The sequence below is a fragment of the Rattus norvegicus genome, chromosome 2 (assembly GCF_021556685.1).
Source record: "Rattus norvegicus strain SHRSP/BbbUtx chromosome 2, alternate assembly SHRSP_T2T, whole genome shotgun sequence".
Taxonomy (NCBI): domain Eukaryota; kingdom Metazoa; phylum Chordata; class Mammalia; order Rodentia; family Muridae; genus Rattus; species Rattus norvegicus.
The window spans coordinates 234,895,029-234,967,117 of NC_141535.1; the positions used below are offsets into that span (position 1 = coordinate 234,895,029).

The window sequence follows — 72,089 nt, forward strand, 5'->3', positions numbered from 1 at the left end:
ACAAACGCAGTCAGTGAATGCACTTCTGGGGCTGGTCATTCCTTAAACCACCAAGAAAGGATCCCATGGTTCCATCCGGAACCTTGACTCTTCAGTGCTGGCTGTAGAGAATGTAAGCTTGCCATTCGACTCTTCTTTCCCCTCCTTTGAACACAGGGCTTGACAGTGTTTCTCAGGCTACCTTGCATTCAGTATGATCAAGTAATTGTCATCTCTTTAGTGATAACAGACTTTGGAGGATAATCAGACCAAAGCTGCCTCACCAACTGACACCTAGAGGACTCTGTGAGAAAGGAGCAAACTTCCTTTTAATGTCCACTAAAGGATTGGGTTTATACTGCTGCAAAGTAGTCGATTGTATTTTAATGTATTCATCTTGTCCTTGTCCATAAAGCCCTAACGCGCTGTTTGTCTCTTTAGATACTATTAGGAAAGACGGCCCAATAACAGTGTTAAACCAATACCTCTTTATTTGCTTATCAGGTCTTCATTTTCTAACCAGGCACCTCCCCATACTATACACATTGCATGTATGCCTTAAAGTTACATATTGAGCAGTAGGGAAAGTAGCTTGTAGTGGTCACTCTATTAGGAGCAAGTGGGGGCAGCTGTTAGAAGAACTGTTGATTCTCAAGGTCATAGATAACATTTGTGTATGCATTTTCTATTTTAAATTGGCGTGACTGAACATGTACCATTCTACCCTACTTACTTTCTGGACTGTCATATCTGCTTGCCTTCCAGTGTAATTAACTCGAGACTTAGCATCCTTTTAAGATCTGACAACTTTATCTTACTTAACTCACTTTCCTTTTCTTTCTAATTAAGCATTTGGGATCTAAGTGATCTGAAGAATATTTTCCTCTCTAATATTCTAACTTTTATTATGTCAGCATATCTCTCATATCTCTTGAAGTTCTTTGTTTAATTTATTAATGTTCTTACCAATGCTTTGAAGATTTCCTTAACATGATGTTTACCCCTTTAGATACTATTAGCGAAGACAGTTCAATAACAGAGCTAAACTGATTCCCCATTATCTGATTATCCAGACTTCACATCCCAAACAGACACCTCCCCACATCATATTCACCCCGTGTTTTCTGTATTCAAATGTTAAGATCTACATATTCAGTCAATTTAAATTAATTTAGCTATCAAGATTTCAGAAGTCGCTACACCCAGCACGTTACCATGTACACTATCAAGACTCAGGATCAAATAGTCATGGAACAATTTTGCCTTTGGCTAATAGCATTTTTATGATTTCAGCCAAAAGTTTCTGGTTTGTCTAATCTGTTTTATTTTTGTGAAATCTAGGCTGTTTTCTCAAAATTAGAACCTCTCCTAGGGAAAGTCTGGATAAATTTTCTTCAATATAAGACTAAGAATTTAATATCGAGATGACCAGGAATACAGTCTGAGCCAAACAGTAGTGTAAGTCCAATAATAGCAATCAATCAATCAATCAATCAATCAATGAGTTTCATTAAATCAGCTCTGTTCTCTGCAGTGTTTAGTGTGAGAGGTCTAGTTATGTAAATCAGGCTTGCATAGTAAGATTCCTTGGGTTACAAGGCACAGAAGCACAACTCATGTTAGTTAGAGCACCAGAAGTGAATTGATTGAAGGACTCTGGGTTAGGTCAGAGAATGAAGGACATACTACTGCAAACACAGACATCAACAGTGAAGTAAAGTCTTAAAGTGCAATATGTTAAAGTCATGTTTCTCTTTCTTTCTGCCTCTTTAGGTGTCAGCTTCATTAAGTCTCCATTTCCTTGTTTTGAAAGGGTCATATGATTGTAGGACTATGGAGAAGTTTAAATCCTGTGACATCCTGAGAGCATCAGATAGCCGAGACCAGAGGAGGTTAAACCCAATGGAAATGATGCAGGTCTAGTAGGGTAGCTGGTAGAATCAAGACCAAGGAGGAGGCAGTATCTCAGTCCTACTAAGGGCAACAAACACAACAAATCAAAGGTAGCCAAACAGAAGAATTACCCAAGGGAGAATCAGTTTTTCTGTTCTCATTAGAATGTTGACTACGTTTAGGATAACCACTCAAATTTTGGGGAACAAACTGTTTTACTCAACCTACCAACTGAAATGATATTCCAACAGCAAAGACTCTCACAAGAACATCCTTTAAACATGTTCTTTAAACATGACTAGATTGTTAGGGAAATTGTTAGGGAAATGGCTCAGGTACGTACCCAGAACACCAAAATTTTAAAACCTGGGTATAATGGCGCTTCCTTGCAATCAGAACACTGGTGGATAAAAGCCAGACAAGTCCCTGGGTATGCTGGCTAACTGGCCGAGGCTCTTCTTATAAAACAATTATTTATTTAGCATATATAAGTGCTCTATCTGTGTGTACCCCTGCATATCAGAAGATGGTATCTGGTTCTATTATAGATGATTGTGAGCCACCATGTGGCTGCTGGGAATTGAATTCAGAACCTCTGGAAGAGAGTAGCCAGTACTCTTAACCTCTGAGCCATTTCTTCAGCCACCCAGCCTAGGTTCATTAGTAAGTTCCAGCCTAAAGAATCTGCAAGCTACTTAGCTCAGAAGACCTTGTCTCAAAAAAAAATAAAACAAACAAACAAACAAAAAAACAAGGTCAACTACTTCTGTAGAACAACTGTTTTGGTACTGTCTCCTGGTTTTTACGTGCATGTGCTGATACATACATGGGTTCCTACTTGCAAGCACATCCACACACATAGAACACATGCAATGTTGGATCATATGTCTGTGGGCTGTGTGGCCTAATCAAATTAATACATAGAGTTCACCAACCAGAGAGTACACTATCAACTAAGACGTTCCATCCAAAGGCATGAAGCAAACAGGAAATCTTCCCTTCCTGCCCATTCTCCATTGGGGTAATTGTCGGTCTGGATGCTGGTTAGTCATCCTGAGGTATGGCTACCCAGTTAATTCTTTGTGAGGAGAGATGGGGTGAATATTTTAACTGGCAACCTCAATTTCCAACAGAAACGTCTAGCTACAGTTGGCAAGAATCCCTTCCTTCAAAGCATGAGGATGGGGCAATAAATTGAAGCCAACATAATAGCCACCAGACAGATCACGCTTTCAAAGAGTTTGCAAGCTATTTAGAGGAGCAAAGTCAACACGGTGATTCATAGACAGCTTATAATGATGCACCCCACATTGACACATTCCAAAAGTGCACAGTGGTGCGTTGAATAGAGTAGTCCAGAAAGCTGGTTATAATCACGGGCCGTTTCATAACAGAGCTATGACTCAAACTGAGCTGTGGAAGATTTAAACATAGGTAGAGATATTACATGAGGCTTGAGAGATGAGAGTAATGAGGTCAGAGTGAGCTTGCCACGTGACTGAGGGGAATTTACAGAGCAAATAGGAAGGGCCTATGGGTCATGCAGTCACCATGGAGACACTTAAGGAATCACATGTACAAACATCTTCCCAGAACGTCTCCTAAGCACAGAGCTCCCTACTTGTGCTTTGAAGAGACTTATTTTGTTAGAATTTTTGAGTGTTTACATGTATGTACCATATGAAGGTCCAAAGGCCATAGAGACCAGAAGACAGTTTCAGACTCCCTGAAAGTGGGGTTATAGTCAGTTATGAGTCACTATGTGGGTACTGGGAACGGAATACAAATCCTTTCCAAGAACAGAAAGTGCTCTTAACTTGCTTAACCTCCGAGTCATCTCTCCAGGCTCACAACATATTGAATCTATGCATAAAATTAATCTCCATCTCCTTTGATAGCTGAAACTTAGGTGAGTCTTAAAATTTCACTTTCTGTTTCACTAGGGTAATTTTTTGTTTTATTTATTTTCCAGGCTGGGATACTTCTGAATTCAATTTTGAATGGGCTCTGTCCTCTCAATTTCCATGTGTCCTGTCAAACATTCCCAGTAAAATCCCCTAGTTTTGGGGTCATAACTATCACTGCCTTTTACAGTGCACTTCTCCTTGGATTGTGGTCACTAGAATCAGTGAAAAAGTCCCCTTAAATTCATAAACTACTATAAGTTTCTGTTCAGCACTCATAAAAATATTCAGAACTCATATTACCTAGTTCTGAGACAACTTTCTCTATTTCTAACCATGGGATCTGATGATTAGAAAGTTTCCAGGGTTCTTGTTTTTTAAATTTTAAGAAACCCCAGTCTCTGGGGGTTTATTTAGTCTTCTGCTAGCACCTTTCATACGTAGTCCAAGATCACCTGTCTAAGGAGGTTTCTACCTACAGTGGGATGGGCCCTCCTGCATCAATTAAAACTCAACAACTCGGGCTGGAGAGATGGCTCAGCAGTTAAGAGCACTGACTGCTCTTCCAGAGGTCCTGAGTTCAATTCCCAGCAACCACATGGTGGCTCACAACCATCTGTAATGAGATCTGATGCCCACTTCTGGTGTGTCTGAAGACAGCTAGAGTGTACTCATCATCCATAAAATAAGTAAAAAAGTTTAAAAAAAAAAGCTCAACAATGCCCTCGAGACGCCCACAAGCCAATCCAATCTCTATAGTTCCTCCACTGAGGCCTTCCTCTCTGGGAACTCTAGCTACAGCCAGTTAAAACTGACTATGGCAACTACCTTTTCCAACAACAACCATCTCCATGACTTCCCAGTCTTCGCTTCATCCACCGACTCACCTTCAAACTCATCTTTCATGTGGCACATGAAGATATTTATCTAAAATCCATGTTCTCACCTCCTCCCTTTCCCCTTTAATATCTAGCAGAATTTTCCTATGCAACATATGCATCGTAACTTAATTCACCTTAGCACTAGATACAAAACGTCCCTCTGCTATCACCATCGCAGGAAAGAAAATGTCTTATTTATCTCCACAAATATATATAATTTTTATAATCTGAGCCCACAGAGTGGAGTACAGATAGCTGTAATACTTTTTCTCCATCAGAGATTTCCCTGACACTGTACACTCTGTCTGAACAGGTCTTTCTTTTCCCAACTCATTTATTCTGAGCTCTTCTTCAGACAGGACAGGTGTCACTTATCACAAGAGGTCCCTCCTACTCATCTCCTGGTTGAGTTGGGAACCTATATTAGCTTTATTAGTGAAGAAGTTAAAAGCTACTCTGAGTATTTCAAACAGGATGGCGTTTAATATCAGAAATATAATGGCTCATCTCTGCCAATGTTGTAATAGTCTTTATATTATAATACCAACCCATTGCCTGATTTTTCTTTCATTGTGATGTCCAAGTTGGATCAATACTAGGGACTTTACTCTGGGTGATAGTTACTCAGGTGCCCAAGCTGACATTGACTCCGCCCACTGAAACTTGCTGTCTCTCATATGATGCATCTCCAGAAAAGAAATTCTGGAGAATCTCAAGTGGCAAATCCTGGAAGTAATGCTTTTGTCTGATGCTTGCTTCATGGATCCATCTGGATGAGTGTACAATCTTCTATGTGCCTAGACAAAGAAAGGATAGGTATAGGACTTTAGTTCTTTCAAGGTAGAGATTGAAACTCAAGGAGCTGCAGGCATTTATTTCTCCATTGTTGCACAAGTAATACTTGGCAGAAATGAAGTTCCATTTGTGTTACTGTGAAATGTTTGCTGGCCCTCTTTGTGTCTTCTCCATGGAGGGCCTATTGGAAGCAGAAGTTTGCTTGCAACAACTATGACAACCTTGTCTGAGCCAAGGAAGGTGAGGGGAAACGTGCTGCTCCCAAGAAGAGGATTTAGGGGTCCCCGTGTGGTTGCCTCGTAGTACCTTTCTATTTGCTGCCAGTGGGACAAGTTCCCAAAGAGAAATGACATTTTCATCCGAGAGTAAGGAGTGTATGGCATGTCAGGAAATCTCCAGGCAACAGTTGACATGAGCAAGATGTTACCTTCTCCTGTGTTAGTCAGTCAGGCTTCAGGGCTGTGGTTCTGTTAGTGTGACCATGAACTAAATGACAAAGTTAAATGCTGAAGAACACTGCCCCCTTCCCTCCAACACACACACACACACACACACACACACACACACACACACACACCAAAACATCAAGTATCCTGGAATCTGGGACACGGTAAGACATCTCAGACAAGCTTCACATGGTCTTGATGTGTTAATGATTTATATGAAGCACTTTCTGTTTGTATGGCTCTCTGCCCAGATCCTATTACTTAGGAGAGGAATGTAGGGGTGGTTGGTAGAGAAGACATTTGCTTCCGGTTCAAATAGTCAGAAGCCTGTCCTAGCACAGAAGGAAGTGTTAGTGCTGGAAGGCAGGGTCAGAGAGTTGAGAATCCCCTTGGAATTGCAGAAAAGGAAATTACTTCCCCAAAGCCACAGAAGATGCTAACATCATGATGAAGAGAAGAAATGGTATCCTTAACAGGGACCCATTGAAATGACAGTAATTATTCATCAAAAGTTTGCCTGCTTTATCCTTTCCCTTTATAACAGCACAAAACCAACTTTACTCTGCTTTCCAAATCCAGCCATGTTCAGCTTCCCCATCCCTTCTGCTCAAATCAATAGGAAAAAAATGAAGATAATCTACATTAATTTGGTTGCAGTTGTTTTAACATCCCCTGAAACCTTGAAGTACAGCAGTACTGGGCCAGCTGAAGAAAACCTTTCTGACAGGAAAGCAAGATTCAAAAAAAATGTTCCCCAGTTTGCTAGGCGTATAAGCCTAGGGCAAGTTTAATTAAACTCAATGGAGCATTTTAAAGTGAAGAAAAAATTAGGACAGCAAGAAAAACGTGTTGATTGTTTCCTAATTATGCTGTGGACTTTCTCTCTAATGCAACCCCTCCCTTCTCTCCCTAAATAAAACAACTGGCACATTAAGTTTGCACAGAGAAGACTATACCCCAATCACATGTCCTGTACCCCTTTCCTGCTGGGCTGCGTTTTTAGAGACTTTCCTAGTTTGAGGGTGTTTCATTTTGTTTCATAGAGTTATTTAAGCAAATACAAAGAAAAAGAAAAAGGAAAAGGAAAAGGAAAAGAAAATGCAGGCAACACATGAAGTTTCAACAGTTGTCAACCTTTTGTCGGGGGGGGGGTGGATAAGTTATCCAATTTTCTCATCTCAGCATTCCTATAAGGCTCAGACATGTTAGATAGTGGGCTTTGTTCATAGTTTCATTTCGTACATAGAAGTCTGCTAATTAAGTGTGGACTAATAAAAGCAGTCATGGGAAGTCCACAAGAGATAGGGTTCTTAACCTCTTCACTATCAAGAACGTCCCTATTTCTTTTTGTCTATTTCAACTCCACAGTTCTTTGAAAGGTTTGAGGTATTACATCAGGGAAGGTGGTGAGAAGGAACTCAAAAATCAATTTAATTTAAGTTCATGTACACATAGACACATGACACAGAATTTTGGAAGACCCTGACAGGACCTATGTCAAGAGTGCATGTGCACAATAACACTGAGATAAACCACCCCCAGCTCAAGGATTCCAAGGAAGTCATGTCAGAATCTATTGTGTCTATTAAAGCACACGTGACTTCTCTCAACTCTGTTTTTGCTTGATGGCCATTGGCATAAGTGGTGAATCACAAACACCTCTGGCTGGACATCTTGGAAAACCTCAGGGCATGTATTAGAATATCTAAAGAGCTATGCTGATTTGGATGAACATCCTTCAGTGATTCTGAACAGCTTATTGCTGACTAGACGATGCTGTTACTCTCCCTATACCAACTACCATAGACCATCAACAGAGCAGTGGAGGATGGCTGAAATAGGCTTCCCAGGCATTGCCAACTGACCTTCTCCTGTTTATGGCCAAATGAGATAACAAGGTATCCAACACGTAGACGGTAGCACCTTCTGCCATCAAGGAGAGTATGAGGGAGGGAGCAACACTGCTGCCCTGGCTTAGGAATGAATGTCCCTGGAAGTCATGTTTTGTAGGCTTCAACCCAGCCCATGAACTATTGAGAAGGGAGTGGGTTGTGAGTGCCTAACCTCTTCAGTGCATTAATCCATGGAGAGTTTTGGATCTTGATGCTATTATGGGGAAAAATTAAAAAGTGGGAGGTGAGGCGTAGTTGGAAGAAGTGGGCCACTGGTAACATGTCCTAAAAGATTGTATCTTGTCCTTGGCTCACTTTCTTTGTGCATGTCTTCCGGCTGCTATGGGTAAACAGTTTTCTCAGCTCCCCTCCTTGTTTACACAGATCTTAAACCAATGGAGTCAGCTGAACATGGGCTAACCCAATGTGCCACAATACGATTTCCTTCCGTAAATTGATTTCATCACAGCAATGAATGTCGAATAACAAAAGCTGAGGGAAGAGAGTAATTCCTCATCTTTCACAACAGGTTCTATCTGATGGCCAACTCGCAAACCTTCTCTAAACTTCAGCATCCTCGCCTGTCACACACAGCTATCTGATGAAAAGAAGCCCATCATTTGTTTTCAGATATAAAGTTAGTTTAGTCTGTAAGAGTATTAGTTATTTTGGCTTTCACCAGTCTGATGGTTCAAATGAATAGTCTCTGACAAGGAAAAGCTAATTTCTTCAGCCTGCATCTGATTCCTGGAAAATTCTGTTTCTTCTTCTGCCTGCTTGTCCATCTTGCTCCTCAACTGACTCCATTTTATTTACTGATGGAGCTCCCCCGAGACCAAAGCACATTTTAAAAACTCCACTTTTTCTTCCCTTTGCTAGAAACTTATTCTCTACTTCCTGTAACTATATATCCATCTTTCAAAATCTCATCCACATTCCGTGTGTAGTTAAAAACCACTTTCCTCTCAGATTAGACTCTACTTGTGAGCAAAATGAGTCCCCCCACTCCTCCCTGCCTTCTTCTATCACCCTCACATATCAAATGCAGCTTGTGATGACTAACAGTTCAAGATGCTCACCTCTGTACTACAGTATTTGAGGCTGAATTACCATGTGTTGTGTGAGTGTCCACTGAGTTGTGAGGGGCAGTCTAATAGGGTACTGAGAGAAAGGATATAGTCTTTAACACACATAACAGATTCCAACATGACTTCCCTGGAACCCTCAAGTGGGGACAGTTTTATCTCTGTATTATTGTGAACATGCTATCCTGACAGATTCCTACAGAGTCCTTCAAATTTCTATGTAGCATATTCATGTGCAAACAAAGTCAAATGAAATTAATTTTGAGTTTCTTCTTACTTTCTCTCATGCAGTATCCCCAAAGCTTTCAAAGTGCTGGAGTTTAGGTAGACAAAAGAAACAGGACTGTTGTCAGTGAAGAAGTACGGAAACCCCTATGTCTCATGGGCTTCCCAACCTTCTTCTGTTAGGCCATGCTTAATGAAAGCCTTTACTTCCTGAATCCAGCCACACCCATTAACCAGCTGTAACAACCAAAGTTTTCTTCGGATTTTGCAAAATACATTGTGGATAAAAAAAATGCACCCTGGTTAGAATCAAGGATCTGTGCTTCTATTTTAGATTCTCTCCCTCTTTCTCTGTCTCTGTGTCTCTGTGTCTCTGTTTCTCTCTCTCTCTCTCTCTCTCTCTCTCTCTCTCTCTCTCTCTCTCTCTCTCTCTCCTTAGGACAGTACATGCTGGTACAAATATTTGCAGAAGGAATGAATTAATAAATTGCTGTTGAATAATTATTTGTATAATGAATGAATTTCTGTCAAATCATTACAATTCTGCTATCTGTTCTATTAGGTTTTGAGTTAAGGGAAGAGGCAAGCATTGTGGTGCCCAGCATAAAAAAGGATATGGGAGGCTGATATTTACCTAAAGTTCTTCTCAACCTTATACTCCACCTGAACTACACTCCACCTGAACTTCATGCCAAGGAATAAAAAGCTTAAATGTGTTCTGTGTTTTTCCTGTATGTCCCCACTAACTTGTCTCTTCTAGTTGTTCAAATAGTCAGAAAAGTTGGCCCAGTGAACACAGGTCTTTGTTTATGGTGCTGAGCAGGGCTGAGGAAGTAACAGCTGTGGCAGAGTGGAGGGACAGAGAGCAGAAGGCTGAGTCTTGGAATCAGAGATTGAGAAGAGAGTCCACATTTAAGGTATGCGTCCTGTGTCTCATGTCAAACCCTTCTGGCAGTATGCATTGAATGTGTAATACTGTGTCCTGAGCAGAGCCAGCAGGGAAATAGAAATGTGCTTCTCCTAGGAAGATCTAGAATTATTATACTTGAGAAAGGAGATTCACATGCCTCGGTGTAGGTTACACCTTTACAATATGATGAGCTATCCAAAAGAGACTTGGCTTAAGATGAGTAGACTTTTCTGACCATAAAATAATGTATTAGCCACCTGAAGAATATAGAGGCCTGAGTAAGAGAATAGTTGAACAACGCGTGTGACGTTGGGTCTCAGTAAAGCCGTCTCACAGCTGAGACCTAAGGGGATGTGTGACAGTGGTATGAGTATTGTCGGGAAGGTTAAGCTCTCACAGACAGAAATGAGTTCTAGGCACCTACCAGGAAGCAGAACCAGGAGCAGAGTCGAGATACAGAGGAGAATCTGATAGGTTGCGTGTCTGTGTCTCTCATGAGATTCTTATTAGGATCAAAGCGCCAGCTTGTCGAGTCAGCTGTTGTGTTAGATCATTCTTCTCCCCTCTCCCAGCAGAGATAACTGCGCTGACTTAGTATTCTTTGCAGCAATATTGATGACTGTTCCAAGACCATCACCTCTTTGCCTTTTTGGCTTCAGGCTCATTCGCTATTGGCTTCTTTCCACCCAAAATTGTGTGGGTCAGTCTTAGTCATCTTCCATATTTACATGCCAGACTCTTCTGTATGAATAACAGAATAATAACAATCATAGCTATTACCACTGCCTTGAAAACAATGCAAATTTTCAGAGAACTTCTCATGTGAAAAGTATTGTGCTCAAAGTTTACTTATGTCAGGAGCCCGCTTGATAGTTCTCAAACTGTTATGACTCCCTAGCCCCATTTATTCATGTAAATGTGCACATAGCACTCTAGGTATGTAAAGTCAGACGAGGGGCAGTGGAAACACTTCTCTCTTCCCACCATGTGAATTGTAGGACTTAAACTGAGGTCATCAGATTTGGTGACAAGTGTCCTTACTGCTGAGCCATCTCACCAGCTCAAATGGTACATCATCTTCGGGGTACAGTGAAGGCTTAAAGAGTTTAATCAATGTCCCATATAATGCACCTAATGATCAGGATGATGTAGAATGTGAATATAGATCTAACCACGTCTATAAACTTCCCTCATAATCTTATAACATCTTTCTCCATCATTCCTGACTTGGCATCTTTGACAGACAATGATTCTTGGGAAGAACATAACAGGCAAGAAGGCAGATAGCGACACTTCTCTGTAGATAGTCTCAGAAGCCTCTATCACAATTATGCTCTCCATACAGTAGGTGTTTGCTTTGGGGTGGGGGAAAGTCACCATGAGATCTGGTGTTCATGCGCTAAATCCCTGAAAATATGAAATGTAAGATACCTTGACTTACATTCGTTCTTTTGTTTGAGTTTCAGACATTATTAATTTCCCTCAACAGAAAAATATGTACTGTGGGTGTCTTGAGACTGTCTGACTTCTGAGGAGAAGAGAGAGACCTTGAGAGAGTCAGAGTTCTGGTAGACAATGAAGGGTAGCAGCCCTCATAAACCACCCTTGTCTCAAGTCTGACCTTTGCCCCAATCATGGAATCAACATCCGTGGTGCCCTTCTTTGGTTTCTGCTTTGAATCTGGCCCAGGTCAATAGCCAGTAAAAGGAAATTGTGCTGAATTATCACAAATTTTATTTGTGCTGACTTATTGGAAATCAGGCAAGACAGATGAGTCGCGGCATCTGCACACTTGATTACCCCCTTCCCTGATTTTTTTTCCCCTGGCTTCATTTTGGATCTCTTTGCTACAGTGCTTTAGCTCTGACTTTGGGCACTGAATCATGCTCGAGGGTCCCATCAAGCATCGCGGCAATGTGATAAATCCATCCACAGTCTCGAAGTACCCATCCTGCACGTGACAAATGCAGAAACTTGTCAGGCTCCAAATGATACCGTAGGTCCTAGGCAGATACTCCCTCTGCTGACGGCAGGTGTTTCTTCTCTATCCGAAAATAATTCACTGAATAGATAATTGGTGAATCCCCGGTGGGAACGAAACTTGATTCTGTCTGAGCAGAGGTTACCAAGTGTGCCACTATAAAATAATTGATTTTGTGATGTGTTAAGTGGGGACACGCTCAAGCCTTCTGAACTTTTCACTTAGGGCCTCCGGCTGAAGTTGAACTAGCATCCCAAAGGTGAGGAACCCATGCATGACACAGGCAGGGCTTCGTGCTCCGACAGTCAATTTAACTTTCATTTTCTTTATTAATCTAATATGTTCTACCTTTCATGAGGACGTGACATGCAGAGAGTTTCATTAAAACAGCTCAGTCCTTATTGGCGATAACCACAGAAGGATCGCGTGGCAAAAGTCGGGAATTTTTTTATTTTATTTTTTTTTCTTTAATGCTTATTGTTTTAGGGAAGAGGTTTCAGATGCGATAGGGAAGTCAGCCTAGCTACAGGGCGAATTTAATTGCAGTTTTAGAAACTTCTTTTAATCCTATAATAACAAAAAATTAAATCAGTGCTGACATTTTTTTGTTGCCAAAAGAAGGTAGTAAAAGGGTAAGGAAATAATTGTTAGTTCTGAGAATATAATTAGCAACTTTAATGCTTTAATCTGAAAAATGCATATTTTGAGCCTGGGTGAATGATTAAAGAAAAGATATTGAAAGTCTTTGAAATTTCTAACTGTGTTTGTTTTTAATTGTGAGTTGTGATCACTATAATTAGCTCATTTAGTGCACTTACGACATAAACAAATAGGGAGGAATTTCTACAAGTTCAGGGATATTTGAGGGCAAATAACTTGGACATCCTGGCTTCTGGTTTGCTGCCTTTAAGCCATTCTTTTAAGTCTGATGGTTTATTCTTTGCTTTGGAGAGAGGGAGAATGGTTAAGGGTTCAGACTGACACCCTGAGAGCCTGCTGCCAATGCTGGGAGGTGTGTGGAAGCTTGCTCCCAGGCTATGATGGTGGATCTGGGCTCTCCTGAACATCCTTGCCACAGGCCTCGTTCCTTGGAGCCCACAGACAGACAGGAGCGTGGGAGAAAGCAAGGGTCACAGGTAACAGAAGCTCTGTGGTTCAGAGGTTCTGCCTCCTCAAACCATCAGACCTCATTATTATGCACTTGGAGAGGGGAAGGGGGGAAAACCCAGAGGGATCTGGGGAATGAACTTTTGGGGGGGTCTTCCTTCTCTCAGAGGTGCACATTAAAATTCTCTCTTTCATTCATTAATGTGAGCACAAGCTTCCCGAGAAAATAGCTGGTGGGACCTCCCTTAATGAATAGCGGGCTCTGCTATGCTCTGGAGGCTTAAAATTGGGTTTCATTCCGCTGAGGATTCCTTGCCTTGTCTTCGCTTCTCTGTTCTTAACACTTCATGTTTGGTTATATTTCGAGAGCTCACCTAGGCTGTGACCTGCCACAGTCAGTCCTAATCGCTCATATGATTAGCTCAGGCCACCCACAGGTAGGCTCTTGTCAAGAGGCTCCCAGAAGTTCAGGGATTTTTTTTCCCCCAACGATATCATTCGAAAGTTTCAACTCTGACAGTCACATGCAATCAAACTTGTTTTCATTACATTCCTTACTGGGCTTAGTTTCTAATCTGCTAGTTACGAATATAAAACTCTTCTTTTAGGGATTATTTTTACTTTGGCTTGAAAAAGAATCAACTCTCTCTTCCTCAATCTTCTTTTTTTCTTCCTCTTCCTTCTCCATTCTCTTTCTGCTCTCCCTCTCCTTTATTCTTGGCGTTTCATGGTTTTATTTCTTTAAAATTCTAGTTTCAACAGCCTTAGGCTTCTCCCCTGTCATCGGATTCTGTCTCAGCCATAGCTTTGCAATTGTGCATGCCCTCCTTGCAACCCCACGGTTGGGGCCTACATCATCATTTGGGCTGTGTTCATGAGCTACAAATTTTATGTTGCTGGTTTTCTTCTTGTGCTCATTTCTGAATTTTCCAAGAAAACATGTTGTGCTTTCTACTTGTATATAATACCTCTAGGGACAGCCAGTATTAGATTTCCAATTCAGATAACGTTTTCGTGTGTGTGTGTGTGTGTGTGTGTGTGTGTGTGTGTGTGTGTGTGTGTGTTGTGTGCACATTAGTTTATTTGAAGGCTGGAGGCTGATATCTGGAGACCTCCTCAATTGCTCTTTACATTATTTAGTGAAGGAAGATCTCTCAGTTGAACCAAGTCTCCATGTGTAAAAGCTGTGGCTGGCTTTCAAGTCAATGATGGTCATGAGCAAGAGGACATGTCCTGTCCAATTTGTTCCTTTCTACCGTCAGGAAAACCACCATCTATTTGAACCCTGGCCATAATTCCATAGCCTTAACCAAGTTTGTTTAAGACTGATGGAGAATGTCCTGTGGGATATTCCAGACATTTAGGACCATGCTGAAGATCTAGAGAATGCTGTGATAGGGACAGTGATGGCAAGATCTGTTGGTCTCTGGGTAGGATATGGTGGGTAACACCTCCAAGAAGATGCTGGCTTGGCTAGGAACACGGGTAGGCTCATCAGGAGCTGCTCACCCAATTTCACCCAAAGCTAAGAACCACCAAGCAGTCATTCTGATGACAAAGGCATGTGAAAGTCTAGTGTAAAGGATGCTGGCATTTTGTTGGGGTTTTTCCTTAAGAATTCTTTTAACTTGTGGTATTTAATTTACTTTTATTGCTCCTCATATAGTTTAAGTACAAACAAATAAAAAAACCCCAGTGTATCATATTATGTAGGACAGGATTAATTAGCAAGGTGTAAATAGAGAAAGGCAGAAAGGTATTTAGGGTTAGGAAAAGTGTGTGTGTGAGGGCAAGTTAGTAAACCATTAAAAGCATGATACAATTGACTGAGGCTCCAGAATCAGCCTGGGGGCATTCGGGGTTCATTTATTTAGTATTTATCGTCTACTATGCCCCATGTTAGGTTGGACAGTTTTATCAGTTCATTGTTTAATACTGTAAAGAGTATTATGAACACGGAGTCTCATGAATCAATAAAATTTATAGCCTCAAATACTATCCCATATACTGGGCCACTTAAAACTTGTATGGCATATTCATAATCGTGATATTCTGGACTTTAAGCTATTGCTCCATTGTAATTGTCTACCACCTGCTGGCAAGCTCTTAAAAGCCATACCAATTGGTTGTCAGTGTTAAATGGTTAGCTCTGATAACATCCACTGGTAGCGTTATACAGACCGAGTAGACTGTATTTGTGTATTCTGTAACACACACATACACACGTAACAACAACAATTAAAGAGAAAAAAGAGGTAGTGAATTTAAAGAGAGCGAGGGATGAGGGGAACAAGGAAGAGTTTGGAGTATGGTAAAAGCAGGAAAAGTATAAATATAATCTCAAAAGTTATTTTTTAAAATTTGTTATTAGATATATTTCTTTACTTATAATTCAAATGTTATTCCCCTTCCCAGTGTCCAATCCATAAGCCCCCATTCCCTCCCCTCCCCCTCCCCCATATGGTTATTCCCCCTATACATCCCCCTTACTGCCCCCCCATATTCCCCTGCACTGGGGGTCAAACCTTGGCAGGACCAAGGGCTTCCCCTTCTACTGGTGCCAGATACTTTTCTTTCTGGGAGAATTTGGAGATCAGAGCACCAAAGTAGTTATTTGTTTTAATTAACTGTTAAAGGCCTCCTTGGAGCAGCATGGGCCCTCTTTCTGATTGGCACATTTGGGCCCTTCCAGTGTAACCCACGTGATGTGAGTCCTTAACAATGTGCAGCCTAAGTCCACACACTAATAAAGAAAAGGCAGTGCTGCTTGCGCTATAGGGAGAGTGGTTGTCTGTTATTTGCTTCTGCTGTTGAAAGAGAAAAATAAGTCTTAGATATTACAGCTGTCACCATGACATCTGTTGTTTCGGGATCTGTGGCTGCTTCGCTCACCACCTGACCCAGGCCCTCACCATGACATTCTGTCCACTATTAAACTGTGAAAGGCTTGCGCCCTCCAGGTGGGACTTCAAGGTTGACATACCAAGGTGTTTGTCTCTGTCCCCCTGACTGCCTCTCAATTGAAAAACACAGCTTCACTTGGTACAGAATTGATGGCAACCCAGGTCTCCCAGGGGTCAAGGGGAGCAGCTGAGAGCAAGAGTTCTTGAGGCATGGCCCTGTTCTGCTTTTTAATCACTTGTCACAGCACCGCAGGGCCTCGGCCCTTTCAGAGGTGTCGCTTTTTGTTCCTGGCTGGTAGTGGCTACAGTCTTGCTTTAGACAGATGACTCCAGGTAATAAAGCAACAGTAGGGGCACACACAGAGATCTCAACTTACAAAATAGATGCAGGAGGCAGGCGCCATTTGTTCTCACCAACACATGGAGAATGTGTGACTTTTAGGAAGCTCCTGTCTGGTTGCCAGCGTTAGTTGAGATGGTTAATGAGGTAAGAGAATGCTTACACCAAGCTGTGACATCAGAAGGTAGAAGAGAATTCTGCGGATAGGATGAGGCAAGCCCCTCCTAGACCCTCACTGGAGCACAGTGTGTATATAAATCAATGGGTTTTGCTGCTATGAAGAACTTTCCTTCTCAGAATTCATCCTTGCCTTCTCTATGTGTCCATTAGTTCATTCAGTATCTATTTGTTATGTCCTACGTCTGGTACTGAGTCCGAGACAGAAAAGGGGAAAATAGAAACAATTCCTTCTCTCCTGAAGTTGGGGCCAACAACAAAAGCCAAGGCCCACAGTTGTGTTTTCGGGATAAATCTTTACATGTAGGAGAGAGAGAGAGAGAGAGAGAGAGAGAGAGAGAGAGAGAGAGAGAGAGAGAGAGAGAGAGAGAGAGAGAGAGAGAGAGAGAATCTAACTATACCCAGCTTCCTAGCCATTTAATAGCCAGCCGGATGTGGTTTACTTCTGGTGTATTCTGAAGTCTCAGGATGCTCTAATTCGAAAGACACAAGAGCTATCAAGCTGGTGCTGCACATAGGGTATGCCTTCATTTTTCTTTTCGTTCTTTACCTTTATTTTTTCTTAATTTTAGGCAGGGTCTCACTACACAGACCAAGGTGGTCTCAAATGCATGATCCTTCAGTCCAAGCCCCCAAGAATACTGTCATAGGCTTGCACTGGCTCCATTGTCTTCTTAATTCCCAAATCACTGACATAATGTAACCCTTGTTCCCTCCCTAAAGTGTTCGATTTTACTTAAGTCACTTAATATACTTAAAGCTAAATTTCCTGGATTTTCTGTTCCCTCCCTTCTCCCCTTTCTCTCTTTCCCCTCTGTCTTGCCTTTCTCTCTCTCTCTCTCTCCACATCTCTCCTTCCTTCTTCCCTTCTTTTCTCCCTTTCTTGTTTTCTGGAGATTGCCCCCAAGGGCTTGGGAAAGCTAAACAAACACTTTACCACTGAGAGATACACCAGCCTGGCAAAATTCCTTTAGCTAATGGTTAAGATCTTTTTCTTTCTTTAAAAAAAAATTAAACACATTGTTGTTTTAGAAAGGCTTTACATGAAAACAAAATTAATAAAAAGCTAACAAGATTTTCCATGTATCTCCCTGCATGTGTGAAGCCTCACTCGTGGCCTGCGTGACACTTGGAAAGTCACATTTGTAAGACTGATGAACTTCCACCAACACATAGCCATCACCCCAAGTCCACAGTTTAACCAAGGTTGACTTTTGGCAATGCAAATTCTATGGGATTTTTATGTCATTTCTATTTTATTTTCATTATTTTTATCAATTTATTCATTCACTTCACATTCAAATAGCAGCCCCCCTTCCAGTACTCCCTCACACAGATTCTTCTTCCCTTTCCTCACTCCTCTTCTACTCTGAAAAGGGAAATTTCCCCTTCTTCCACTGAGGCCAGACATGCTAGACCAGTTAGGGGAACAGGATCCACAGGCAGGCATCAGACTTATCTCCAGTTGTTGTGGGACCTACATGAAGCCCAAGTTACACTTCTGCTACATATGTGTGTTAAGGTCCAGCCCATGTTCAACCTTAGGTTGGTGGCTCAGTCTCTGGAACCTCCAAGGGTCCAGGTTAGATAACCCTGCTGGTCTTCTGGTAGAGTCCTGTCCTCTTTGGGGCTCTCAATCCTTTCCCCAACTCATTTGCAAGACTCAGTGAGCTCCATCAAATATTAGGCTCTGGGTCTCTGCATCTGTTTCTATTGGCTGTTGGGTGGAGCCTCTCAGAAGGCTGTTACGCTAGGATCCTGTCTGCAAGCATAACAGAGCACCATTAATAATGTCAGAGGTTGCTTCTCACCCATGGGATGGTCTCAATTTGGGCCAGTCATTGGTTGGCCATTCCCTCTATCTCTCCTCCATCTTTGTCCCTATATATCGTGTAAGCAGGATGCATTTTAGTTGAAAGGTTTTATGGGTGGGTTGTTGTCCTTATTCCTCCACGGGGAGTCCTGCCTGGCTACAGGAAGTGGCCACTTCAGGACCTGCCATGGTTTTAAACAAATGTATAAATCACAGGTACCACCACGCACAATTGAATCACAGAAGCGTTTCCCCATCCTCAAAAGTATTCTGTGTTCTGCCCACTCGCCCCGAAATCGGGTTGCCCCTGGGGATCTGGGATTTTTCTGTGGGCTCTATAGTTTTATAATTTCATGACTGTCTCGGCTGGGCTAACACCATAACTTTCCGGGGTGACATCTTTTGCTTAATAGCATACATTTAATTTTGTACCAGGTCTTTTCATAAGATCTCATCGGACATGAAAACATAACAGTTCCTTTCCTCATAACTTGTTTTAGTCAGTGACAAAATAAGAGACTTTGTTATGCCTTTTCGTACCCATCTCTCATTGCACTTTACTTACAGTGCCCTCTCATCCATCATCTTCAAAGTGCCTCAGACCTTTGCCACAACACAACCAGGGTGTCGTGGTTCAGCCTCAGGATGGGAGAACATAGGGTCTGTGCCATTCAAGCAATCCTAAAGCTTCAATTTGCCCACTCTAGAAAGTCTTGTAAGCTATGTCTGAACAAAGACTCACTATTTGGACCCAGCAAGAAGGACCCAGCTCAGATGGCAGCAGAAACCACAGCAAGACCCAAAGCAGAAACCAGTGCTTTGTGGGCTCTGCCTCTGTCATGTGGGTTTCGATTTGAAGGACTGATCTATTTCCTTCTCTATCAGGCTGGTCCAATGTCAGAGGCACAGATAGTTGCTATCAAATGAGTGTTAACATTCCGTCTCTTGGTTGTCTTGGTTTAACTAGCATGTACCCAGGCTTGATTAACTAGAAAAGTGAATGAAACCACTAAAACTCAAATCATTTCATGTATATCTTTTCTTTAATAAGCACAATCCTAATATCTAATGAGTAAATACCAACAATTATGTAGCAACTGGAAAGGAAATAAAGTTGGACAAAGTTGAAAGATGAGTACGTAACTTGTGACTAACTTTCCTTCTAAATCTAAATTTTTGACCCCACCAGTCATTAACAATTAATGTGCTGAGGCTTTTACTGTGTTGCAGACAATATGAAATCAAAAGGCAGTCTTTAAGAACACGGACTTCTGAAGTTGTACAGCAGAGTTTAAAGCGAGTTGGATCACAGGTCAGAAGGGGTTAGAATTCTAGAACACATACTAGGACATGTCTTATAAGAAGAGAAACTGGGAAAGGAACTGCCCTTAGGTTTATTTCTTCACTAATGAGCTCGTCCCCTACTTTGTGGCTGCTTTCATAGCTGAACATTTCAAGCAATTTGACTCTGTAAACATAGAGGACATTGCTTCATACTGACAGATGCTAAAGATCACCTTCACGGGCCACACTCTTCCCCCCTTGGGAAACAATTACAGAGCCAATTCCAGGCTTTTCTGATTGGGGTGCATGGGAAGATGGGGGAAGAAACATGTGCATTGAGAATTTAATATATTTCTTAATGTTTGAACTTAAAAGCTACCCGCACGGCCTTCTTGATTATCTCACGGTGAGGACAGGCTCGAGATGTTTACAGTGACAGCCTGTCAGGGTGAACATGTAGCAGAATGCCCAGAGAGGAACGCCAGCCCAAAGACAAACTCTGCAAAGCCGTGGGTTTGAAAATGTCCTATGGAGAGGAGACAGAGTCCAGAGGAACTGGAAACCATTGCCAGGACTCAATAAAGCATGGTCAGAGAACAGGATTGGATGGTTTGCTTTTTGCCCCCACAGAAAAAGCCCTTTCTTCTTGTTTGTGCTGATTGGTAGTTCCGAGGACACACATGAAGCAAACAGGCATCTTAAACGAAGAGGACTTTATGTACTTAGAGTAAACACTGAGATATATCAGGTTTAGCTCACTGGAGCCCACAAGGGCCTGTTGTTACATGATAGGTCCCTGGTTTTCCTCAGACCTTACAGGGCGTGTGGAGTTTTGAAGCACATGGAGCTGATAAGAAACTAGTAGCACTGATAGATGCCAAAGCTAATAAAACCAAGACTGAAATCAGCTCAACTCCTTAACGAGTTAGAAAGATGTGAGTATGTGCAGAATGGAGATACCACGATCACAGTGACCAGAGAGCCAGAGAAGTATCACCACGATCAAGGAGATTGGCTGTCTATGGGACACAAAACCAACTTGTAAAATGTCTTATTTTTCAAAAGGCCTATCTCAGAAAAAAAGACTCCAAATATATGTAAAAGTAAGAAAATTTGGGCTATGTTCAGATAATGTACTGCTAATGTTCATTTCAACTGTACCTTTTAATGTTTTGAGGCCACAGAAAATGGGAAGTTGCAAATGGGGCTCAGCCCGTGGGGTGTGAGGCATGAATGGGTTTCAGTGGGTGTTTGCTGGACTACAGAATGTATACCAGCAGAAGGCTGAATGTGGGAGGAGAGAAGTCGAGCATTTACATGAGCGATTTCTAAACGTGCTTCCAAAGACCACCTCGTTATTACACAGATTGGGCGATATCGGTGTCCAGCGGATTGTCCTAAACTGTAATAAAGTTTTCAGTAAAGCCCCTTTCATGACATTGGCTTGAAATAGCAGCATTGTATACCTGACAACAAGAAAGGAAGGGCTCAAGGAGGGGGATGAACACTGGGGAATACAGACAATTCGCTCAATATATAAAGTACTTTTCAGCAACTCCTACAATTAGAGAAATTCAGAACAATTAAAGGGTTTGGAAGTCCCCGAGGATTCCCTTTAAGAAAGTCTATTGTCTTCAAGAAACTCTCAAGAGAATCAAAGGCATGTGCTGTTTTAATGGGATTCTGCTGTGTGAGGACTGCGTTCTAGGTTATTTCCAGCACGCTGAACCTTTCCCTCCATTTCATCTGAAGAGGGGTTCTGCACAGGAAGGGGACCATCAAAGAGAACAGTCTCCGTTTGCTTTGGAAGGCACATCAGACACAAAGGACATCTCGGAAGATCTGTCTGAATGCCTCCATCCTCTCTTTGCTCTTTGCTCCCCAAGATGTTTTTCAACCCCAGTGTAATTATCTCCATCATGGAGGAGGCTCCGGGTGCATTTATTCACCTTTCCCTGTGACTGGAAAATGTATTCCATATTCAGAAGTCAGCAATTAAAATCAGCTAATCTGCATTCGGCTTTGAAAGCACGGGCTACGCCTCCCCCGCCTCAGCCAGGAGGTAGGAGCACTGACTAAGGACAGTCTTAACCTTCTGTGCACAGCTCTGATTGGCTGGTGGGCAGTTAGGACAGGTGCAATAATCTAATCTGGAATATTGCTCTCCTCACCTTTTTTTAATAAACATTTTGCCTCTGCACAGACCTTAATACAATAGCAGTAAAGGCAAGAGAGGAAATTGGAAACACGGCCAGGAGGGTGCCTTATGGTTCGTAACAACCCTAAATTGTGACTGCTTATTAAAACTAACACCCTTTTGTGAGGGTGTGGATCAAAATAGCCACTGATTTCTCTTCTTTGATATTTCTTCCCCACGCCCCTTTAATAGTGCTGAGTTTATGTTTCAGTTTTAGGATTTAATTAAGTTTCCAAAATTGCTTCTGACTTAAACGTTGACCTAAAGAAGCCACTTGCGCTCTATAATTTACCCCCCATCAAATCTTTCCGTCATTTCTTTCAATCTGTGGGAGATGTTTGTGCATGAATGGCCTCTTGGACCATGGGGATGGGAAAGAGTTAAGTCAGGTAAAGGAAGGCAGGGAAGGGTGGCCAGAGAACTGCCTCACAAAATACAATTAAGGGCCTTTCCCAGGCCCGGGGCTCTTTGGAGCTGCCAGGGGATGGAGGACAGAGCACAATGTCCTCCTTGTCCCCAAACCTCCCTTTTGTTTCAGCAGCTCTTTGGCTCCCACACATGCAAAAGTTTGAATTTCCTGTTGGCTCTGAGGTGAGATTTATAACATTTATTAAGGTTGCTATTCATTGCGAGTTTACTGGGCAATAAGCCTAAGGGCTTTTAGGGGCTTAATTGCCTGTGTTTATGGGGGGTTGCAAAGCTCCCACAGTGTCACTGTCAGCCAGGTTGGCCAAATGTGGACTTCTTGATGTGTCCAGGGAGCACTTCCTGGTCCAAGGGGAAGGTCAAGTGGAGGCCGAAGGCCTGAGAGGGAGGTCCTTACCTTCACAAGTTAGCCTGCCTTTCTGCTCCGGTTATTTTAGTTCTCTACCCCCTTCTGGCAATCCTTGAAGCCAAAGGTGAATGTTCCAGTTTTTCCATAAACAAAAAGGAAAATTAATTTGAAATTATGTGGGTAGAGGTGGAGTGTCAGGACTGGAGGTGAACGTGGGTTGCAAAATAGCGTCAACTCAACAAGTATTCCACGTGCACTGACACATGCAATCCTAACAAAAGTATCATGGAGCAGATATTACTACCGCCATTTGATAAACTAGGAAGTTGAGACTTAAATAAGTTCAGTAACAGCTGAAATTGAAATATTAGCTAATGGACTATGGAGATTTCTTCATGTTTATTTTGTTTTTGCTTTTTTTTCCTGCCCATTTATGTATATATGACTCAACTGTGCTTGCTTCTGTGTAAGCTAGAGGTTGTCAGTTTCTGGTATCTTCTTCTGTGCTCTCTACCTTGGCTTTTGACACAGGGTCTCTCACTGGCCCTAGAACTCATGCATTCCACTAGACTGACTGGCCACCAAGCCTAGAGAGACCCTCCTGCATTTGCCTGTCCAACCTCAGACCAGAGTTACAAGTATTTGCCATCATGGCCAGCTTTACCTGGGTGTTAGGGATCTGGAGGCAAGTCCTGTACCCACCAACTTGTAGTAAATAAACTTGTAGCTTGTCTCTCCTTGATTATCCACATCTGAAGATCAAGATGTTTAAAGGAAAATAAAACTTTCTTCTTTACAGTGGACACAGGAAATTGGAGGGATGTCATTCTGACCCCTGGGAGCAGTTGGGTGAAGGCCCAAGGTCTCTTCTGTTCTTTCATTCAGTCCCTCCTCAGCAGCTGTTTGGTAAATACCTTTGTGTTAGGTAGAATACAATGCAAATGCTATCTATGCCTTTCCCCCTCTAACTGTTTCCTTCTGCTATGTGGAGGTAGACCAGAAGCGCTGACTCTTATAAGCTCTCTCAAGACACCTGTAGGTCTGCCATGGTGACCAATTTCCCAGATTGCTTCCTCAAGACAGTTGTAGCAAAGAAAAGAACCAAAGGAAAAAAAAAACAGGAGGGATATCAAGGAGCTGATGAGTAGGCTGTGTATTTTTCATATGAAATAAATAAATTTAATAATACCATACACTTATACACACATATGGATTGCATGTGTATGTATGCATATATCATTCTGACAGTCTTGTCCAAATTGTCTTTATGGATTTACAACTGAACTTCTAACAGCAGACAGACTACTGGCATAGAGGCCTGAGCATTTGAGCCATCATTGTTAGAAATGTATTGTTCAGGACACTTGCTAATTTATTGATGCAGCAGCAGAGGTGGAATCAGATTCAGTTGAGGAATAAATTGGAATATTTTTGTGCATTTCTTTCTTTTTAAAAAAAAGCCACTTTAAAACCTATGTATTAAAATGACAAAGTCTTAAATAGGGGCTCTCTTTTTCTAAACAAAAGATATGCAAATTACAATTTAAGATTTATATTATGATAAAAACTGAAATACAAAAGAGTCATTATCCTGCAAACTGTAAAAGTGCAGTTACTTCATGAGTCGGTAATGATATAATGGGGTGTTGATGTAGTAAGAGGTGTCAGAAGGCAGACAATGACCTCAAAATTTAAGTCAGAAATGGTAGAATTGAACAGTAAGTATCTACCTGCCCACCTAACTATCCATCTAGCTATTAAATACTGCAATTCTGAGAATTTGAGATGAAGAACAGTCTATTTTTGCCTCCTTATAGCATAGCCATAATAAGGGATGGAGGGAGGGTTACAGAATTAATTTTCATATAACCACCCCAACTCTGAAACAGGATGAAGATTTACCTTGAATTACAGTCTTATAGGCCTGTTTCTCATCTTCAAAAAATCAGTTATATGCAGTCAGGGAATTTGGAGACCATTCTGAGGATAGGCACAAGCCAGTGCCCTAATCCCAAGGGTCAAAGTTCCTCTTGTAGGAAAGACTTGCAGTTAGTGTACAGGGGATCCCTCCTTTTTGTTTAAGATTTCTAAAGGTCCTTCCTCTATGTTCCTGGCAGCCTCAGTTTCCTGAATGGTAGGATTTCAGGTGTGGACTACCATGCCTGGTCCTAGGATAACAGAAGCAGTTTCCACCTGGGTCATTCTATGTCCTTGAAGCAAGCAGGCTATATCAGAACAGAATGGATTCTATTAACCGTATCACAGGCCCAGGGTACCAAACTGATACTTAGGTTGGAGATTATTCATTCCACTGGTTAATTTTTAAAACATAGTGCTTCTGCCTGAGCCCACTCTCTCCTATGGAGGGGAGCATGCCCATGTGCCTGCGCCTGCGCACATGTGTGTTTCAAATGGAGACATGGCTTAAGTAATCAAGTGATGGGCCACATGCGAAGCAGATGTACAGCATGATCGAACTTCTAAACAGAGCAGAAGGCCTGCTTTAGCTTCATTTGTCAGGAATTTATATACTTGCCTCACCATTTGATCTGAATTTAAACAAAGGACGTTGGTTTTAGCCACCACTGATTTCAGGACCACAGCTCTGTCTTATTTCTCTGCAGGGAACTGGAGTTGTGACACATGGACAATCAGATGACTGCACAGTGTGGAAGGATCTCCAATGTTTATTTATTGTTTCAGTGAGCCAACCCTTGTTTTCTAGGGTTTTCTTGGGTGTGTAATTGCTTACACCACAATCTTCAGGCAGAAGGATCGTGCAGATGTCAGAACCTTGGCAAAGTCTTCCCAAATTGTAGGACAAACCCCATATACAAGCCAGGGACCGAGACTGGGGCCTAAGAAAATAGTCTCCTACCAGCTTCTGGTCGCTTTCCAGTTCAGAAAGTTGCTGGGGGTCTTCTGTCAGGGAGAGCACATGGTTTATGATTTTTGAGCCTGTGCAATGCTCTTTTCTATTTCATCTTGACTTAATGTCATTAGTCTTCCTTCAGAGAAACCCGAGCGTTCATTTTCTAATCTATCTAGATGATACGCTGACAGCATTTCCCCTGATCCAGACTTTGCCATTGATGTCTCTGCCTCTGTTAATCATTTTCAGAAATGAGATTTATGGTAAAAAAAGGATTAAATCAATTCTGACTACCTCCAAATTTCTAGGATTTCGAGGCTTCTTGATGAACACGGAAACCATAGCCCCTTGGAGAAGCTCTGCTGAGGAGATCTTTCTTGCCTTTGTCTGCTTGCCCTTCGCAGCTGGTCTGCTCTCTGCGGATCCCAGGGAGTCAACGGCTCCATGGTATGTTTGGCAACCGTACCACAGGGGCTGCCCTCTGAGCTGCCTGAGCTGGTTTAGATGGGAAATAGATGGGTGAGGTATCAATCTTTCTCTCCTTCATTTTCCTTCCTTCCTTCCTCGCCTTCGACTCCATCCTAAAATGACTACCCTCAGGAAAGACGTCCACCTAGTTGAATTAAGTGTTTGTCTTTCGAGCTTCTCCTCACAGGGTAAATCATGGCCTTTTTATCAGGCAGAGCCAAAGAGAAAAATTTCACCAGGCCCAATTAAATCACAGCTTATATTCTTTCTAATTTCTTCAGTCTTCAATTGGCCTCAAATAACCTCACCAGCACATATAGGGTCTTGTGCACTCCAAGGGCTTTGGGGGAAATGGCAGCTTGCTTTGTCTCCTCTTCTTATTTGCTCCTGTTTCCTTTTCTACATCTTCCCTTACCATTTGATCCACTGAGCAGATTCAACTTTTCTCCAGACTGACCCAAGATCAGCTCCCCTCTCACTCACTGGGGAGTAAGGACATGACTTGCACTCCCTGATTTCTCTTCCTTCCTTGAGGGGCCCTGCCTCCTCAAAAGGACAATGACCACTGTGTCTTGTCCTTCATCCTGTAACCAAGTGGCTAGACTCCATGCCTTTAAATTCCGCTGAACCTACAAATAGTTGACCCAAACTCCCTGTGATTTGCCCTTCTGTGTGTAGTCTGTTACAGTCTCGAGCATGCATAATATTCTAGGGTTCAGTTCCCAAGAGGATACTCGCCTACTTGATCTAGGAAGACCTTTCCACTTTGCAAGTATTTTCCTTGTGGCCTCATAGATTCTGTACCCAGAGATACAACTTGCAAATCCACTGGATTCATAACCAGGATATGTTGCCAGATCTTTCCCCATAACATCGTACCTGGTTATTAAATTATACTATAATGTCTAGGTTTGGGGCAAAGAGAAATAGACTCAGCATCATGACAAACATTTCATCTCATTTCTGAATCTTGGCTGTTCTTAGGGTGTGCTGGCCTGGGTTGTATGTTCCTAAATCACAGTAATCTCTCTCTGCTTTGTTAATGAGAGTTAAGTGTTCGAATATGTAAGAATTACATCCTGTACACCCAAACTATTCAATCTCCAGAAACCATGGCTCTAGATACTGGAAAGCATCTTCATGGCAGATATACGAAGAGGTGCTAAAGGAATCTTTTACTTCTTTGGACTGAGATTTGGTTTGAATTAGTTTCCAGAGAGCTTGGAAAGAACCAGAAGTTTTATTCATATTAGAAAAACAATACTTTAAGATGTGAAATTCCCCTTAAAAAAATCAGAATTACTAGTCAGAGCACCTTGTTCCTTTCTTACTTGATAATAAAGAGTTTGTCAACTAGGAGTGGACTAACAAACATTGCTGGGTTAAGGGATTCCATAAATCAGAACATGAGCCTGAGTCTGGTGGTACATGAGGTTATTGTTATCTCAAAGACTGGTACCCACAAAAGCTACTTACTGTGTATGCAAGGTAGTGGCTAAGTCACTGAAGATGAAAATATGCTGCAAAATGTTTTAAAATACAGTCTTCCTGGCTTGGGATGAACCTTTTAACACGACTTAATCATAAGTGCTGATGATGTTGCAAAGGGGGTTCACTGCTTTACAACCAAGACAGCACAATAGAACTTGGCCGAGGGTTTTGGCGGATTCCTATATCAGAGGCCTGTGTAGTCACAGGAGACTGCTTACTTGTTACAGTCCTTGATGTTGCCCTATTGAAGTTCTAAGTAATGTAATCATTGAGCTGGTGATTTAGAAGTGAGTCCTAAAGGGTGAAAACCTTTGCGCATGCACAGAGACTTATATAGGGCAGAATAGTCCAAATGTCCGTTTTTGCTAGTGTATCACCTTACAGGGAGTGTGCTTGATGCCTGGTGTACATGATTCTATAGGAAACTATATGTGTGAGAGTAAAGGGAAATTCTGAGGAAGTGCAAGGCTAAGGTGCGGCATGTAGGACTGAGTCATCTGAGGAGGAAAGCTTCTGAGGAATGGGGCACTGGGATCATTCTGAGGTGGTTATTTCTGCTCTAGCATGAATGGCTTTTTGTGGCTGGAGAGATAGTTCCACAGTTAAGAGCACTTTGTGCTCTTGCAGAGAGCCCACGCTCAGATTCCAGGTTAATGCCAGACTCACAACTGTCCTTAACTCCAACTTCTGAGGATGTGATATTTTCTTCTGGACTCCTCAGAAACCTACACATATGTACACATGCGTGCGTGCACACACACCCACTCCCCCCCCACACAAACACACACTCACATACAAATACACAAACACACTCACACACTCACTCACACATACAAACACAAACCCCTACACACACAAACACACACACTCACACACCCCCACACACACAGAGAGAATAAATAACAATTATTCTAAAAAATGGATTCTATGCAGATCACAGAAGGAAGGCATGGAATTTCAACATGTAGAAATAGTCACGGAAGTCTGTCACAACTACTCGTACTGTATAATGTGTGTTATACAGTCACTCATACTGGTCATGGTAGGTAAATATAGAAGAAATGGTAGAACCTCTCAAAGCTCCTTTTCCTTTGAGTCCCTATTTATGAGAGATCTTAAAGCAGAGCATTAATAGGAAGTGCTGTTAAGTAAGGACAGTTCAGTTTGTATCACTGCTTTGGTAATGAAATATGTATGCATGTTGGCCTTACAATTGCAGCTTCATAAGTGTCATATACAATGAAAATGCTCTAGTAGAAACATTTAGAGCTAGCATTATAGGATATGATATAAAGGGAGGAGAATTTATGCCAATGATTAAAACTGCTAGTTTCCCTTTACTTATTAACAATGACATTAAATAAAAAGTTACAAACATCATGGCCTTATACTAGAGATGCCACAGAGGGAGGGAATGAGTGCATTTAATAATACCTTTTCTTACCTTTTGAACAAGAACTTCCAAATTTTCTCTTCACAATGGGCTCCACAAATTATGCAGCACTAAGTGTCTTGAAGGACCCAGAGAAACAAAGAGTCTCTACTGGAAGTAATATCTATGTGACTTGAAATCAATTTCCTGATTTGGCTCAAAGGCATCAAAATGAAAATGTGAATACTCAAACATATTTGTACAATGCCATTATATATTAATATCCTTCTACCGAGTATAGGCTTAGAAAAGTAAACTTGCCCCAAATGCTTGATAAATTCTCAATTTTCTCCTGGTTACACTGCGCTCTTTAATTTTCTGTGTATTCAACTCTTAAATATTCACCTGCAACTGACTTTGGGGTAAAATGCATAAGTTAGTTTTTTCTCAAACTGTTGCACGTAGCTTCACATAGCTGTCTGACCCCACACCCCAAAACTTCAGTGCTCGGATTGTGAGCAGCTTTTTGCCTGATACATTCTGCTTCTGTCTCTTGGCTGTCTCCACAGTTGTTCTTTTGGACCTGAATAACACTGTTGTTGTCTACTTCATCTCGTTATAGAAACCATCTTTTACATCCTTAATCACACACACCAACATTTCCTGGTTGTGTGTGTGTGTCTGTCTGTCTATCTATCTATCTATCTATCTATCTATCTATCTATCTATCTATCTCCTCTCTCTGTATCTTTGTCTCTGTATGTGTCTCTGTTTCTCTGTTTCTCTGTTTCTCTGTTTCTCTGTTTCTCTCTCTCTCTCTCTCTCTCTCTCTCTCTCTCTTTGTGTGTGTGTGTGTGTGTGTGTGTGTGTGTGTGTGTGTGTGTTGGCATGTGCCTCTATGTATGCATCTAGAGGCCAGAGGTCTACATCATGTGTTGTTCTCTGGGTGCTCCCACATTCTCTTTTGAGACAGGGAAGACATCAGTTAGGCTAGACTCTGACCAGAAGTCCCCAGAAAACATATGTGTCTCTACCTCTGATCTCACCATTGGTGGGGATTCCATGCCTAGGCCACTATATCTGGCTTTTTAGTTGTGAGTTCTGGAGCACAGGAGTGAGTGGCAAGTACTTCACAGATTGACCTTTCTCCTTAGACCCCTTTCTATGAAATCATATAGCCATGATCACGCTTATTTTATCCCTCCTCTGTTAAGGTACAGGAGGCGTCTTAGGTACCACACAGAGAGACAGCACAGTTATTCTTGTATGTAACTTAAACTATACATTTGCTTAGGGCTTAGTTTATGCCTGGTACTATTCTAAACTTGACATTCTAAAGACACACACATATAATATTTATGTATATGTATAATATTTATGTATGTAAATACATCATATATCTTCTCATTGAGAGAATTCCAAGTGCCATTTTTTTTTTACAGATGGCAAAACACAGGAACAGAGAGGTCAAGTAATTTGTCAAAAGCTGAACAGTTGAATTCTAATCCACTAATCCACTAATCACCTGCCTAAGAAAAGACATTGGGCACTCAATGGCATCACACTTTAGTATGAAGTAATCTCAGTGCATTAGCATGCGTTTAAGAGGCTGTGCTTCCATATAGCCAAGAGAATAAGAAACCAGCCCTAATGAGATGCACATCCAGGTCAGCCTGCCAGTACAATCAACCCATTCTTTGCTTTTATGGTTTCTTCTTGTTTTCTTTGGTCACTGTTCTGGTTTTTTGTTTTTAATTTTGGAAAACAAATTTCTCTGGGAAATTTGATTTAATTTGGTTTTCCACCTCAGACCAAAACATAGAAAGCCTACATAACTTTACTTACTCTCACAGATGCTGGTCCTATAGGTGGGACCACCAGCCATGGAACTGCCTTGTGATTCAATGGGAATTTCCTAGCAGGACCACCCAGCAGCCACAGCCAGTGCCAAGTGCTGGCCAGTTGTTTACATGAGCTTGGGAGTCTACACAGTGGACAGGACCTGCTTTCTGCTATCAACCAAGCATGTAGACCCCTTGAAATTGCCCTACATATGATCTAGACATATTTTGGGTCTCAAGGCCCTAGCTATTTTCCATACGTGGGTTTTTTTTCTTCCCAGAACTAGGACAGGAGACAGTTTCTGCCTGAGAGGAGCTGGGTGCTGTCAGCTGCTTCCGGTCCAGCAAAGCCAGCTGTAATTCTGGAAACACGGTCAGCCAGACTCCAAATGTGCTGATCCTCAGATAGCCCACACTCAAAGAGCGGCTCTCTCTTACAAAGACTTTCCATTGAATCATACCCTATGCACTATCTCTGGCTTCTCACAGAAGAACACGAACAACATGTCCTTAAGACCCTTGATGATATCTTTTGTGGACACTCAAGTCCATGCATTGCCACAAACAAGAGGGCATTTGGCAAGAGTTGCAATAGAAAGCCTTTCTTGCCAGATAAAAGTGTCCCAAAGAGGTGACGTGCAGGGTGGGGGTGGTTGTGGAAGCAAAGAAGTCACTCATTCCAGGAGACAGACTTCTCTGAGCAAGTTATCTTTCATAAGCTGCGTCCCTTCCTCCAGTTATTTTGGACCTTTGCAGACAGCTTACTTTGTAAAGTAATGAGAGTGATCACGCCTTAGTACATCTGCCTCACAGCAGGTTCAGACTGTCAAAGACTAAGTTGCTTTAAATCGAGGGCAGACTGCTGAAGTGGCTCTGTCCCTTCTGTTTAGTCCTTTTAACAAGGCCACCCACACCTTCTGTTGCCTGCTGCACAGATCAGGAAATAGGAAGGAAGTGAAGCCTAGAGACAGTGTCGCCAGCAGCTGAGGCTAGCCCCTCATTTTTAGCCAGAGGTCCTAACTTCTTTTGAGATACAACCTCAGGCGCAACAGCAAGCCTATTGTTTTGGTGCCTTAGGCCAAGCACTGCACCCATGACAACTCCAGCAGAGAGGATGGGGTATGATAACAATCAAGGAATTATCGTTACTAGGTTCAGGGTTGCCTCATTTTGCAAAGAAAAAATATATTAACCAAGTAAATGTGTACTTCAGACAAATAGTATGTTTGTTCCAAACAATATTTCAGAAATTTATATTTAACTAGGCTTCCTTTATTTTATTCTGGGAATTTACTTATAACCATGAAGAGGAGTTATTAATCTCAATTTATCATTGAGGATAAAAAGACTGAACATTAAGAAATTTGCTCTTGATGATAACTCATGACAGTATGAATAGCAGACTAACTCTATTTTAATGTGTGTGTGTGTGTGTGCCTGTGTGTATGTGCGTGTGTGTGCATGTGTGTATGTGTGTGTGCATGTGTATGCATGTATGTGTATGTATGTGTGTGCATGTGTACATATGTGTGTACATGTGTTCATGTGTGTGTGTGTGTGTGTGTGTGTATGTCTTCCTGTGGGAGTGGGCACTCGTGTACTTGAGTGGAGAAGAGGTTGACACCTGGAATCCTCCTCAGTTGTTCACTCTGTGTTTTTGAGACAATGAACCTGGAGTTCAGAGGTTTGGCTAGGTTGACTGACCAGAGAGCCCCAGGGATCTGTCTGTCTGCACCTCTCCAGTGCTGGGATTACAGGGAAGTGTTGCTATGCCTGGCTTTCTACGTGAATGCTGGGAATCCACACTTAGCATGCCATGCTTGCATAACGATCACTTTACTGACTGAGCCATTTCCCCAGGCTCTGGTTAAGAACCTTATATATACGCATCTAGAGTCTTAGACCCCAGAGTCCTCTCATCTCAGCATTTGCAGAGAGCTGGTATTTAAACTTTTACTTGGCTAAGTAAGCTGCCTCAAGAGCAAAAGTTAATTTCAGTTTTAATACAAAATAGTTATTAAACAGGCACCAGATACAAAGTTCTTTATGAAGACAAAAGACAGGAAAGAGTGCATTTCCAAGTTTATGTAAGGAAGGAGAAGGAGTTAGGGAGATGGGGTAGAGCTGATTTTGATGAGATCCAGAAAGCAGAAATTACCCTCTGAGTCTCTAAGGGGGATCACTTCCTGCAGACCACATCTGCCCCTCTGGTGTCCCCAGTACCTTCATTTATGCCATCTCCTGACCTGACAGTCCATGGCTCTAGGTTACCCCATGACCTTTGGATGTCTGCAGTGGTTTAAACCATCACACAACTTGCCACACTAATGACCACAATGACCTTGGCCAACATATCCTGTAATGAGGTTGGCTTCCCTTTCTTAGCTACTCAAGACTGCAGTGTGTGTTATAAGGATTCGTTAGAAAAAATAAAGGCAGAATCTAAGATTACAGATATTAAACTATTAAGACAAACTAAAGTAACAAAAACACAGTATAATGTCACCATTCTACTTTGCACCAAGCAGGACGGCAGAGTCTATATAAGCTCCTGACCTTACAAGGAAATGGCATATTTAGGACCGCTGACTCTCTTGGGAGTGGTGAGGCACAGAGACACAGGAGACAGACAGACAGAAGGCTACTGAGGAAAGGCTACTGAGGAAGGTTACCTGCTCAGAAACTGTGCTCTTTGTAGCACTATGTTTTCCCTCCCTAAAACAAAGGGAGAGGGCTCTTCCTTCCCCTCAACAGGCAGAGCACCTCCCCGCTCTGCAGAAAGTTAAAACAGAGCTTGCTTAGAACCTTAATGCAGAAAAGCGGGCAGAATCAGATACTGTTGTCTTATCTCTTAACCGAAGCCAGGTGTCCAAAGGCCCACTTTTGTAGCCAATGTCAAAAATAGAAATAGACACAGGACTAATGTATATCTAATAGTTGAAGCAAGCAGCTGTCTGATTCCTGTTTCTACTACATACGGAAAGGAAAGGACTAGAAAAGAGAAGCAGAAGGGACACACACACAAGGCTTAGATTTTGATCGCCGGGCCATTTCACGAGTTGAAGTTCTGTTTTTGATAAGAGGGCCCTTTTAGAGTGTTCTTTATATAGCACCATATACAGTGAATTTATAGTCCACTCTCTCCTCTGCTGCGCCTGCACCACAACGCCGGTTTCCTTTGAGATCTTCCAACCTTAACATTCTGCTTCTGAAAATTATCCATTAAAATTTTATCAATTTTGTATTTTGGTGAGACAGTATGAGGAAATGCCATCGTGAAATTAGATTTTTCCTTTGACATCAGGCGCCCAGTCAGCAATCCAATCTCATGTATTTCTATTGAGACATTAGGGTTTGATATAATTTTGGGCAGAAAACATTTTAAAAATGGAACAATTGAATTTTCTAGATGGTCTTGGGGACCACTTAGCTTAAGAGAATACACTTCCAAATCAAAAGCCTTTCAATCATTTTAAATATTATTTGGATGATATTTGCTGTATGTAGTAGCAGTTTGAATTTGTATTGAATGTTTGACCGGCTCATGCACACATAGATGATGTATGAATTATTATTTCATATTTTTCTAGTGTTTGCATTGCAAGTGACATCTGGCTGACAGGAACTTGGAGAAATGGAATCCAAAGTGAATGCTGCAGTTACCACAAGCCTCATATTTATCAAAAGGTTTAAGGTTGGTCTGTCTTTGTTTAACATATGAAACTTGGAACCCTAACGGGGAGGCTCCGAACTTGAGTGTGTTTCTCTGCATTTTCTTAACTGATTTGTTTAGTAAAAGAGTGGGCAAGGAATGAGAGCTAATTGTATCAGTTGTTCTTCTCATGAAACTAAATATTTTGCATCCTAATTTTAAGAAAGCAAACTTAATTAGTTCTGATGTGATCTCCATACATTTTCCCTTGTATTCAGAAAATTTACAGACTTTGTGTTAGGCCAACACACATATTGAGAACTATTCATCGTTACTCAGAAAAGGCAATGTGGGAGGAAAAACAGCTCACTACATTTTAAATTTTATTTTTTAATTTGTACATGTGCAAAATTGAAATAAGACCTGAAAACATGTCACACAGTATTTGGAAGCTCTGACTCAGTTACTACACACAGACATAAATATACGCATTTTCTCCCTTACGCTAGTGCCTTAGAGATCATGGAATGATTCTTAATTCCATAGTGAGAATATTATTCATTTAGCAAAGATTTATAAATGCACAACAGACTGCACTTGGCAAGTGCTAGGGATATGCTAGAGCAGATTACACATGTAGTGAGTTTATGCTCAAGTATCGGGCAAGGCTGATATGAAATAATTATAATCTAGGACTTTAGATACTACGATAACTGTGGAGAACCATTGATAAGGCTGAAGCTAATTAGTGACCGTGGTCTCCCTCCTGCAACAGATGCAGAAACAGAGATGGAAACCTAGAGGCCATTGTGAAATCTTCAATAACTACAGGTGGCCCTTGTTCATTTTCTGAAATTTGAAATTTCAGTAAACTAGTAAGCATTAGCCTGCTCTCCTGAAGAAAGATACCACGAATATTTATTTCCAGTGGTTTTGAATGTCTTTTTCAGTATTCAGAACGGTGTGTTATAATTCTGCAGACATACATATATATTAAAAATACCATATGATCTCTTTCAAATAAAAAATGCACTGTCGCTACTGGATTTCAAAGATATTTAAACTGCTCCTATTCATAGATAGTAATGAATAATAATCTGATCAATAACCTGATTAATTTTAATGTCATAAGTTAGCCTTTATTCACTGGAATGTTTGCTTTCTTCTCTATTCTCTGTTGGTCGATAGTGCACCAGCATCTTCTAAGAAGACAACATTTAGGAGAGGAAAATGACCCTCCAGGAGTGAGATTTCCTGGAATCAGAAGGAGCTATGAAGAAGGCAAGGAGCATTTACTTGGAGTCTGCCACAGGCTACATGATTTACACGAGCATTTGCTTTAATGCCTCAAAAGCCCAACTCAAGTGTGAGGTAAGGTAGGCTGTTGACTCGCCACACCTGAGTTCTTGTTTAACTCTCAGCTTTGTCCAAAATTAGTTCACCCTGCGGATTCTCTGCGCCCTCAGCTTTGTGTCAGGATGCCTCAGATAGTGTCAGGATGACACTATCGCCCATTCATTTCATGATATGGAAGAGTCATTGCATGAAGTTATCTTGGTGGGCTTTGAGGATCCAAAAGAAGTATTTGAAGGCAAGTGTCCTGTCTTTGAGGGGCTTTTGACCCATGGGAAGAGGGAGACACGGGGGTGGGTAGTGTCCGACAGTTACTGACACATTCTTCCAGCTGGAACTACATTTCTGATGAGTATTACATGATGAGAACTTTTGCTAGTCTCCTGCTAACCAAACAGCCTGCATGTCCTCTTACCTGCTACACTGAACCCTACCAACTAGTTTCAGTCCTAATGCTTAGAAGAATAAAGCTTCTGTCCTAAAGCCTGGTGTACTCACGTATGTACTTCAGTGCTTAGGATAAACCACGGGTGATGGGGTTCTTCCAGGCTCCCTCCTTCTTACTGACCCAGCAGCCTTTGTGAACAGGTGCTCTTTTAGCCATCAGTGTCTACTTTTGACATGCAGTTTCATAACTTCACTAATCCGAATAAAGCTATTACTAAAATGCTGGCGTTTTTACAAGTGGACTATATTGTTAAGAAATTCAGAGACCTACTGTGCAATCAAATTTGGGCTTCCACATATTAAGTCCCTCTGTAATAAAACTCCCCAAATCTAAAACAAAAGTTGGAATGCTCAGAGCTGATGATAGAGTCTCAAATGTTTATCACGTATCACTGAAAATACTTCTGACACCATTAAAACCGCCATTTTGAACCAAAAATATGATTTGAGCCAATTTCAACTCTTTCACCTTCTAAAGTTTTACCAAAATATATTAAATTTCATCAAATGTAGAAGAGAAAATATATTTGAAAATGTAGCTTACAGACTTCAATTTCAAAACAAAACTATCCCTCCTGCTTTCTGTTGTAACCACATAGTGTATCAGCTAGACATTGCTGTAGAACTGCTGCGTAACAACATACACAAAAGTCTGGAGGCTTGAAGCAATGATTTATTTAGCTTTTAGATGCTAAACTGTGATTCTGCCAGCCTAAACTGGCCATGGCTAAGGTTGTTCTGCCCCAGGTGTTCTTTATCTTCCTCTTCAAGCCTATATGCTGACTGAGTTACATCCTTCTCTGAACTTTCATAGCCAGTCAAGGACAGTCAGAGGCAAAAGCTACCTCTGGTCCTTTGATTCTGGGTTTAGTGTATTTTATTTCTACTGTGGAATTAAGTTTTGAAACTTCTCTTCGTAAAACTCACAAAGAGAAAAAATAAATACTCGCTTTATTTAATCTCATTTTACAAATGAGATTGATTCAAAGAAGGGTGATTTTCCCAGTGTTCTTACCATGCTAATTATAAAATTAGAGACACAAGGACAAGGGTTCCTTGAGTCTTCATTTCTCCGTTGTGCTTTACGTTTTAGTCACTGGGCATATATTCATTGAATAGCTGGCTTGTGCCAGACACTATGTGAGTCCGAGTCTCTGTTGCCAAAGCACCAAGCAGATTACTAAACTGGTGAGAAATGGAGCGTCATATGTGTATTTACAGTGGGACTCGATGGATGCTCAACCTTGAAATTTACCAAAAAACAAGATTCTCACTCCTGTAGCCTTTTATTTCCATCCATCCATCGGACAGATTTTCTATTTGGCATTGACCAATGTCAGAAATTGAGAGACTGGGTTGACCCAGGGGGCTGCAGGGCATCTGTGCAGGCAGCCGGAGACGCACTCCTGAGGGGAAGGTGGCATCTAGTATGGGTTAGCAGCTGCGTAATGATGCTGAGATCATACCGTTGCCAGGTCCTAACTGTATTAGAGCTGACCTTAAGAAGGATTGTGAAAACTATTCAAACAGATCTCTCCTTCTGGAAAGTTTTCAGAGTGAAAGGGGAGGGGACAATAAAATGCCTGCAATTTGCACCCCACCCCATGCGCAATCACCACATTATCCCCAGTGGGTCCCACAAGCCCAAGACTGATGGGAAAGGAGAAAAACATAGCCTTAAGCTACTTGCATGGCAACAGAACTGGTTTCTGGATGGTGCCAGGCTCATTGGGAGGAGGCACAAGCTTGTCAAGAAAAGTTAGAGTCCAACTTGAGTGGGCACAAGAGGTGACCAATACAAGTCACACAACAGGAATTTCCCTCGCAATGGGAAAAGAACAAGGCTGCACACTTGGTCCTGGCACAAAGATGACGTGCCATGAATATGAACCGAGTGAATGCGGATTGAATCAGTCTCTTAGTTATCATTGTCTAGCTTTTCCCTTGATTTTGGAGAACAATTATTTACTGAGGACCTGGCATCATATTGATAATAAAGCTTTAGTGTCTGTATTCAACTGTTTGACTAGCATGCTTGAGTTCTCTCTACACCAAAGCATCAGGGATACTGTTAAAAAAGCAATGTAATTGTTATTCTTCCAAGGCTAGCAGTTTGATGACAGAAGACAGACACTATTTAGCATCTAAACTCTTTTTTCTAGTAACTCCTTGACTATGGGCGGATTATGTCTTTGTTCCTCGGTTTTCTCGTGTGTAAAAGAGGTAAATGATAGCATGACATACATGAAACACTCAGAATATGATCTTCCACTTAATGGGCAAGACAGAAAGTGCTGCTGTGAGGAGGATGTGGAAGAGGCTCATACACAACTGACCATGGGGTTGGTGGACCGGCTCAGCTGGGTGAAAGCATGAAGACTGCAGTCAGGTCCTGAGAAGCTACTGAAATGTCACGAAAGTATGACAGGCTTCCTCGAATCCCCAAGACTGCCAGACAGAAACAGGAGTTCCCCAGGGCAAGCTGAGTAGCTAGAGTGGCCAAGTTCTCAAACTCTGGGTTCAAGTGAGAGACTATGCCTCAATATACGAGGTGGAAAATAATCTAGGAAGATATGATATCTATCTCTTGCCTCCACACACACACACCAGCACACACACACACACACACACACACACATACACCAGTACTCCTGTGCCTACCCCCATTGCACATACACACGTGCCCACCCTCACCCCGATTTGACTCTGGGACTTTTGCAACTAGAAATATTTTCTTATGTTTTCTTATTCTCAGGCAAATATATTCACACACACACACACACACACACACACACACACACACACACACACACACTTTACAAGACTTTCATGGGCATGTTTACAAGAAGAGGTACCTTGGGTACCCTGGCCCTTATGATGGCTTGAGTGAGAAATGTCCCCCACAGGCATATGCATTTGAACACTTGGTCCCTAGTTGGTGGCACTCTTTGAGAAGGTTGTGGCACCTTTAGGAGTTAGAGCCTTGCTAGAGGAAGTGTGCCATTGAGAGCTAGTTTTTAGGTTTTGTAACTGGACCTGGATTCCTGTTCTCCTTATTTGCTTCCAGGGTACAGATAAAATTGTGGAAAGCCAGCTTGAGCTCACGAGGCCATGCTCCCCCTGCCTGTTAGCAGGCCAGGACCAGCGAGACGGATTCTATCCATCTCTGTCTGGAAGCCAAAGGATCACTGTTCTCCTCTAAGTTGCTTTTGGTCACATGATTTCATTATGTAACGAAAACAGAGTTAATGCAGCCCCTTCACTTAGTTTTCCCACAGGCTGGTACCTGTTGCTCTGGAGTTGCATCCCATCCTGAGGCAATGGTCGTTCATTAGAAAGGCCCTATCAAAATGCATCTGAAAGGGGTTCTCCGAAAGGCCAGGGAAGATGCAATGACAGGGAGGGTGCCTTGAGCACAAGTTGTACATCTCCTCCTTTCCACAGTGCCTTTTCCCCTTCCTCAGCAGCCGCTGACATCTGCAGAGTGATGCATTTTCCTTCGCACACATGCTCTTTTTCTATATCAAGTGCTTCTTTCTCAGCTGTTCTCTCTTTCAGATGCAGTGAAGCCACTGGGGATCTGCCATTAATCATTCTTAATTTGATCCCCTTCCTTCTTTCCCACTGGACTTGTGTTCAGGCCTCTCCTGCTCAACATAATCACTCCAACCTGTGATTTCTCCTTCTCTGTGAGCTTCTTCTCCCATTTAAATCACTCGCTCATAAACAGCATCATCGAGACTGAAGATAAGTAGATGTACAAGTGCCTCTGCACTTGAAGCCTCCCATCAGGCAAATCCTCATCCTCTCACCTCTCAACGTCGCATGTGGAGGGCCGACGTTTGCACAGCCCTCTTCAGCACAAGAGGAGCGTCTGCTCTCATACCTCTCTGCTCTCGGAGACCTAAATATGGCTCACAGGGACTCACAGCCAAACTTGCAAAGGGCTCCATCTCAGCAGCCAACCCAGACCATGTCTGTGTTGGCGGAACGGGAGAGTGGTGACTGGCAGAGGCCAAAGGGGGCAAGAGAGCAACTGTAAGGACATCAGGATGCACGTCTTAAGGACCATAGCTTCAAAGTGCCATAAGAAGAGCTGGTATAAATAAGAAAAGTTACTACAGCTAAAGTCTAAAGTGTCGTTCTCTTTCACCAAATTCAGAAGAGAAAGAACATGCTTTGTACAGGGATACACAGAAGCACTCCAGGGCAGTGCAGGCATAAACCCAGGGACAAGTGACCAGCTTAATCTAGACACCCTGCCCTGCTTTGAGACTTTCCTTTTTACAGAGAGAAAGAGACAGAGGAAGGAGAATAAAGCAAACCTGAGTGAGGGCTGGTTGGTTTAGGATTATTGAACTTGGAAATTCAGGATGAGTCCGTGGACAGAAGAAATAGTTAACGTGTACCATTAACTCCCAAGCTGAGCATTAGCCATTGCCTAGGAGTCTGTAGGGTTCCCTTCCTTCTGCTGTGGAACTGACTGACTGGGTTCTGCAGGCAGGGAAGGGGAGCTACAGCAAAGAGAAACACTTACCATTTGCTCCTCCAAACACATTCTGTAGGAAGGCGTGGGATTTCACAGCAGTGAGAGCAAAACTATTCCCAGCGGTACCATATGCTCCCCACCATCAGGAGCGGCCGCACTGGTCACTGCGCTTGGCAGGCGAACCAACTGAGTGGAAGTTCTGAAGATCACAGTGGAGTAAAATCTTCAATCTGTTCCACAGGCAGAAATCAAAGGGAAAAATAATTCTGTACAGATCCTCTGTGTTTCATAGGTACATGAACACACACACACACACACACGTGTGTGTGTGTGTGTGTGTGTGTGTGTGTGTGTGGACAAGGGCATGCATATGTGTTATTTCTAAAATGGTTAAGAAGATACAAAGGCAGGGAGTTTATCTTGCAGATTGCCCCATGGAGACATAAGGTCACACTCTGAGTGCCAAGAGAAAAATCTTAGAACATAGAATGTGGAGAAGGGTTATTTTTGGATTAAACTCCATGTTTTCAGTGGCTTTTCTCCCCCCTCTGAGGAAAAAAAATGTAAGATTGAGAAGAATTTCGCAAATGCCAAGACCATTTAATAGCAGAATTACAGCCGACGATAAATGCAGCGCTCTTAAAGCTTGTCCTTTCTCTGTTATTAACTTTGTTCTTTTGGTTGTGCCAGAGAAAGCACAAGAGATAGAAATTGGCAGAAATATGGATCTGAAGAACAGAAATTCAACTCAAATGAAAATACCGTGAAAACCTCTAGTTAAAATAAAGTCTTTTGTTTAATAGCATAACTTTCACCATCGAGAAAAGGGTTATTTGAATCAAAAGTAAAATTTAGGACAGTCTGTTATCTAATCATTATTAATTCTGCATGCACATGGGGAATTTTCTATTTCCAAAGTGGTTCACGATCATTAGTTAATCCACTCAGCATGCTTGGTCTAAATTGTTCTATGCACTTAACAGATAAGAAGGGTTGCGTCTGATGTACAGGCAGCAGGACACGCCGAGTGATGGACTGCTAACCCAGAGTGGGCCCTCCTCATCTTAACCACTCGCTTGGTTACTTTACTCTGGGCACCAGGCCTGTACCCACAGGACTTTCAGACAAGGACTCCGTTTGTTTGAAAAATAAGCACATGTTACATAAAATCTCCAACAATCGATTGAAGGCTCCAAGTTTTGATTTTCCAGTGACTCTTCTTAATATCATGTAGTCTCTCAGTTTCCCTTATGGGTAAAGCACTTCTTTTAAAGGGCTAGTCTTTCTATAAACATGGCGACGAAGAGTCAACATCATAGTAAAAATAGATGTAGACGCCCTTCACTGTGCTGTCCGGAGGGCTTCAATGCCTTGGGATCAGTCTCCTCCCATCCTATCTTCCCCTCCCTGTCCTATCTCCTCCCACCTCCCATCCTCTTCCCTCTGATCCCTTCTGCACTTTCCCCCCATTTCAGTTCCTTTTCCTTTCTGTCATAAAGGCCATCACTACACTCATCTGTGCTCTTACATAGTTTGCCAGTTTCACTTTCCCACTCAAAGAGGAGACTCCTCTCGGCATGATGTAAATGTCCCAGTGTGAGCTGCTCACACAGGAACCAAATGCCAGTGGCCGGCAAAGCTGTCCACATCCGGCTTGAGTTAAAATGGCCAGTTTCCCTTTGTTTTCATTTGTTTGTACCCGCTCTAGCCAAACAAATTAATTTGTGGTTCAGATAATATATGCCATATGTTTAATTAGCCGTTACGTGGAGTATAAAGAGGCTAAGCTTTGAAACCGGATGCTACTCTTCTTCTAGTTTCCTGGTTTTTAAAACTCACATTTGGGGGTTGTGTTTATTTGTTTGTTTGTTTAGTTCTCCTAATAATAAAATTATCTAGCGGTTTCGATCTTTACATTTTTCTTTTAATACTAAGGAATTCATTACCTCTGCAGATTTAATTCAGCCCAAGATGCATAACATACTCATTATTCAATAAACAGATACTTAAGCAAACTAGCATGAAGGAGTTACCTCTTATTTTTCAATTGTGTTTAAGTGTTCATAAATTCCCAGTGTCTTCCTGAATAGTTGGCTTGGTGAGATTTCAATGTCTTGAAAGATACCTAATATTTGTCTTTAATATGTTGTCTTGCTGTCAAAAGGAATCAGTCCTGGAGAAAATCTGACGGACTCTGAGAAACAACATCCTCTGAAATGCCTCAGCAGAGGACATGGTGATTCACTGTGGCGTCAGGAGAAGACATGACGAAGCCCAGGCCTCCGATGGTGCCAGTGCCTGCCTCTGCAGTGAAAAGCATTCAGGTTACATAGAGTGATAATCTGGCTGGAGGAAGGGAGCCGGCTAGGTCTGCCTGGAGTGTCTGGCTGCCGGTTGGCAGAAGGAGCCCTTTCTTCACCTTGGATCTGCCAGGCTAAGGATGCTTTCATGGTAATTTTCCGATGTCTTCCTTGATCAGTAGACTGCAGCATTTTATCATTTTGCAGATTTTGTTTTCTTCATGGGTTATTACTTCCACTGAACTGCACTTAACATCTATTAGCTTAGGTCTCCAGAAGATCAAAGTCCCTCTGTATCTGATTATTCTGCTCTTTGCAATTTGTGTCTCTCCCTCACCCCGCCCCTCCCCACCAATCCAGGGGCCTTGCACGTTTAGAGATTAGGTTTCAGTGGCTTCTCCTAAACAATTTATAGACATAAAAGCATCATAAAGAGGACTCCATGCCTCTAGGAAGAAAATAAGTCTGAAAAAATGGGGAGAGAGCAAAGGGGATTGTGTAATGTTTCTGTCTCAATATGAATCTTTTAAGACTCATGCTTCACTGTATGTTTTGAAGTAGGAGAGTGAGGGAGACAGAAAGAAGTGCAGTTCCCATAGAGATCCATTCCTTTCCCTAAAACACTCACTCTGCTCCTTCCTTTTCTTGCAAAGCCAGTCAGTCCTGTCTCCCACATTTTAGCTGACCCCATTTGCATTGTGTTTTGGGGGAAACGTGGTCACAGTGCCAGTGTTCCATTCTTCCTAGGGGTCATTGCTAACCTTAATGACTGGGTTCTGATGGAAGATTGGTTTTTATCCTGAGCCCTTAGTAAATAACAATCATCCCCTAAATTTGCTCCCACAGCTGTGACGGACCAAAGATACTCTGTCAGAGGTTGATCCTGTCTCAACAGCAGACCAGAGCCTGTCCTGACAGGGCTTTTGCACCAGCCCTATAAGGAATACTTTTGGAGACTGTATAAGAGGCCCACTGTAGTCTGTCAGCACTCATGAAGAGGGTGCTTGTGAGTTGAGACAGGCATTAGAAATTCTAACTAAAGCTCACAACTGAAAAAAAATGTAGTTTATGGAGATTTCGATCTAAAAGGATTATTGAAATAAAGGCCTGGGGCCTTCCTCCAACCCCCACCTTGTCATATATATCCAAGGAATTGTTTATTATATACTGAATCCAAGAAGTCATAGCAAGAAGAAGGAGGAAATGGAGGAAGAAGAGGAGGAAGGGAAAAAGAGAGAGAAGGAGAGAGATTCCCAAATGGAATCTGTTCAGATCACATTGAGATCTTGTTCAAATAAAGACTGAGCTAGTAGGTCTGGGTAAAACCCACGAGTCTTAAATGCTCTGGCTGACTCGGTTGCTGTGATCTCAGGACGACCCACCAAGAGTGAGGCATTTCCCTGTGACCCAAAGCTTCTCCAGCACTGCAGCAGGTGGCTTCCTCCATCCAGTTCTTTTCCTTCTCTGGAGACACTGGATTCCCATGAATGGTGAAGAGACCTTGAACAATGGCTTTACACTCGAGTGTTGGCGATAACTCTGAAACCATAACCTATGATAATAATTATTGTAGTTTTAAAAATTCTTTTAGTGATGGGGGACAGAGGCTTTTTAACAAAAATGGTATTGGTGGGACTCAAAAGAACAAGACTTCTCTGGCAGTGCCTGGCATTGTCATGGGTCTCTGTATTTTTCATACATAAACCCCCACTTTCAGAGCTGAAGCATAAGGCAAGGGTTATGCAAATTTCCCTGGGTTAAGCTGGTAGGAATGATGTTTGAAGACACCGAGAGCGATGTCTCCTGAAACAGACAAAGAACGGAAAGAACACAGACCTCTCTGGGCACCACTTCTGTATGAACACGCATCCTGTGGCCGCAGGTCTGTTTGATTTTAACCAAGAGTTTGGTGGCATCATTGTAAACTCTATCTTGCACCACTCTCACCACCAAATGAGCACTGCAGGCCTGCATGAATTGTTCATTGTTTTTGTCTGGATTCATGGGTCTAGAGCTCTGTCTGCTGGAGCTAACCAGCTACGAGAGATGCTGATTACTGGAGCTGTCCTCTCTCGCCATTAGCCTGGCAGCAGGGGGAGCCACAGCTACCATGGAAAACACCCAGCATGACCTGTCCCCTACAGAACATTTTCACATTCTCTTCTAAAAGAGAGAATTATGGCTAATTCTCTTATGGCTAATGCTTATTACACTAACCCGAATCTGGACCATCTGAGCAGGCTGTGTCCAAAAGGAATCAGAATTCATTGGGCTCTTGTAGGGGCCACAGATGAACTGACAGGGATGCCAAAAAATGTAACAGTTCATAGAGACAAGTTCGCTTCAGAGCCACCTCATATAGTAAATCGGCTCTTGGATGATACTTCTCAAAGGACTCAAAAGGACCAAGCCACTATAACAGAATGTGTCAAATATAAACAGAGTTCCCTGGTTTAACTCTGAGCAAGGACAAGAATACGATTCTTTTTGTATCAGTCCTCAGTTTCCCCTGTGTCAAATGGGTATATATCAGATCAAGGAAGGTTCCTCTGATTTAAATCATAAATGTGTTACAGAGCATTGGTTGAGTGAGGATTAGGTTATCACCATGATACTGTTACCATGGCCTAGGAGTTTGAAAGAAAGTTTAAAACTGCTGGAAAGAGAAGAATTGATTGAATTCACTCTGCCCTGAAACACAAAGTCAGAGTGCCTGCTTTTTCAAACCTGAGAAGATTTTTGAAACTGCTGTCGTTGAACCCCTTAGAGGAAAAGCTCTCCAAAGAAATCAAGCCATGTTATTATAGCCTCCTTAAGGTCTCTCACTATAACTCACTCTGTAGCAAATGCCAGTCTCCCCTCTAGTCTCTGTGGGACCTCCATCCAACCTCCCTCCTTGGCACTATGTAGAAAAGGTGGAAGCCCAGAGAATATTTGTCACCCCTTTCTACTCACAGTAGGAGTGTCTTTAGAATTCTTGTTCTGACATTATTTAGATGTCTTCTCTGGGAGGAATCAAGGGGCGATTGAACCAATACTTTTCTCTTTAGACATGTTTGGCAAACCATGGCGCCCAAGGGCTTTAATGTATTGCTATTATTGATAATTCTCTGGGAAAAACATAATATGGAAGCTTCATAAGATACCAAGGTTTCTCTGGTGGTTTTTCAAACTAAGAGCTACATGGCTTGAGTCACTGGAGCAAGGGGTAGCAATGTAATAGGAAAATAGACTTGGTATGCATTGACCTTAATTTCTCTCCCTGTGCTGTTCATGGATGTGTCCTAATTGTGGGTGAACTTGCTTTTCTTCTCCTGGATCCACTCGATCCAGCAAAGGAGCTGGGCTATAGCATTACAAACAGACAGATTGGTAGTGGCACAAATGCATGCAAAAATACACAGTCAAGGCTCTGCTCTGTAGTCAGAGCCTGCCTGGTAATTCTCCTGGGTCCCTGAAATTGAGTTGTTAGTTCACTTAGACCAGTTCAGGAGTCTGGTTCTCCTCTCCCAGCTCCGTCTGCAGTCCATGTGTTCCCTGGTGTACTTCTAGCTAAGGTCCTGAACCAGACTGAGATATTTGTAAACATAAACAGTGTCTCTCCAGAAAAACAAGTTGTTGGAGAAAAGAGGAAGGGACAGTCTTCCTAAGGAAGATGAATTTAAAAGAGGATTTTCTGGGGTTGAGGATTTAGCTCAGTGGTAGAGCGCTTGCCTAGCAAACGCAAGGCCCTGGGTTCGGTCCTCAGCTCCGGGAAAAAAAAAAGGATTTTCTGTCTGTCTCTCTCTGTCTCTCTTTGTCTCATGTCTCTCTGTCTCTGTCTGTCTCTGTCTCTGTCTCTGTCTCTGTCTCTCTCTCTCTCTCTCTCTCTCTTTCTCTCTGCATCTTAGTGACTATAAAAGCTTGTATAAAAGAATATGCACAAGGAATGACAGTTAGAGAGCCTCCCTTAGCAAGCCCGGTACAAATTTGTCAGAAGAAAGAGATAGGTCGGACCCAGAGTCATTCTGTTTTTCTAAGAATACAATTCTACATGCTTTCAGGTTTTTAAAAGTACCAGTGGCAATTTCCCCTACTCTCATAATGGGCTTAAAGAGATACATAGAAGAAGGACTGAACTTGTTCATTAATCATCTGTAAGGGGAAACTGAGACCTGATTGAAATTTGATGGTGATATCATAATAACCATTCTCTGCTATCTTGTTACAGGAAAAGGCAAGATCTTTCTATAGTTCTTCATGAGAACATTGGACAAGAAAACTGTGAGCGCTTGCACGACTGACCAGCTCTGAGTCCTGAGCCCCAGTACGCTGGGCCAGTACCCTTCCAGGGACAGCATGCAGTTTGATTCTGGTTTCCTGGACTTAATGTCTCTTTATACTGTCTGATAGTAAATAAGTCAAAAAGGTCAGAGACAGCTAGGCTTCATCAATGACTGGTGTGCCTTCTACTTTTTTAAGTACGACATTCTTTCTTGTCCCCTTAAGTGTGAATTTCTGTTCAGAGTCAAATCCTCCAAGTAAATAGAGAATGAAATTTCCTTATTTCTGTCAGATTTTCATAAATGTAAACCAAAGAAATGAAAGAGTATGTCTTAAAAAACCAAAAGGCCATGGATGGGACTACAGCGTAGTGGTGGAGCATTCGGGTAACCTGCATTAGGCCCTACGTTCAATTTTCAGCATCAAAACCAAACAAACAAAATGCTTCCACTGAACAAGCAAATCCCCAAGTGAAAGACAACCCAGTTGTGGTTCTAGATTCATCTTGGAAAATCCCATTCTCAAAAATAGTTCACTCCCCCAACCTTGTTCAGCACCCTGCCATGGTGACCCTCTCAGCCTCTTCCCCTGCTGTGTTCTACTGCGGAGGCAGGAAGAACTCTATGATGCTTCCCTTGTTCTGTGCACGGGATGCCATCACCGTCCACTACAGTAAAGCCTCTGCCTCTGAAGTTATGCTTTCCTTCTTAACAAATGGGGAAACTACAGCTGGCATCAACTCTTCCTGCTCGCGTCCTGCCCTATGTAGAAATGATGTAGCCTAAACCCAGATATCAAGCCACAAGGAAAGCAGAGTGGAAAACTCAAATCTGGAACATTAACAGGTCACTGTCGCTCATGCTTCCTGGTGGGGGTCGGGGGTGGGGATGGGGATGAGGAGGTGGGTCAGGAGGCAAGTGGTTCCTTCTGTGACGTACACAGAATATACACACACTCACAAATTACACCTACAATAACATATAATCACCAGGACCATAGGCTTATTGGGAGGTTAGTATAACTCTAAGTAGGATAGACTGCAGAAAAACCAAACTGAACCCACCCCTACTCAGTGCCCAAAAGTCCCTCAAAAAACAAATAACTGAGTTTCCAGAATTGTGAAAGGTGAAACAGTTACATAATCATGATTGCTGCCTTGTCGTTTTTTGCCATTTAACAGGTAGGACAACTTCAGTTTTGGAGCTGAAGGCAAGACTACCAAGGTCATACAGTAAGCTGCCCACGCCGGGTATAAGAGTCAAAACTCCCTAATCCCTTGGCGAGGGCTCCTCAGCTCTGTCTCTCCCACTCAGTTGGCAAAATGTCAAAGGATTTATCAAAAATAGCCTGAAGCTAGATTAGGCATTTTAATACCCAAAGCACTTAATTACTAATACAGTTTAAGGTACATTAACCTAATTGGAAAGTTTCTGCATATGGTGTAGGGTTTTTCTTCCCTTTGAAAAAATAATATTAGTGTTCTTAAACTTTTTTTTTGTGAGTTTGCTTCATCTGTATGTGCTATTATTGGTTTCCAATTTTACAAAAAAAGAAAAAAAAAAGAAAGAAAGGAAAAGGAAAAGAGGCCACTGCCAACAGCTGTTAATGATATTTTCTCATATAAAAGATAAATAGAATAAATAGAATAAAATAACAAGAGGAAATGAACAATCAAATTTTAACTGATAATTGCATGTTACACCACTTGGCTGGCTAGGTGGTTGGCGGCATGCCATCGTCAGAACCCAGGGGACATCTCTAGCTTTCATTACTGCCACACACCACACCTTTCTCATGACCCAGCCTTCTCTAGGTCACTAAAGGGTCTGCATAGCTAGTCTCTCTTCTGTTCCAATCTTTTCCTCGGGCTGGGATTGGAAAGACCTTTATAAAATGCAAATGAAAGCTGCCCCTCCCACTTATACCCTTCAGCATTCCCCATGGCCCTCAGGAGAAAGCCGAGACTCCTTGACACCACTCGAGATGCTTCTCCATCACTAGTCTCGGTCTATTTTTCCTGTCTCACATTAAATCAGTACTGAGCAACCTGCAATTCCCCAGTCTGGCACTGGTTTTCCTCCATTCTAAGCCTTTGCAAAAGCTTCCAGAAACCTCCCCTGGCTCCCTTCCTCCTTCTCTTCCTCCCACAAATTCCCAGTTTAATGCTTTATCATCTCCTACTGCCCAAGCACCACTTCTTCCTGAATCCTGCCCTGCCCATCTCTACCCCAGACTGGGTTAAGTGCCTCTTTTGTGTGTTCCCATAGCAACTTGGCATAGAACAGACTAGGATAATGTGTGAAGTATTTGCTTAAGGTGTCTGCTTTCCCAGGGGCAACTTGAGAGCAAGGAATGTATTTTGTGAGTTTTGCACCATCACCACCCAGCACAATGATGTTTACAAAATAGACACTCAATAAAAACAATTGTTGAATGAACAAAAGATCCAGTGAACTAAACCTGTGGGAAGCACATTGCAAAGGAGGAACAGGTGTGAGGGGTAAAGAACCACAAGGTTGTGTGGTAAGGCTGGATGGCAGGACTTCAAGGTAAGTGAGGGCACAGAGGGTTTTGTTCACAGCTCACACTGGCTCTTGATGAGGAAATCACAGGTCTGACACTAACTCCCATGCTGGGGTGTGGACGGTGCTTCACGAACAAAATTCAACAGGAGACAGTGGCAGGGTTGTGAGCTGCTCCGTGCTGTGTGAGAAGGAATGGAGTTCACCCACATATAAAGCTCCTTAACCTACCATGTGGATACTGGGTGAGCCTAAGAAGGAATTTCTAGAATCCATTTCTGAGCCATTCTTTCCCCTCACCCAACGTTCTTCCTTCCCATCATCCTTCCTTGCTAATACTCTGGTAATTTTAGGACAGAGATGCCCAAAGAACAACATTCCTGTGATATAGAAGCCAAGGAGAGCATTTCATCCTAGAACACTCTGTGTAAAAAAGTATTAAATGGAGAACTGAGCACCCATCCCCGACATCCTTTCCTAATGTCCCTTGTTACCTCTAAGTAGCAAAGTAGTTGGCATTGCCTAAGCTGATGTCCTCTTTCCTCTGGGTTGTGTTACACACAAACAGACACTCTGGTTTCCCATCGCTGTGTATAAATCTTTCCATAATCGGAAGATCCAGTTAAAATCCCACACTATTGACCTTCTGGTGTCTTCATTCTTTACTACAGGAGCAGAAGAGGTCAGGAGACCACCATGCTTTCACCAGTGTCCATGGGTACAGTGGGTATGGCAGCTTGGGTACATGGTTTCAACTTTGAGGAGGATTGACTCAGTTTCAGGAAAGCTGTGATTCCTCTTTAAAAAACAAACAAACAACAACAAAAAAACAAACAAACAAACAAACAAAAAAAAAACAGCCTAGCTGCCTCTGAGATCCATAGCCTGGAATTGAGACTCCAACGCAGGATGGCTTTTTTTCCTCCATTTTAGCATTCACCAGGGAATGAGAAGAGGCATCTTCTCTGTGTGTTTAAATTTTCCATCATGGTCACTGCCAACTTGGGACAAAACTTTGGAGATTGGGGAGGTGGTCTCCAACAAATATCCCAAAAGGCTAAGATATAATACAAACAAGTGATTAGAAGGCTCTTAAAAGCAACATAAAAAGAAGAAAAACGCAGTGCCCGTGGTAGCTGCAGGGGTACACAAAGTCTCTGTGTCTAGAACTTGCCTCTCAGTCACTCAATAAACATTTATGGAAGGAACATAACATTCCAGGTTGTGTGTGTGTGTTCCACAAAGCCAGTTTCCCAGTCTCTGCCTTCCAAGGACTTTCACCTTAATGTGGGTGATAAGAAATTTAAAGTAGAAATCCAAATAGAGTAAAATTGCATCAAGAAGGCAAAGAAGTAAAGAAGGAGTCAGGAAAATGGCTTCTCTCAAGGATCACCCATGAGCTCTGAAATACCAATCAGGCCATCAAACTTCCTTCAGGTAATAGAGTTATTCCTGGGACCAGTTCCCAGCGCTCTCAGCTCTACTCACCTCACACTTACATCTAAACAGGATCATTCTCCTATCAGCCATGTAAAAACACATGGAAGCAATGTTAATGACTAATGAGATTTTGTGGTTCTGGGTATCCAGTAATCTTTTATGTTCCAGTCAGGTCAAATAATTCCTACCTGAGGCAAAGTTTCAGTCCTGTCTCACAAAAGGTCAAGGAAGCTTTTTCCTCTCCCTTAAAATGTATCTGACAAGCAAGCCTAGGCAGCAAACTTATGATTCTCCAAGGTCACTAAGAAATGATTTTACATGCAAAAGATAGATATTATTTGCATTGTGAAGCTAATTTTAGGGATTGCTACTTAACTCTCCTTTCCTTTTAGGCCTAGGTTCCTTTTGTGTTTTGAGTACTCTTTTTTTAAATAGGCAAACTGTTCAATCATTCTGGCCAGTCTTGGAAGCCCTTTGCACTCACCTTAGAAGGGTTTTCTATTTAACCCCCAGTTATAACAAAGCTTCATTCAAACTTGCTAATCATGTATAGCCTCTCTCCAGATCTCTCTTTCCTTCTAATACCAGCCCTCAGGATGCAAAAGCTGGCCTTAGACAGAGAGTTTCTTTAGAAATCTTACTTAGCTTGATAACAGAGGGGGAGCGAGAGGGAGAGAGAGGAGCAGGAAGAGAGGAGGAGAGGAGAGGAGAGAAGAGGAGGAGAGGAGAGGAGAGGAGAGGAGAGGAGAGGAGAGGAGAGGAGAGGAGAGGAGAGGAGAGGAGAGGAGAGGAGACAGAGAGGAGAGGAGAGGAGAGGAAAGTGGTAACTTGCCCAACATCTCATGACTATTGATCTATTTCTTAACCAGGGCCATGAAGCAGCAGACTGAAAGTCATGCCTGGAAGTCATTACATTTGGCATTTTACTACAACTTGTCCCTTTTAGGATTGTGTTGGCAAGTTTCATATGAGCTGCCTTTTCTTGAATGCAAACATGTAGGACATGGCACACACACACACACACACACACACACACACACACACACACACACTCTTACTTCATGGCAAGACACTCTTATTAGTGAGTACTCTGAATCCTCCCCAATGCTACAGAACATTGAAGGGCATCCACAATGTCTTCTTATTGGCACAATTTCTTCTTCAGAGTGGAGTTAGACATAGCACACAGCTGCCTCATGGGTCACAAGCATAAACATGTGTAGAGAACCAAGAGCAAGGCCTGGCAAATCAGATAGATCGCTCAGGTATTTGGAAAACTAATGAAACAATTGAGATAACGAGGAGCCTGGATATCTCATCTGTACGTCTGAAGAAGTCCTATTCGTTGTTAGTCTCTGAAAATTCTTCAGCCCTTGTAAGACGCCATTCTCTCAGAGCTCCTTCTGCAAGCAGCTTTTGCTGCAACCTAACTCATACCTTTTCCATGTGGTTCCGCTTTTAGAACTTTTCAGGGAATAATTAAATTAAAGCAGTCAGTGACTGCATCAGGCACGATGGGTACTGCCCATCTTGAAGACAGACACTAGTTTAAATATAGCCATCTTATAAAGGTGGAGAGACATCAGTATTGTTCCTGAATGTAAAATACCAATTAGATACAGACATCTTTCTAGTATGACTGATATTAAATAGTGATGATGATGATGATGATAGTGATGATGATGATAGTGATGATGATGATAGTGATGATGATGATGATGATGATGATGATGATGATGATGATGATAGTGATGATGATGATGATGGTAGTGGTGGTGGTGGTGGTGGTGAACATGTTTTCTACTGTAATCCAGGACACAGGGACATGCATTTACAGCTGAAGACAGCTTCCCAAAGCAATTACCTATGCTACATTCAGATTGTTTCCCTGTCTTCTAGTTCATGTTTTAAATACTACTTATAACCATTAAATTGATTTCATACCCCACCAATGAGTCATGATTTGTAGTTTGAGTAACACGGAGTCAGACCAAAAGTATCTTTAGGAATTGGCTACTAACAAGAAATGGGATCCTATAAAAGACCCTAAAAGTTCTTTAATGGAAGAAAGATGACTATTGATTTGGTCTGTGTACCCATGTTTCATTCTCCTTGAGAATTTAAATTGCAAAGATAAATTCTCAGCTTCAGGTGTGAAGAAAGATGCCGTTGCCTCGTAAAACAGGAGTTCCAATAATGACATATCGGGCAGCGCTCTGAGGCACACAGGTTCCTGTAGAACAAGTAATTATCGTGAAGATTATCCAATTGAACTGCAAATAGGCATAACTGTGTACAGAGCATGGTGGAAACAGGGATCCAATTGCTTCTCTGGCTCTCATCCTGACTCACAAGAATCTTGGAAATATACAGACATGTTACATTCTTCGAGCTCTTTTTGGCAACTCATAGGAACATTCAGGACTGAGGCCCACTCCTACTGGACAAGTTGCTATGACACTCTGATTTTCTATGTAACAAACACCAGTAATGCTTCACTTCTGTAGAACACTTGACAATGTATGAAGTGTTTCAATGCACATTATCTCAAGTTCAATAACAACCCTGTGAAATACACTGGACAGGTATTTCCACACATTGTATTTATGACCCTAATGTTATTTAAGACTTGCGGGTTTCCATTTTTAACATTAAGAGGGATCATTTTGAAACATAGTGTTGGCTCCCAGCAAAGGTAGCAGCGTGGAAAGTAAAGGAGGCTGTACCACAGAGCATATGCCGAGCGCTAGCCCGTTAGAATGTCTCCCAGCCCCACCCTCACCCCGTGGTCCATTCTCTAAGTGGTGACACACAAGTCATTATCATAAGTAGAGGTCGATGTTTTTGAAAGTTATGTGGCCTCGACTCTCAGAGAGAACTGGATTCAAATCTTGGCTTTGACACAAACTGTGAACGCGGGCAACTCACTGGCTTTATATTTTCTTCATCTATAAAATGAACATCGATTGAGGTATTCTTCTAATGGGTGCACCCCATTTGCTTCCAACCCCTTCTAGTTTATTCCCAAAGCGCTAATTTGAAGAAGAAATCTGTGTCTTAAATTCTTCCCATTACATTTAGCAGGTGTTAAAACCTTTGCTTTTGCATATGAGTGCCAACAGAATAGCATTCCTCTCCATCCCCCAGCCTCACTTCACCCTACTCTCCTTTCTCCCATCACAGACATTTAGCCAATGCTGGTTTCCATTGCATTTTTCCCTTGGCCTTGGAGCCTGTGCTGTCTGTTTCTCCTGTCTGATGCTCTTTCCCCCATGCAGTCCCACTGGCACATTCTGCTGCCCAATTTGACTTAGTGTAAAGGCTACCACCTAGAAAAAGATGTCCATTGGAACAGATCAGGGTTCATATTCTCTATCATTGAGGGAGCTCCTTCTTGGTCTTTACAGCCACTATCACAGACAATAAATAATTATTTGAATAACTACTTTGGGTCTTTAAATTTTTCTTTATACTTGAGAATTTTATTGACGTATAAAGTAAATTATAAGCTCCCAAATTTCCCACCTCTGACTCTCCACATAATCTTTCAAATATATCTCCCTCTCAACTCTGTGTCACTACTGATAAGTTCCTTCCAGTAGAACTTAAGCTCCAAAGCGATAGGAATCATGACCATCTTGTTTATGACAGTTACTTGAAGACCTGGTCTGAGGAGTCAGGCTCTCTTCAGTCCATCCTAAACATGGACAAGATACCTCCTCTCCCATTTCTCACTTCTTCTCAGCCAAGTTGGGAGCACAGAAAGTGCCAACCCTACAGGATTATGTGATGGAAAATGGAAAAATCCATAAAGAGGTGCTAGACTCCAGTAGTCACTATAAACAACAGCTACTAGCTGTAGGTGATGTTGCTAAAAACAATACATGTGCCTGTTAATTAAAAGACAAAAAATAAAATAAAAATAAAATCTCATAAAGAATACCCTGCACACAAGACTTGGAGAAATAATAGAGAATCTTATTACTTCTATTCTTCTCTCATTCTTGAAAGGATCCTCTTAGAAACCCACCACCAAGAAAGAGCAAAGAAGAATTAAGCAAACAGAAGACTTTTGTCCTAGGGGATGATTTAATAAACTGCTGGTTGGTCATCACTGAGGCACATAGAACTTTCTGTACACTAATTTCAGTGTAAATTCCAGCCATGGACTGAGAGAGAAAAAGGGAGATGAGGTGGACTGGGGTACCGGGGAACAGGTTTGTGTGTTGCTAGTGTACGGAAGGTATGGGAGGGCGCCTAGGGACTTAGTGACTGATATAAATGTAGACTTGAAAAAGTAGTAGTAGAAAGAGTCAGGGCCCCAGAAGATCTTGAAAGATTGGTATAGGAGAAGAAAACAAGTTCCTGAGGGAGTTTTAAGAACAGGACATAAAGGTAATGGAAAGTCTTCATCTCTGGCTGGCAGTTCCCATAAAAGAAAGAAGTTTCTTACGACCAGAAAGAAAGAAAAACACAGAGTCAGGAAAGAAACCCATGCAGACTGAGCTACTGCAGACATTCATTTTGCAACACAAGATAACACCACCCTGTGAAGAAATTAAAAAAAAAATGAAAGAATCGTATGAGTTCCCAGGTTGTTCAGATACCCGCACACAAGCATGGCTAGGTCTGACAGTGGGGCCCCAGCGAAAGTCACTGGGGCCCTCTGTGGAAGATCATGGAGCTCACCAAAGCTGGGTATGAATGGAGGGAGATCAGAAGACTCTCCGGTTGAGATGAAACAGGACTAAAACAGGCAAGTGATGCATAAATAAAGAGTAATAGACACCTCTTAAGGAAGTAAGAGAGCAACGAGAATCTTTGATATTCTTTGAAATCCTAGATTTGAATTCTAGGATTCAAGGTGAACACTCACCTATCACCTTGACTCGGGAAGGTGGTGTGCACCTCGTACATTTCTAACTGGTAAAATCTCCGTTTCTTTCTCAGATTTTTCCTACCTTGCAACAAACTCCTTACCTCTAGTCATTTCCAATCCTAGGATTTGACAGCCCAAGGGTACTATTTGGCAGCTGGGAAGGAAGGAGTTAAAGGAATGTCCTTTGTGGCACAGCTGGGAGCCATTAACAATTAGGTTCTTGGACAGAAACCCAGCAGGAAACTGAGTAAGCCTGTGGCCTCTAAAAGCAAGGCTTGATTCACAGTGAATGCATGCACCTCCTTTACTGGGGAGCCTTCTGCAGAACCCAGATCCCTCACTAAGAATGAATAGCAGGTATTAGTGAGAAGCCTGCACCACCACACCTAGCTATAAATCATGGCTCTTAATAAGGGAGACTATGAGAACGATAGTAATTTCTAGAAATAGATTTTTAACACTGCATATGTTAAGGGAGCGCGATACTGACCTGATTTTAAAAATCCTACTTGATGAGGCAACAGATTCACCTCAGACTTGTCAGCCATTTGCCTCCAGTGTCCTGGGTTTTTGATGGCTAGAGTTTTGAGTTTTGAAGACATCCCTGTGAATGCTGTACTAGGAGTGATCTCATCTCACAGTTGTGAGGGCCCCTGAGTTCTCTCTCTTTTTCTTTTCCCCAGTGTCAACAGACCATCATCTTCCTATATATTTCTCTAGTTCCCTTCATATGTTAGCAGATATTCATGATCTCTTAATATTCTATGACAGAAGTCAGTGAATGACAAACTTGAAGAAACTTCTGGGTTGCTTTATGTAGCATTCACTAATATTCTATCTATGAGAAATGTTTGGAAGATTCTAACCAATCCTCATTTCTCCTACGGCCTACATTTCCCACGTGTATATCCCATCTCTACCATATCTAAGGACATAAACTGATTGCACTCATTTTCTCATCTTCTTTTAGGTTGTCCTTGAATTAGTCTGATATCCAGTGTATAACGTATCATTTTCTACAAAAAATTAAAATTCATTTGATGTGAGGGACATGGACCAAAGTTCACTGTAATTCTCCACATTGCTGTACCTAGTGTTGTTTCTACCACAGACCCATTAAGGCCAATATATTTTATGAAAGTGAACTGAGAACCCTCTGTGAAAACTTCCAGGCTGCCTTAGAAGGCAACAGGCGGAAGGAGCAAGAGTATGTTGATATATAAAATGGGAGATCTAGTCTAGAAGTTGTTTCTGAATAGGATCCTAAAAGGACACATTAAAAAATTGAATAAAAGGGCATGTGTAGAATCCACATAATTTGTAGTGTTTTGTGAGACCACACTAAATTAATATGTGAGTTGGAACCATTTCCTGATTTGATTACCAGCACTACCAGCTAGCAGAATGCTTCACACCATACAGGAATTCAGTCTTGTGTTCAATGAATAAATAAATGAGAAGGATTAGTCAAGGATCCATGATAATACTAATAATCACCTAGATTATTCAGGGACTATGTCCCAAACAAATGGGGGACATATTAACTGAATGATAAAATGCCTCACATGAAGAGTAACATTGTTTATGCGAAAGTTATGACCTAGTTTACCTTACGGAAGGAAAAGGAAATAGATAGTTTTGTTGTTGTCATTTTAAAAGCCAAGGTTAGTAGTGCAGTGGGAACTCACTGGATTCCTAGTGAGGTCTCCTAGTAACGGGAGATACTGGAGGTGGGACTGGAACATTAACCCAGCCATAAACGTTTCAACCTATAATCTGCCTTGCCTGCAAAATATGCTGGGGTAATAATGGTGACACAGAACTTATAGGAGTGGCCAACAAAGGACAAGTCCAAAATGAGGTCCATGGCATGAGAGGGAGCCCATGCCTGGCAGTACCTAGATTTCAGGAAACAGAAGCGGGACAGCCCAAGAGAGAACCAAACATGACTGCCAAGAAAAAGAAGTCAATGAAGTGATTGCTAATGCTATTCTGCTATTGTCATAGATTGGTGCCTAACCCACTCATCATCAGAGGGATGTCACCCAGCAACTGATGGGAGCAGATGTAGAGACCCACAACAAAACACAAGGAAGAGCCAGGAGGAACCCCATAGAAGAGGGAAAGGAAGGATTGTAGGAGTCAAAGGGGACATCATGAGAACATAGCCCAGAAAAATCAATTAATCTCTCACAGTGTCTCATGGGGATTGAAGGAACAAATACGGGCCATATATGGGTCTGTGCTAGGACCTCTACATACACATTATAGTTGTGTGGCTTGGTGTTCTTGTGGGACTCCCAACAGTGGGAGTAGGGCGTGTCTCTGACTCTTTTGCCTGTGCTTAGGACCCTTTACTTTCTACTGGGTTTTGTCATCTAGCAAGATTTGAGCCTAGTCTCAATGCGGCTTGCTAACCATGTTGATGATATGTGTGGGAGGCCTGCTCTTTTTGCTTTCTTTTTTTAAGGGAAGCAGAAGAGGAGGAGTGGATCTGAGGAGAGGGGAAGAGGTAAGGGAAGGAACTGGGAGGAATGAAATGAGGGGAAACTGCAGTTGGAATGTCATGAGTGAGAGAATGAAAGAAGAGTTAAGGTTAAGAGTTGATGGGGGAAGAGTGGTCATGAGTTCTTGATCAAAGACACTGGTGAGCTTTGCAAAGGTAAAGAAAAACTAGGCTTAGGATAGAGAGTAATCTAGGCTGATGGAGTCAGATGTTTGAGAGACCACCAGGAAATTAGCTCAATTAGAGGTAAAACAAACATAACATATTATTTGGCTAGTCTTAGAGAAGTAAGCAAGTATGAATAACAAGTCTCATTCTAACTAAATATTGTTAGGTTGTATTAGATGATGGGGCCTAGTCATACAAATTTCTATTATGATGAATTAGAGCTGAAAAGTGAAACCATTGACCTCAAAGACTAGGAAGGGATAATTTTGTTTCCTTGATGATAAAGAATGCCCCCAAAGCTAAGAATATACAAATGCAAGATGCCAGGACTGAATTGGACAAATTTTGCAAAAAGGATGGTCCGGATGATGATTGGGCTTTGGACACTTATGCTAACAAGTCCAAACCCTCGCTTGTCAAGCAAAGTGTTCTGACCATTTTCCGTAGCTGAATGGCTAAGAGTTTAAAAGTTCTAAAGAAGGCTCTTCCTATTATTAGATCATGCCAGGAGTAAAACCCTAACTAAGGGGCCATATTTGACTAGCATCAAGAATCAATTCTACCCAATATCTTGAAATCCACATATCTCTATAAATTATCAACTACAATTTTATGAGGTCTATGCAGATGTAGCATCCATTCACAGTGACTACCAATTCATAAAAAACTGTCATGATATTCTGTGAGAAGTGTAAGCAGGGCAAGAAGGGTAAAGATGAAGGGTTTATATAAAGATGAAAACCTCACCAAGGCATTTAACAGGCAGGAAAAGATGAACACCCTGTCTCTACCAATTATGAGTCGCGTTAATTTTCTTTGTGAAATTGACATACATTTTTGAAGTGAAAATATTTCACAGAAACATTTCTTAATGCTGTAGGTAGGAATTAGCAGTTCTTTCTAATTAAACCCTATAAAAAGCCATTTCCCACATGCAGGAATGTTCCCTTGAGTTACCAATAGCAGGCCCCATAAGAATGCTGGGAAATTCAGGCGGTTTCGATGAGGCTAATCTCATGCCATCTGCTCAGCATCCTCAAAAATTCTATTCCAGGAGGCAGATCTTCAAGTTCTTAAACATCTTTTTGACTTGACTCAATGTGGCCGATAAAAATAAACTTTATATTTTGAACCACAATCCCTTGCACACTTTCTTAAGCAAACAACAAAAAAAAAAGTTAGAATAAAATTTGTCAGTGCTATATAGTCTTAGTTGTTATCTCCCAACGTATACTTTACTCTGAGACCCAATTCCCCTTCCCTAATGGCTGTTTTTAAGAGGTATTATCACCTTATTAAGGGGTAAGATGAGTGAGTGACTCTCTTTGGTTACTTCTTTTCTGATTTTGTGGGCTTAAAGGAGGGGTAGCCTGACCATCTCCATGTTATACAGAAGAATTCTGGGCATCTGAGAGTCTTTCACTATTTGATTCTTGCTCATAGTAACCTCCCCTCAAGTCAAGAAAGAGGCAAGACATTCACAGTGTTGTCTCTGAACTCAAGGCCCGGGAAAGTGTCCTTTTCTTTTATTCCTTTTGGATATAAAATATTTACTTGTTAGGCCCTCTTGAAATAACCACTTTTCATAGTGCTATAGTGACTGGGCCCATCAGTGTGCTGGTTAATTAAGTGTGACCTAAACCAACTTGACTTGAGCTCCGCATTAAATGCACAAAACCCATTTGAGCTGACCAGCAGCAGAAGTGGTACTCAGAGAAATTGGAAAGGATTTCTCCCAAATGCTTTCTACTTACTTATAGCACTCAAGTAATGGTTGAAGATTAGCATATGACATGACAGATTACATTAAGTCATGTCTTCCCAGTGCTTTATGACAGCGCTATCACATTAGCTTCTTAGCACCGGCACGTTGAGGCATGCAAATGTTTTCAGACCCTCTTATTCAAATCTACAAGCTGACATGGCAGCCCTGATATGATTATTAGTCATTTGAGAGACTTTAATTCACGTCATCAGATAACAGGCTCCGCTAAAAGGTTAGAGAAACTGTCTGCTTTTAATGAAGCTCTCAAAAAAAAAAGACCCTCAAAAACCCTGCTACACACCATGACGCTGATTTGACTTTATTGACAAGATCTCTCCAAGAATGAAGTTGAGTGGAATAATTAAATAGGCTGTTAGACATCAGAAATATTGTCTACTTTTAGAGAAAACCAGGTTGAATACTTTTGTTTACCCCTCTCTCTCATCCTTTGCCAATTTTAACTTGATTTTGTGGCCTCTAGTAAAAGCATGAGCAACTCTCAGACAATCTTACAATCTGACATCAAGTATGAGTTTAACCGGCAAGAGGGTCATCGTTCCTAGAACACTCATTATTGTTTGGGCGAACTCACTATCATAGTTGAAAATAGTGTGTTAGTAGCTAGGCATGATTTGACTGAGGGGGTTACAGGGCATTTTGAAAAACAACACTCCTTGTAATCTGGAGTTTCTGTGATTCTGTTTTATAGCCAAATGTTTGGTTCTTGATAGGGTGATCTGTAGTTGAACCTCTTTGTAAGAAGTTCCTACTCAGATCCATACAGATCAAAGTCTGGAATGAAGAAAGGTAATACAACTGATATAACTGTCAGAGAGCAGGGAGCCATTGAGGCCTCTAAAGGTGAGAGAGGATTTAGATGATGGAGTAAGAGAAGAATCACACCCCAAACCTAGAAGATTGAGCAAATGCTCTTTCCATCTCCTCTCCATTTCTGTTTCCTTACTTCCTCCTTCCTCTTCCCTTTTTTCCTTTCCTCTCTACTTATTGTCTATGTTGTGACTACTGAAAACTTACTGCTACAAAGGGTGTATTAAAAATCAAAGATTAGGAATTGGAGACACTGCTCCGGTGTAGATCAGGACTGCCTGTAACTCTAGCTTTGGGAGATTTGACACCTCTGACCACTGGATATCTGCATTCCTCTTGTGTATATTCCCCCTTCCCAGCACATAATGCAAATAATAATAATTAAAAAAATCAATCACATGAAGAGAAGATAGTCAAAATATAGAACTGTCCCCAAAAGAGAAGATAGTCAAAATATAGAACTGTCTCCAAAGTCAATTTATTGGTGGCATTTGTAAACTAACTCAAATTGACATGGAAAGAAAACTACATATAGAGGTTAAGGTACATTATTTTCTGATAACTTTCCTATCTATGAAGACATTCCAAATTATTAGTTTGTGTTTGCTTCACTTCTTTCTCTGCACAGATGTGTGGTACCTTTAGGCTAACTGAATTAAATATGAATTTAATGTAAGTCGCCCTCCTATCCCTCCAACTTTATTTTCCTAGTTTCCATTCAGCCTGTCAGCTATTCTTGTGATCTTGTGTATGCTCTATTTTCATTCCTATAGCCTTTTTTCTAGTCAATTATGAAGTTGTTGAATATAATCCTGGCTGAATGAGAGAATAAGCTACCGACTGTGGAAAGTATAAGGGACCTTGATAACGATATAGAAAAGTTCTTGTTTAACTAACAGCTGTGTAAAAAAGCAACCGGTAGAAAGATCTAGAACAAACACCGTATTTCACTGTAGACCCCAGCGGTGAACCTCCTTGCTCTGTCCTTCAGTCCTACTCACTGTCCATGTTTGCTTCCCTGCGAACCTTGACTGTGGACCGTGGTACTACCAGACAGAGCAGATCATACTGCACGTCTGACCGACTGAATCTCTAGTAAATGCCCCTGGCCGCCAGGTCCAAATGGTTTCATCCTACCCATTCCATCCCCAGACCCACCAGGGAAGGTTTCAAGGACATTTCAATTCTGGAGTGGGGAAGGGAGAGTCTGTCCTGAACTAGATGTGCTCTGCTCAGTGCTGGGAACTCAAGCCAGCTCTACAATGCTTGCTTGCAAAAGCCCTCTTCATTTGGCCTGCAAGGCAAGAAGGGATGGGCACTGCTTCTGTAGGCTGGTTTCTTTCTGTGAAACTCTCCCTCTTTTATACCTTAAAAGCAATAGCAGGTCCACTTGAGCATGGTGTCTGTAATGGGTTGACAGGAAGCTGCATTGGATGCTTTCTAACACACTTTAGTTCTCATCTCTGAATTAGAACTCCCAAAGTATTTCTCTTTTTAGTGTGTATTTTTCCCCCGTCAGTAAATAACACTGTGGATTTGGAGACACACAAGGTTAGTGCCAGGGTTTGTTTATCTCTCTGTGTGCACTTTGCATGCACAGTGTCTCATGTGTCTATGACACGCGTTCAATAATGTTTACTGACTGAATGAAGGAGGAAATGGGAAAAAGAACTTTGGAAATTATCAGAAGAATACAGAGTGCTGTGTTCCTTGTCTCCTTGGTCTTGTTGCATGAATCACTATGGTATTACTGCACCATGGATCTTCTGGATGCCCTGTGGTCTTCACTGACCTACTTCTGCCTTCGTGAATGCATGGATACAAATACACGTGAGCTCAGTCTTGTTTCTTCCACGTCAAACATTAGGAGTTTAAAATTGTAATTAATGTTAGATGTATATGCCCTTGCCCCTGTGCAGTGTGTATATATATATATATATATATATATATATATATATATATAGTGTGTGTGTGTGTGTGTGTGTGTGTGTGTGTTTAAAATCACCATACAACCAGCTCTTGTTGGTACTTTATTCCTTTCAATCTCCTCCTCAGTATCGTAGCCACCACCAAGCCTGGATCTGTTCGCCTGCACAAAGTCCCTTTGGTGCAGATATCCAAGCCTTCTAACAGTTTTCAGATGAAGATCTCTCAAATGTTCTGGAAATGTCCTTGGTTCACTAGCCTCATCTCTGGGCTCTAGAGATCAAAATCATGTATCTTCGGGATTCAAAGCATATACAGAGTATATGGCAATTTAAAAATATCATTTGGATGCCAACATTTAACATCCCATAAAATTCACACAGGCTTAAGCTAATTTCCGAGCACAATGCTCTGCCGTTTCTGTTCCTCTCCAACCCTAGGCTTTAAAAGAAAACAAATACCTTCACGCATAGATTAGAGCCCTCCCACAAACACATGTTCCTATCAAAACCAATCAAAGCAGAAAAAAGAAAGAACAGGATTCCACACCTTTCTCCTTGGATCTGATGTCTGACTTTCATTACGTTTAACCTTCTTTCTTTTAGGTCTCAGGCATTCAGCCATTATTTATTTTCCTGGCTGGGCCTTGTTTTTGCCAATATTTCACTCTGGCTCCCAGAGACTTTACAGGAGGAGTTCAAAGCCCGCGCAGGCGCAGTCTCTGGTCTTCGGTTGCCCCATGGAGACACACATTTGTTACTGAGCCTTTCAATCCACCACAGAGTGGATCCTGAGCACTTTCCTCTCCTCTTCTCTACTTCTCATTTCTCCCCTTCTTATTTGATTCATGACTGAAGAATAGTTTATTCATTACATCACGTCTTTATAACTCAGGTTTTTGTAGTAATTTACACAGGCTTTCTGCCTTTGCCTCCCATTATGTGGATCTGTAAAACTTCCGGGGCAACTCTTAGCATGGAAAAGTGCTGGAGACGAACGTTGTATTGCATCCCCTTTGCTCTTCTTAAACAAAGTACAGCTCAGCATCCTCCATGTGCTATAAGAGGTTTCTTTAATTTTGCAAGACTTCATATGATGCATATGTTCTATTTTTCCCTCAAACTCAAACACTTTTAATGTGAACAATGAATTGACATCAACGCAGCCTTCAGATTCAGTATGCTGGTTCCATTACAGCCAAATAATTCCTAAGATTAAAATCATCACAAAAGGAGCTTAGACCACATAGCAGTGAGCTCATTTTCAAAGAGTATTCTGGTTTAAACCTGTTTAATCTCTTTGTACAGTTCATATGAAATAAAACGTAGGTTGATTCTAAGGGCCCAACATACAAACTGTACTCAAAAGATCGACTTGACTTGAAGAGAAAACAAAGATGATGTCCACATCTAAATTTACCTATGCAGTACAGAACCAAAGGGAAATTTGTGGAAGATATTTTATAAATTGAAAAATACAAGAGCCAAATGTTGACAAATACTACTTAAAAAGAAAATCCTCGTGTAGCCGCCATCTTTGTTCTGGTTTCAAAGACATTGTGTTAGACTCTGTATTAACAGATAATATGTCATGTCAATTTAAAGATACCAATGAACTGGAAACCAGCTAATGCTGCCATTTCCAAAGAAGTTCTTGAAATTGTGTCTGTGGTTTTCTGTATCCAACGAAATGATAGAGCAAATAAGTAGTCCAGTCATTTGACAATCCTTCATAGACTATGACAGACTGAATGGGGTGGATTTTGCTTCATTGGGTCATGTGGGCCCAACACTTCATGATAGTTACTATTCTGGTTACTCAGAGGATATGTGACAGAAGGTAACTTAAGAGAAGAATGACCGTTTTCACTCATGGGACAGCAATGTAGTATGACAGGAAGTCATGCTGACTGGGAAAGAATGAAGCAGCTCATGTCACTGTGACCACAGTCGGAAGCAGAGGAAGTAGTGTCTCCCATCCTTTGTATTCAGTCCAGGATCCCAGCCTAAGGGATGATTCCAATCATAATCCGGGAGGGTGGTGACTCCCCAAAGTGGGTCCCCTAGGTCAGAATAAAGACAGTCAAATTGACGATAAAATTTAACCATCACATCCTTAAAATTGGCTAACTTCCTGAAGTTAGGAGGGAGGCAGGAAAGAAAAGTCCAGGAAAAAGGCTGAGAGAGTGATGTAGCTGGGTCTCCTCCAGCAGCTCTATCCACCTTCAGTTGATTTCCATACATTCTTAATAGAAGAAATGAATCATCTACAATTTATATGAGAGCCTGATACATAAAGCAGACTATACTCGTTGGATTGAGGTTGGGTGAGCATCGAAATCCTTATATCGAATAAGTGCTAGCTGTCTCATCCACATCAGCTTCTCACTTAAGGCCCCTAGGAAACCTTCAGGTGTAATAATTTGTCATAGTCCTTCAGATTTCTTTCTAGAAAGCCTCCTCCCCTGTGTCCTAGACCTTCCGTGTCAAGCCTCTCTTCCCTTCCTCTGGTTTAAAACCCTCTCCAACCTTCTGGAGAACTTTAAGACTTGAAAAATAACGAATACTCATGTCATGATATTAAAAGCACCTTTCTTATTGGCTATCAATATTGTTTTCTTTATGTTGGCATGTGTATGCTCCTGTGTGTGCATGTGTGTGTAAAAACAGACACAGGAAAACCTCAGATACCATTCCTCGGTAAGCAGCTAACTTTTTTCTCAGACAAGCTCTCTAACTTGCCTAAGCTTGTTGGCCCCGGGTACCTGCCTGTCTCTGACTCCCCTGTACTGGTTTATAAATATGCTCCATCGTGCTATTGGTTCTAGGGATTGAACTCAGATCCTCTTGCTTGTGCAAAAACATTGTACTGAGTGAACTATCTCCTTAGTGCTTACTGTTAATATTCTTCAGAAATAATACTTTATATATAACGTAATTTATAAAAAAGTATACTCATAAGTCTATTACATAAATTAACTATTAAATACTTGTTTCTCTCCAGAAGCAACTATTACCATTAATTTTTTGTTACTGTCCTCTGCATTTTCATTAAACAGCAAAGTACAATTTACATGTGCTTCTGCAAATGATAACTGGAAATATTTGCTATGATTTTTGAATGGATGAAATGTCTGTTTCTTGTTTTCCTTCTGCTCAGTGGCTGAATAATATGCAAATGAGTCATAGACAGGTTGATTACTTTCTGAAAAAAATTATAGTATTTGTCATATGAATATTTTACATGTGTTTAGTTATGTATTTCTCTGAGCTTTTAGGTAATTACTTCTCTCCTTGGAAATAATCCTAACATGGATGATGAAAGCTGTCATACTATCTCCTCCTGTCAGAGTCGCTCTCTACCTTATTCACACAGAAATGTATTATTGAACACTATGGCATATGTACTTTTGTCAATGTCTATGAATCTGTAATTAATTGAAAATAAAAATTCTAGCTATTATGTATTTTTGGAGATTCTTAAATGCATTCTTCAAATGTTTTCTAAAAACACAGCTTCTGTCCTTTGTGCATTTGTTCCCCTTTCCTATTTTTGGTGGGGAAAGGACTTCTTATGCTCCATTATCCACTTAGTTAATTCTTTCTTCAACTCCATCCTCTAACCTGTCTCTTCGAATATTTTAAGCTGACTACATTATTTCTATTTATTTGGGTTTTTTTCATGTCTACATCATTTATTTCTGTTTTATAGCTTTGTTGGTACACATTGTTTCATACCTCAAACTCCATGGGAGCTGAAATTCCCCACTGACATATTCTCCCATTAATAGTAGAATTCCTTCTATCTTATGAGTGTCTCCTCAAAGGAACAACCTAGGTAATGGTGGTCCAGTGTGAATGGGCTACTTTGGCCATTGCTGCATAATCCATCCAACCATGTTCTAATTAATGTGTCTGCTATGTATATTTCCAGACCATGTGACTCAAATCCAGCCTAATTCCCAAATGTGGATTTCCATCTGTTATAGACTATTTCTATTCAAGGGCCCAAGTGGGCAGCTAACTTTAGGTGTGAACCAAAGTGGAAGGTAGAGTTGTCTGAGTTCCTCTTTGGGGATCAGCCTTTTCTCAGCTCCAAAAATGAGACATGAGGGTCCTTGTTTTGCTCCCTTTCATTTACTGGCTGTGGTCTGAGCTACTTGTCAGCATGTATATTTTAAAACCACAACCCTAAATATTCTTTCACAGATGATTTGATTTTCAATTAGTAATAAGATTTCTTAAACCATTTTTGCATTCAACTTCAGATACAAAAACACATTCCTATATAAAAATATTATTTTATTTTGTATTTCTAAGTACTTGGAACAGAAAACGAGGGTGTTTTAATGGGTTTCTAACATTACTAGTTTCTCCCAGAATCTTCTTATATATTACCTTCTACCATCTATTCCTGGGTTTATCTGAGTTCCTTTTAATCTTTGAAGGCCGAAGCCTTAGCTCATTAAACTTTGAATTCCTCATGACACCCATAATAGTCTTGGACCCAGAGTAGATTGAAGGGTTAGATGGCGGGATAAGCATTTTTCTTACCACACCCTACTTTTGATAAATATCTTTATTTAGACAAATAATTCATGCAAGATTTATTATCTCTCAATGTCTGAGATTCTGTTAATCACCTTGTCTAGTATCCAAGATGGATAGTGCTAAGGAGAAACACAGCAGCGCACTTAGTGAGTTATTAATTCTGTCCACTTCCCCATCCACACCACGGTTCCCAATGTCTCCCAGTTTTCTGAGAGCAACCTTGACAGAATTCTGCTCATGTTAATAATGGTAGATACCACACTTCAGGGCTGCAAAAGGAAGGGCTTTGCCACCCGAGAAGATGAGCTCTCTGAGAGGGAGAATGAAGCAAAATGAAAAGGATGTGGTGAATGAACGAAGAGAAGCAACAGAACAAATTCTTCTTCTAATGGTTGAGAAATTGAACCTGAACTACCATTGTTCATTATGCTATATTTCCTATAGCACCCCCCTAGTCCCCAGATTCCTTTTCAGGAATTACATTAAAACTTCAGTTTTTAACCCTGTGCTGAAGTCCTCTTCTGGTTTCAGTCATTGCACTTTCTATAATCATCCTCAGGAGGCTCAAGATTGTTCTGAGCCATGCAATACCCTCCTCTCCAGTAACCAGGCTCACCCTCCATTCCTCAAAACTACTCTGTTCTTAGATCCAGATCTTAGAACCAGCTGGGTAAGTGAGGTTTCTTGGGCTTATGTATTCCATGCTAGAAAAAGTTATGGCCTTGCCACATCTACCTGCCCAATACTTACCCAGATTGCAAAGCCAAGCTCCAAGCCTATCCACCTTTCTTCTGTGTCTTAGTTAGGGGTTCTCCCATAAACCCTCATTACAACTCCCAGTGTAACAACTAGGAGGTGAAATAAAATTCGCAATTTTGTCTTTAAACAAATTGGTGAGTCTTTCTTGAACAGTAGACAAGAAAACTTTAAAGGCGGATTTTCCCCCCTTAGGGCAAATTTGGTACTTTAGCAGGTAATGCAGGTATTTGATGAGATAGAATTATTCTAGAGATGTATTAGTTACTGTTGATGTTGTGGCCAATAGATTGACAAAATAACTCGAGGGAGGGAGGACTTACCTTGCCTCGTGGTTTGAGGGGAGACGTGCATTTTGGCAGACAATGTATGTCATGGAGAATCGATAGCTACTGGTTGCACTGTGTCTGAAGGCAGAAAGGCAAATGGGTGTTGCAGCTCCTTAACTCCTTTTATTTTGTTTTGTATTCAGCCTGAAAGCCCTGGCCTGTGGGTGAAATGGCACCCATATTCTGGGTGGGCAGCACTCCCCTGATCTAATCCTCTGTGCAAACACCTCATGAGTATAAGTAAACATGCAAACATGACAAACAAATGCATTGGACAGACTTTGAGCACAATCAGGTAAAACACTCACAATTAACCATTGCATGTATGATACATGGGCATTTACCCATTTTCTGACTTCCTAATGAATGATTGATTTGGGGGAGACCTGATCATTAATACCCCTCAGTACCGGGGCCACTCAGCTCTCCTCAGTGGGATCCCACAGCCTGATGCCTGCATCTGCTCTTTGCTGCCTAGGCTGACAAGTGGCTATTTGGACTATTACTAGAACGGCTGTACCATCGATCACTGAGCTAATAATTATGCCAACAGGTATAAACTGGAATTGTCCCGAGCAAACTGGGATGTATTACCACTCCGGCTGTTGGCTCCCTCACCTAGCATTTTTGCCTGATATTTATAGCTCAGTATTTTTCTAACTGAAGGTCATATTCTTTAGTAATAACCACCACTTACAGTGCACCCATTATAGAGTAGTCGCCGTAATAAACTACTTTTTGACAGATGAGGAAATCAAGGCTGATAAATTAAATGGCTCAGCCAAGACCACCCAGCTTCGGCTCAGGAGGCTTAAGATTTGGATGTGAGGCTCTGTGGCCACAGCACAACTCTGCTCTTCGGTCTTAACAGTTCTAATTCCAAACCACACCGCCATGTCATACACAGGCTGCTTCTAAAATCCACTTTTTCTAAAACAATGTGAAGTTTACCTTAGTATAAGGGAGGCACCTGCGAGGGTTTGGAGGCGTGTAGAGGAATGGGAGAGATTTCTGACATTGGATTTTCATTTCTCACTAGGGTGTTCTCTAGGCACGGCAGGCCCCCCTTCTTTCTCTCTCTGACACCCTCAGCCCATTTATATCCTTTTGTATCCACTGTTCTGCTCACTCTTAAAGCCCTTTGCATATCTTAATTAGAGGAGTCAGCGAGGTGTTGGTTCAGCTCTTCCCTGTGTTAATGTCTACTGCTCACAGCAATTTGACACTCCACACCTGATGACTTCTGAGGTTCCCCAAATTGCAGTTGTTATGTTTCCCCAGGTTGTTGTAAGGTTTAGCACTTACAGACAAGGGTGTAGCCCCAGGGGTCAGGCAAGTTTTTCTAGGGGTTAGAGAACCTCCAGGCTTGCTTTAGATTAATCCTCCCTGTTAGCAGCTGTTATTACTCTTACAAGCAGGCCAGCCTCCAGCACGGGGGCTGCCCACCAACAGGGAAAAGCTCAGGGGCCTGGCTCAGGTGACTACAAATTCCAGCAATATGGGAGTGTGTCCAAGATAAGAGACAATGAACGGGGTAGGAACTGTGAAAAATCTATTGTAAGGGAGATGAGAGAGGCAAGATCAACTCAGTAAGCTGTCAGCTCATTTTCTTACTGCGATATCTCGAGCTTTAACTAAAAAAAAAATCTGTTTGATCTCCTGTGTTGGAGATGTATTTCAAGGCCTGTATCTGTCACTGGAATCTACAAAGTGTGCTTCAGCTATAAATCTCTGCCTTGAATGTACACATACAATTATCTCAGAGAGATCTGGCTTCCATAAAAATGACAATTGTCATTCCTGATCTGCTTTCCTTCTTATAAATATAATGTTTATGTTTAAAAATAACCTGCGAGTGATAAGTAACAGAGAAATTTATGCCATTATCACATTAGATGTCACACCCTTAAATGCCGGTTAGCAGTCAGGAAAGAATAATCCTTTCACTTCAACTTTGTGGCTTCTAGAAGGGCTTCTCTGAAGACCACCAGTGGAATTCCTTTGTTAATTACCAATGCTGAGCCTGCGTGGGTTGAAAGCATTGTGGGTTTGCATGAGCCACATTGCGATGTCATGTTCAGCTTTCGAACAAATCTTCTCTCCAACTTTGACATGCTCTGGACCTAGAATCGAATCATTCTGCCACTGCTAGGGTGGACTTTCCAAAGCACCCTGGTCTTATTTCCTAGCTACCTCTGTAGTTGAGAACTGGATGTGATTCTCGAATGTCAGAGTCCAGACCAAAGATCAACTTCACGAGTATAGTATTGGCTAGGAGTGGAGATTAACTTAGTTCTAGTGTTTTAGCAATCACAGTGGTGGAGACAGTGTATTTTGGACTTGCTATTCTGAGTCAAGCTCAGCTCAGTCTCCTTGTCATTCTCCACTCATCTCTTCCCCAGACCAGAGTTGTTTTTCTTCTGATGATAGTGATTAGACAATAAACCACCGAAGACTCAAGGAGCTCTTGGTCACATGGCAGCAGATGTGCCAGCTAGAGGGTCTGGAGTCAGATCTGTCATGTTCCAAAGGCTCTTTCTTCCCTTCCTTTTTGACTTTATTTAACTATATAAATGAACCCATGGGAAGAATTTGTTTTTGTTTGTTATTTCTTGTGAAACTCCTGTGTGTGTGTGTGTGTGTGTGTGTGTACATGCTTGTATATATATGTGCATGTACCATTGTGCAAGTCCACGGGCTCGCAGAGGCCCTGGAAGAACTTTGGGTCTCATTCTTTTTAGTTTTCTGCCTTATGCCCTTGACCTGAGATACTGAGCTTGGTTTACACTGTTTTTTTCAGCTAGGCCAGCACACCAGAGAGCTTTAATGACCTTCCTTCCTGATGGTCACTTTCTGAGTCTCAATACTGGGGTTAAAGACACATAGACATATCATCCTTGGTCAACTTTCTAAGAACTCTAATCACCAAAAATGAGACGACTTTTAGATATCCACATCAACAGTGCTACCCAGGCAGGAGATACGAAGGATCTTTTCAAGATGTTCTACAAAGAAAGTGAGCCCTTGAAACACCCTTGCTCTGTAAACTGACAGATGAACAGACAGACAGACAGACAGACAGACAGACAGACAGACAGACAGACACACACACACACACACACACACACACACACACACACTGGCACACCTTTTGTTCAGGAAGCTGCCTTATTCTGTTGTGGGAGGAAGGCAAATCTGAAATTTTCGGGCTCGCTGAGAGCTTGGCAGGAGTTCACTTGTGTTTTCAAGCAGAGACAACGAGACTGGTATAAAAATTTGCTTTTG

At 41.7% G+C, this 72,089-nt stretch overlaps 1 long non-coding RNA gene across 1 annotated transcript; it reads left to right on the forward strand.

Moving 5' to 3' along the window:
• Window positions 1–12,868: 12,868 nt before the first annotated feature.
• Window positions 12,869–47,416, forward strand: LOC147996589 (uncharacterized). Its single transcript, XR_015678348.1, has 6 exons — window positions 12,869–13,127; window positions 25,768–25,906; window positions 34,222–34,325; window positions 35,472–35,654; window positions 42,737–43,023; window positions 47,083–47,416. It is a non-coding gene; the product is annotated as an uncharacterized LOC147996589 (long non-coding RNA).
• The last annotated feature ends 24,673 nt before the right edge of the window (window positions 47,417–72,089 follow it).